The 69,920-nt window shown below is 43.5% G+C and overlaps 2 protein-coding genes across 2 annotated transcripts; one reads left to right on the forward strand and one right to left on the reverse strand.

Annotated features, from left to right (window-relative positions):
• The first annotated feature begins 18,626 nt into the window (after positions 1–18,626).
• LOC308254432 (C-C motif chemokine 15-like) lies at positions 18,627–22,877 on the forward strand. Its single transcript, XM_080680532.1, has 4 exons — positions 18,627–19,140; positions 20,702–20,749; positions 21,438–21,549; positions 21,951–22,877. The coding sequence occupies exons 1-4, from the start codon at positions 19,044–19,046 to the stop codon at positions 22,069–22,071; spliced, it is 378 nt and encodes a 125-aa protein (XP_080536658.1). The 5' UTR covers positions 18,627–19,043; the 3' UTR covers positions 22,072–22,877.
• Positions 22,878–30,175: 7,298 nt separating this feature from the next.
• On the reverse strand, positions 30,176–60,693 carry LOC308254431 (leucine-rich repeat-containing protein 37B-like). Its single transcript, XM_080680531.1, has 15 exons — positions 59,586–60,693; positions 55,876–55,947; positions 52,633–52,704; positions 49,515–49,586; positions 48,359–48,439; positions 47,078–47,149; positions 46,406–46,480; positions 40,573–40,688; positions 38,666–38,797; positions 38,282–38,409; positions 37,451–37,549; positions 31,955–31,992; positions 30,601–30,655; positions 30,413–30,519; positions 30,176–30,298 (listed from the first exon to the last, which is right to left on the reverse strand). Exons 1-15 carry the CDS (start codon positions 59,876–59,878, stop codon positions 30,214–30,216), a joined length of 1,497 nt encoding a protein of 498 aa, XP_080536657.1. The 5' UTR covers positions 59,879–60,693; the 3' UTR covers positions 30,176–30,213.
• Between the last annotated feature and the right edge of the window lie 9,227 nt (positions 60,694–69,920).

The following is a 69,920-nucleotide window of genomic DNA, read 5'->3' on the forward strand; positions in this document are numbered from 1 at the left end:
CTGGACTCACAGCTGGCAAGTGCAGCGCCGGTGGTGGGAGCCTCTCCCGCCTCTGTGGCAGTGCTAATGAGCAGCAAGCCGAGCACTAAGGAACAGCAAGCAGGAGGACAGTAAGGAGTGAGGGGTCCCAGACTGCAACAGAGATGTCTGCTGAGGGGTCCTGGACTGCAAGAGGGTGCAGGCCAGGCTGAGGGACCTCCCCCACACTCAGTGCACAAATTTCATGCACCGGGCCTCTAATAATTTATAATTAACTATTATTACTTAGATTGGTCCATTCAGTTTATTCTAATTTTTCTCTATTATAAATTCAGCTGAGCACAGGCCAGTGTGGCTCAGTCTGCAGAGCATCATCTCATGCACCGAAAGGTCACTGGTTAGATTTCTGGTTAGGGATGCATACACAGAGGCAACCAATCAATGTTTCTCTCTCACTTCAATGTTTCTCTCTCTCTCTCTCTCTCTCTCTCTCTCTCTCTCTCTCCCCTCTCCCTTCCTCTCTCTCTGAAAAATCAATAAAAAGATGTTTTAAATTGAACTGAGATTGAAGGATGGTTAGCCAGGAAAAGAGTGTGGGGATGGATTTACTCAAGCAAAGAACAAGAGGCCTGTGCTTTAAAAATGTATAAAATAGATTCATTGAAATATTCAGTAATAATGATAATAGTACCTAACAAATAGCACTTACTATGACCCAGAGGTGCTCTAATTCTTTTATAGATGCTAATGTATTTAATCTTACTAGAATTATCCTGTCACACATAAGGAAACTGCAGCACACACAGGTAAATAACCCACAGAAGAACACACAGCTAATACATCATCAACATGGAAATGAGACCAAAGAGGTCTGGCTCCAGGGTGTAAATAAATCAGAAAAGGGAAATGTGCTTATTTTAAATTTACGTTAAAAACTTAACAACCAAAGTTTTATAATTATTATGTAAATTGTTTTTCAGTTTTACATTTACACTGCCCTGTGATTTACAAGAAGAGGAAATTGTGCCTTGCCAAGTTGACACCTCATTCATAAAAAGCAGAAGAGAGACCTGTACTTTTAAGGAATTACATGGCATTCAGAGGGCTGAGTCTTGGTTTCCACGAAGTTTGAAGGTAGTAAGGGATGTGGCCAAATAGGGAGGCAGAAATCAGATCACAGAAGAGAAGCTTCCATTTCATGCTGGAAACAATGATGCGTATTTGAAGGATTTTCAACAGAAAGAGACAAGAGACTGATTTGCACTTTAGCAAAATCACTTTGGATGCTGTCTGATGATGGAACAGATTTGAGAGAGGCAAACGGGAAGAAAATCCAGTTGATAGGACACTCTTACAGCTGTCATGGAGAGAAATGATGGGGGCCTGACATATGACTGGCAGTGAGAATGGTGAAAAGCAGATATACTTAATTTCTAAATGCAATCAAGTCAGTGATTGAATACAGTAGTCACCCTATCTGTGAGAGATACGTTCCAAGACCCCCAGTGGATGCCTAAAACCTATAGTACTGAGCACTATATATACTATGTTCTTTCCTATACCACATGCACACCTTTTCACTTAAAGGAAGCACTTGACAGCTTCTCTTTGGCATATTCCAATCGCCAATGTCACCACTCTTGCACTTTGGAGCCATCCATGAAGTAAAATAAGTGTTACTTGAATACAAGCTCTGTGATCCCAACAGTCAATCTGATAACTGAGATGGCTACTAAGTGACTAACTGGCAGGTTTACATTTTGCATGTCTTTGGGTACACTGGGCCAAGACATGATTCAGGACAGTGTGCAATTTGAAACTCATAAATTGTTTACATCTGAATTTTCCATTTAATATTTTGGACCACAATTGACCAAGGCTAACTGAAACCAAGGAAAGTGAAACCACAAATAAAGGGGGGACTACTGTAGATGAAGGAGGTGAAGTGGAGGGATGAGTCAAGAGTGACTCCCAGGTTACTGGCTTGGAAGCTCGGTAGGACGGAATGCCTTTTGGTGAGTGGGGAATACAGAAGGAGCACAGGGACAGGGGGAAGGATCTAATCCAATGCTCACCTGTATGCTTTGATCTACTGTACACACAAAGAGGAGCATGACAAGAACTCCAGATAGAAAAACAGAGAGAAGGAGCTGCATGGAGGATGCTAGAAAGGGGTTCCCAGGACATTATTTCTACCTGCTTGAAAGGTGGAGCCAAGCCTGCTGCAACCTGACTCTGAGCCACACCTGAAAAAAGGAGGATGAGGCTGGACCATACGGGGGAAGTGTTATCCATGAACCATCCATGGAGCCTCTTCTCTTGAAGGGAGAGAGCTGAGATTGACACCTGGGGAAATGAAACTACAGAAACAGAAATGAAACCAACCCAGCAGGGCCAGAGCTTGGGAAGCAATGAGGAGGGAACAGAGCAGGACTAGGCAATGATGTTACAGAACATGAATTGTTCAGCTGGAGTTCCCTGTACTCATGGCTGGGGCACTCTGCTGGACTGATGTGGAGCCTCAAAGAGGCTGGAATGAGTCAGAAAGCTAGGGCACAAATCAAGTCCCTCCATGCTGAGGATCCACCGTGTTGACTGCTGGCTACTTTCTGCCACCACTGCCTAAGAGACCTTGGGTCATCCCCAAAGATGAAGACCTTGACTCATGGCCTTCCTGATCTTTTTATTCCTGTTAGTATTTCAACTCCATAGCGGGACTTGGGCATAACACATACTATTAGTCAAATCAGTGATTCATTCATTCATTCACCAAATATTTATTAAGTTCCATTATGTATCAGGTGTGGTTACCGTTGGAGAAACATCCTATCTAATAAAGAGAGAATATGCTAATTAACCATCACTCTGTCACAAAGATGGCTGCACCCACAGCTGAGGCCAAGTTCCCATAAGGAGCCTTAACAAGCAATCAGCAGGGACCTGAGGCTACACCCTCCCCCGCCCCCGTGGGGCTTGACAGGGGACCTCAGGCCACGCCCCCCACCCAGCGGGGCTTGACGGGGGACCTCAAGATGCACTTCCCGTCCTGGTGCTAGGCTAGGGGATCTCAGGCTGCTCTCCCGGCCCCAGCGCCAGGCCGGGGGACCTCAGGCCATGCCCCCCACCAGGTGGGGCTTGACAGGGGACTTCAGGCCACGTCCCCCACCCCGGCACCAGGCTGGGGGACCTCAGGCCGCACCCCCGCCCCAGCACCGAGCCAGGGGACCTGAGGCTGCACCCCCCTGCCTGGCAGGGCTTGACAGGGGACCTCAAGGTGCACCCCCAGTGCTGGGTCGGGAGAACTCAGGCCACGCTCCCGGCCCAGGGGGGACCTGAGGCTGCACCCACCTGCCGATGGGGCTTGACAGGGGACCTGAGGCTGTTCCCCGCTCCTGCTGCCAGGCCAGGGGACCTGAGGCTGTGCACCCCCCACCTGGCGGGGCTTGACAGGGGACCTCAGGCCATGCCCCCTACCCAGCGGGGCTTGACAGGGGATCTCAGGCCATGTCCCCCACCTGGCGGGGCTTGATGGGGGAACCTCAAGGCACACACCCCCACCCCAGTCTGGGCTGGGGGACCTCAGGCCACGACCCCCATCCTGGTGCCGGGCCAGGGGACCTGAGGCTACGTTCCCTGCCTGGCAGGGCTTGACAAGGGTGGGACTAGCCAGGTCTGGATCTATCCCAATGAGGGAGGGGCAGCTGGGTCTGGGTCTCACGTGATTTTGAGGCACACGTGGGTGGGCGGGGACTTGACTCTAGGTCCCGTGGTGTGCCCCAGACTCTGACAGGAGGAAGGTTTTCATATACATTTTACTAATTTTCTTTCATCTCTGACACTTCTATTATAGAGGAAAGGCAAATAGCAATATTAAATTATTTCTTCTAATTAATCCCCTTTTAATGTGCACGAATTTCATGCACCGGGCCACTAGTTGGTAAATAATGCACTCAGTGAAATATAAAAATGACCAATTCTATCTGTATGATCCTAGGCACATAAATTTCACCTGGGAACATCAATTTACCACCTAGGAAATGTCTAAGATGCTTTACAACCATTTCAAGTATCCTAAGGCTCCCTCACATTATTCCTTCAACAAAATAATGCAGAATAAGCACATACTTTGTATATAAGTATGTTATTTTCCAATTCAAGTAAAAACACATAAGACAAAGGGCTATTTCCTGGATTTAGGATTGATATGGGAAATCTTACGTATATAATTACTAATATAGAATTTTATCTTCAATAAATCACCTTTATTAAAAGAACAAAAGTATAAGAAATAGAGACTATGTCAGAAAATTCATCACGTTATTATCATCATGTGTGAGGATTTGGTTAAAATCCACAAAGACATGGTATGAATTTGGTTTAAAGTCAACAGGACATGGTCTAAATTTTTAAAAGAGAAAATGGCATAAATAACATATATAACTCAATGTGGTAAGTGCTGTAATCATGGAGATAGGTAATAAGGTCCATTATCAGAAAGTGGTTGATTCTGCAGTTTCCATTTTCTTCTTCCTGCCCTGCCCAACTCATAAAAGCCAGCTCTCAGAAATTTCATCATGAGTATGAAGGGAGTTCCCAGAAGAAGTAAGTGAGGGAATGTAATTAAGGGTATCAATTGAGGACTAGTGCTGGGGCTGACCAGCAGACCCTGAGCGACGTATGAATAATTATTCTGACACACAATTGCTGTGAAAGAGAGGGCTATGGGACTGCCTGGCTATAGGAACAAGACAGTCCTGTTCACCTGTCTCCTTAGGCTTTTATTGTAACAACAGCTTGAACTAAAATAACTATTAGATACTTTCAGCAGGGTAAACATCCTTGAAAAGACACATGTGTTTGCAGTGTCCTTTAAGCAAGGACATCTGAATACTAAGCATAAAGATTCCAGTAAATACCCAGGTGCTTGCAAGTACACAGAATTGCTTCCCCACAAGGATATACCAGGCCCAGATCCTAAACCCTGCTGAAGGAAAAGACCTTCCCACCACCCGCACCGGTCCCTCCCAGAATATTTAAAACCAGTGCAAACTGAATCAAACTAAAGCTTCAGCAAAGCCCAGATCCAGCTCAAATACAAATCAAATTGAATCAGCCTTATACATTAGCAGCCTGAAAGAAGAAGCATGCCTTATTCTGGGTGTATTATTTGCTTCAGCCTCCATTGTTCTTCTATACAAAATGCCCAATTCACAATTTAAAAATTGATACCCAGGAAACTCTCAAATATTTGAAACATATGAAGCAAGAAAATGTGACCTGGGTTTAAGAAAAGAAATATTCAGTAGAAGCAGAACTAGACATGGCCCCGATGTTGTAATGATCAAATGGGGACTTTTAAAAAACTGTGATAAGCCCAGCCAGTGTGACTCAGTGACTGAGCATCAACCTAAGAACCAAGAGGTCCCCAGTTCAATTCCCGGTAAGGGCACATGCCCGGGTTGCAGGCTCGATCCCCAGGGCAGGGCATGCAGGAGGCAGCCAATCAATGTGTCTCTCTCTCATCAATGTTTCTATCTCTCTTTTCCTCTCCCTTTCTCTCTAAAATCAAATTTTATTAAATACTAAATTTGAGAAGTGTTAATATTAGAGAGGGTGTGGAACAATTAATACATATACTCTGCTGCTGGGAATGTGAATTAGTCCTATCGCTCTGGAAAAGACTGTTGTCATCTGTAGAGTAAAGATAAGCATAGCCAACCTTCTCCTACATACATCCTGCAGATACCATTGTAAATGTACGCCAGTAATCATTCACAGGAATGCTCATAGCAGCCCTGCTGGCATTAGCAAGCATAAAAGGGGGCAAATGAAAAATAAATTGTGTGATAGTCATACACTGAAATATTAGCAGGAGTAAAAGCGAACATACTGCAGCTACACACAGTAACATGGGTGAATCTCAGAAGCATAATCAAGAGTGCAGTGTAAACAATATTAGGGAGAGAGATGGCTCAGAGGAAGAAGGAAAAGGGGAAAGAATTATAGAGGGGTATATGGGTGGAGAGCGCAGGGATGCCTGTCGTATTGTTAGCCTTTATTCTCAATCCACATTTTATGTCTACTCAATATTAAATAAAAATAATTATAAAACTATAAAAATCAAGTTATAGAAAAGAACATTTTAAATTGTATATGTATATAATACCTATAATGATTACTAGTATATAGAAAAAACTGCTCAGAAAATTGTGCACCAAAATAGTAATAGTGGTAAAAGTGAGCTTTTTCCTCTTCTTTGTTTTTCTTCAAAATTCTAGAAATAGCATGCACTATCTTGTTTTAAAAAATATTTTAAATTACACATAAAAATTTATAATGAAATAAAATTGTTCATAGTATATCAAAGCATGGGCTATAAAATTGTTTTTTGTTTTTTTTTTAAAATTTGGAGAGATGTTGGTATGATCTCATCTAGGGATAAAAAACACAAACATAAATATAAAACTATTGAAAACCAAGATGGCGGCATAAGGTATACACCTGTATGTGCTGCCTCTTATAACCACACCAAAACTACAACTAAAAGACAAAATGTCTATCACCCAGAACCTGGGAAAGCTGGCTGAGTAGAAGTTCTGCAACTAGAAGGAAAGAGAAAAGAGCATTGAGACGTGCACAAGTGCGGAAAAGCTGAGGTATGCAGGTGTGAACTGGGCTGGCAGCTGGCGACTGGGTGTGCTGTTTTTTTCAACCCGAAGGGAGACACAAGCTCCCGATTACTCTGAACTCCAGTTTCCGGAGAGACTCTGGGGACCCAGACTCCTACAGGGAGAAGCTGGACTGTCTGCCATCGGGTCGGAAAGTGAGGATGGCTTTCTTGCAGAGGTGCATGCAGGAATCATTGTTTACTGCACTGGGGCGCAGGATGCGGGGGCTTGGAAACTTGGAGACACAGAGACGGCTGACTGGCAGCCATCGCTGTTTGCCACACCCTGCCCAACTTACAAACCCACCCAAGCTCTGTGCAGTGGATTATGCATATAAATGGCCTGCCCTATCACAGCTGAACATAACAAACTGCAGCTCTGGTCAGACAGTTCCAAAACCTCCAAACCCCAAGCAAAGAGGAGAAACCTGCAGATCTCGCTGTAGCTCCTGCTGGGTGGCCTCAGACAGTAGTTGACCTGTACCCCATTGGAGATCCAGAAGCCAGAGTACCTAGTGGTCAGTGTGAGATGACACCAGACATCAACTCCTCACATCCATAAGTGACACATTCAAGAGGCAGACTCAGTGAGCACCAAAGCCCCACTGAAACAAGTCCTGCCCCATAAGGGTGTCTCCTGCACAGCAGTTCTTCCATTATAGACACAGCGGGTCCTCACAGCCAATTGGCCTGGAGATCAATTCCTCCCAGTGTACCAACAGTAATCAAGGCTTAACTACAACAAGACTTTGCACTCAGCCCACAAAGGGGTGCACCAAGAGTGTTCACCTCAGGTGATAGGGGAGGCTGAACCACTGGGCCCTATAAGTCACCTACCACAGAAAACCACCCGATCAACACAGGGAAGAAGCCAAAATGCAGAGACAAAGAAACATGTCACGAATGAAAGAAATGGAGGAAAGCAAACCACTGGACATAGAGTTCAAAACCACATTTATAAGGTTACTCAAGAATCTTCTAAAAACCTCTGAGGAACTTAGTGAGACCTTTAAAGATCTTAATGAGAATGCCAAAAAAATGGAAAAAGACCAGTCAGAAATTAAGCATACACTGTCCGAAATAAAGAATATACAGTAATTCAACAGTAGACCAAAGGACCCCAAGAATCAAACCAAGATTTGAAATATGAGGAAACAAAAAACACCCAACCAGAAAAACAAAAAGAAAAAAAGAATCCAAAAATATGAAGATAGTGTACGGAGCCTCTGGGACAACTTCAAGCGTACCAACATCCAAATTATTGGGGTGCCAGAAGAGAGAGAGCAAAATATTGAAAACCTATTAGAAGAAATAATGACAGAAAACTTTTCCTACCTGGTGAAAGAAATAGACTTACAAGTCCAGGAAGTGCAGAGAACCCCACACAAGAGGAATCCAAAGAGGTCCACACCAAGACACATCATAATTAAAATGCCAAGGGCAAAAGACAGAGAGAATCTTGAAAGCAGCAAGAGAAAAACAGTTAGTTACCTACAAGGGAGTACCCATATGACTGTCAGCTGATTTCTCAACAGAAACTATGCAGGCCAGACGGGAGTGGCAAGAAATATTCAAAGTGATGAACAGCAAGGACCTACAACCAAGATTACTCTACCCAGCAAAGCTATCATTCAGAATTGAAGGTCAGATAAAGAGCTTCACAGACGAGAAAAAGCTAAAGGAGTTCATCACCACCAAACCAGGATTATGTGAAATGCTGAAGGGTATTCTTTAAGAAGAGGAAGAAGAAGAAAAGATAAAGATAAAAATTATGAACAACAAAATAACAACAAATGCATGCCTATCAACAAGTGAATCTAAAAATCAAGTGAATAAAAAATCTGATGAACAGAATAAACTGATGAGTATAATAGAATCAGGGGCATAGAAAGGGAGTGGACTGACAATTCTCGGGGGGAATGGGGTGTGAGAGGTGCGGGAAGATACTGGACAAAAATCTTACACCTATGGATGAAGACAGTGGCGGGGGGTAAGGGCATGGGGTGGGGTGAGGAATCAGGTGGAGGGGAGCTATGGGGGGAAAAAAGAGGAACATCTGTAATAATCTGAACAATAAAGATTTTTAAAAAATATATATAAAACTATTACTGTGGATAAAAGGGGATTTCTGTTTACTTCTTTTTGCTTAAGTATTCCTGAACTTATCCACGTTGCTTTTTAATATATATATATATCTGTATTGATTTCAGATTGGAAGGGGGAAAGAGAAAGAGATAGGAACATCAATGATGAAAGAATCATTGATTGGCTGCCTTCTACACACTCCCCACTGGGGATCGAGCCCACAACCCTGGCATGTGCCCTGACCAGGAATTGAACTGTGACCTCTTGGTTCACAAATTGACACTCAACCACTGAGACACACTGGCCAGGCTCCACAATGTTGCTTTTAAAATAATGAATCATAATGAAAGCTTTTGCTTTGTCTTGTTTTGTTTTAAGAAGGAAGTGCCAAAAGCTCAATACTTGCTTAAATTCATAGAAGACCCAATGCATCTTGTTCATGGCTAAATCTCTTATACATGGACAGTCCTCAGCTCATAGTATGCATTCAATAATTATTTATAGAATAAACGAATGAGTAAATGAGTGAGTTAATGAATGAACATAGTGTTAACTGAAGAGGTGAAAGAACACTTGGTCTCCAGTTTATAATTGTACCTTCTCCATCCATTACAGTCTAGATAGGGCATAATTCCCATAATTAAGAAAATGAAGCCTAACATGGGAAGGAAGATTGTATGGCATCTCATTCCTTGCTTGAATGAAGTCCTTTCTAGCAGCTGAGATAACATACAGTTAAGGACTAATAATCCTGAATTATTGGAAAGCAGAGAAGTTATAGAATATTGAAGACAAGCACAACGCAACCAGCTTTCCAAAAAAGGAGGGTGAAAGAAGATGGATTCCATAAACTTAAGAGTGGTCAGATTCTCTACCTATGCAATTCTTGTAAGAAACCCTTTGTTGGCACTTTAAAAAGGAAGTATTCATGCAAGTCAGCATGGGTGCAGCTAGGGTGAGTCAGGCTGGATGGACTCCCTTCCCTCTCTGGCAGCGCAAACATCTAGGAAGGGTGGGGTGGAAAGAGCTATAGACAAAATATCTGATCTTCAGCACTACACAAAAGTACCCTGGGAGCCCTAGCTGGTTTGGCTCAGTGGATAGAGCATCAGCCTGCGAACTGAAAGGTCCCGGGTTCGATTCCGGTCAAGGGCATGTACCTTGGTTGTGGGCACATCCCCAGTAGGAGGTGTGCAGGAGGCAGCTAATTGATGTTTCTCTCTCATCAATGTTTCTAACTCTCTATCCCTCTCCCTTCCTCTCTGTAAAAAATCAATAAAAATATATTTAAAAAAAAAAAAAAAGTACCCTGGGATCAAACAGGAAAGAGTAAAATTCAGGAAAGTGATGTACAATCTATTGTGAATCAGCATCATTGTTGTATGGGCCAGTATGCAAAAACAAAAACAAACTTTGAGCCTTAATCTTCCCCAAGTTCCCCTCCCCGACTCCAGTCCTCCTTCTTTGAATTGGGAAAGTAGAGTCAGTCAAGCAAGACTGAAGCTCCAGAAGGAGGATAGATGTTGCCTACCAAAAACCAAAGCTTGAAAGACAGATGACTCAGTGTTCTCAGTAACTCTGAAAGACCCAAGCAATGGTACAAGTCAGCTTCTTCCATCCTCTTGCCCATGTGTGTCTCCTGCATCCTCACATCCAATGTTCTGTTAGCCAAGGAGACAAAGGCCACTGACTGCCACTCTCCCCCTCCTGTACACACACAATAGCCCACAGCCTGTAGAGAGGAGAAAGACAGTCACCAGAGACATCCATCTAAGTGTCAATTTCTCTCCCTAAGTATGCTCTCAATTTGTTGAGAGAAAGAAGGCAGTTCAGGCCCTCTCCTAGGGGAGGGACAGTGAAGTCTAAGGGGGAAGGAATCCATGGTCTTTTCTTGCCTGTTTTTCCTTAAACCAACTGATAAGTGTTCTTATTAAATCCACCCACCTACTCTCAAGGATATAGCTACCCAGGTCCACTGGAATATGAGCCATATTGGCTTGCTTTTTCACTTCCTGCAGTACCCATGTGAATGAGATGGCTGTGAAATGCGATGCAAAGTGTTAAGTCACCAGAACCGAAGGACCTGGACAACGGACCTCCTCTCTATCACTCTCACCCTCACTTCTTTCTCTCTAGGAGCCCACTCTTCTGTCTGTTCCTTAAATATACCAAGCCCATTCCCACCTCCAGATCTTTGCCCTTGCTGTTTCCTCTATCCAGATACACTTCCCCTTAATCTGTGTGAGTCTGGCTCCTTCTCAACAAGCAGGTTCTAGATGAAATAATTCCCCCTCCCAATGGGCTCCCCTCTCCAGCTTATTATGCAACTTCCACCCAACCTTCAGGCATTCTCTATCATATTATACTAGAGGCCTGTTGCATGAAGATTCGTGCAATAGGCCTTCCTTCCCCTGGCTGCTGGCACCAGTTTTCCTCCAGCACCCAGGACCCAGGCCTTTGCTCTGGCCCCCGCCTTCCATCTTCACTCCAGCTGGAGCACTGCTCCTGTAGCTCCCTCTGCCCCCCACCCTCCCCCTCATAGCAGGAGTCCCACCCCACCCTGGCTGCTCTGCACCTGCATGCGTGCTGCCCAGAGGCCCAGAGCTGCTGGGGGGCAGGGCCGCCACCATCTTTGTTGGGTTAATTTGCATACTTACTCCTGATTGGCTGGTGGGCATCACGAAGTGGCAGTCAATTTGCATGTTTCTCTTTTATTAGTGTATATATGGTTTATTTTCTTCCTAGCTTTTAACTCCATCTTCTACTACCTTGTTTGTCTGTCTGCCCCACTATATTTTCAGCATCTGAAGAGCAGGGATCTTGCCTTTCTTGTCTGTCTCTGTATCCCCAGGGCCCAGAAAGTGCCTGTCATAGAGTATAAGCTCAATAAACATCCACTGAATATGGGCACAAGGAAGATTTCACTCACTTAGATCATTTACATTACATATTCCTTTCAGTAATCAGGTATAACTTTAAAAGCTTAATTATATTATTCAAAAGTTCCCATAGTATCATAAGTGGTGGATTTCAGGACTAAAAACAATCTATGCTAGCTCAAAAGTTCCTGCTCTTTGGGGTTTAAATTTTTCTTTTTAATAAAAGCACATTTTCTTTGCAAACAAACTTACTTGAAACCCCACAATATAAAACTAAAAAAAACACAGGTGCTTAAACCCAAACCACAATGAAATACCACCTCATGCCCATTACTGTAGCTACTACCAAAAAAACAAAAACAGAAAATAGAAAGTGTTGGCAAGGATGTGGAGAAATTGGAACTCTTGTGCACTGTTCATGGAAATATAAAATGGTATACAGCTGCTGCGTAAAGCAGTATGAAAATTAAAAATAGATTTACCATATGATCCAGCAATCCCACTTTTGAAAACAGGATCTCAAAGAAATATTTGTACATTCCTGTTCAGAGCAGCCTTACTGACAATAGCTAAAATGTAGACGCAACTGAAGTGTCCATCAACAGATGAATGGATAAGCAAAATAGACATATACATACAATGAAATATGATTCAGTCTTAAAAAGTAAAGGAATTATGACATATGCTACAAAATGGATAACCTTGAGGACATTATGCTAAGTGAAATACGTCAGTCACCAAAAGATAAATACTGTATGATTCCACTTATATATGAGGTACCTAGAATAGTCAATTTCATGGAGACAGAAAGTAAAATGGTGATTTCTAATGGCTGGGAGGAGTGGGGAATGGGGAGTTATGTTTAATGGGTACAGAGTTTTAGTTTGCAAGATGAAAAAAGTTCTGTGATGGATGAAGGTGATGATTATACAATATATGAATGTACTTAATATCAATGAACTGTACACTTAAAAAATAATTACAATGGTTGCCTGGCCAGTGTGGCTCAGTGGTTGAATGTTGACTCATGAACCAGGAGGTCACCAGGTCGATTTCCATTCACAGCACATGCCCAGGCTGCGGGCTCAATCCCCAGTATGGGGTGTACAGGAGGCAGCTGATCAATGATTCTTTCTCATCATTGATGTTTCTATCTCTCTCTCCCTCTCCCTTCCTCTCTGATATCAATAAAAAAAATTTTTTAATAAAAACACTGATAAATGAGGTAACAAATTTAAAAGTGAAATGAATACTTAATATTGCATAACCAGAGGGCAGGAGAGGTAGAGAAGCATTTTCCCTTGAGGCATGAACTGTGTTTGTCACAAGGGTGGATGTTTAGAGTTACAGGTCATATGGGCCAGCCCTGAGTACCACATCCCAAGAGACATAGGTGCTTTCGTGTTCCCTGATAAATTAGTTTTGTATGTGTTTGTGATATGAAGAGTCCTCCAGAGCATGAGGTCTAGGTCAGAGTCCCTTCCTGCCTGGGTCTCAAAGTAGTAGCAATCCCGGTGCTTTGAAAGTTGGGATGTGTTAAGCAAATGATACCTCTTGTCTATCACCAGGAGCAGCAGTCCCAGAATGTCAACCTTATGCATGGTTTGTAGGTGTCAAGAGTTGCCATGAAAGACTCACTTATAGACCCTGGCCAGTGAGGCTCAGTTGGTGGGTGCTGTCCCATGCACCGAAAAGTAACTGGTTCCAGCCCCAAAGCCACTCTTATGTGACCGGGAAAGTGTGGAAAGATTGCATGCACCAGATAGCCCTTTGCAACAGGTCGTGCAGCTAGTTTAAGAGAGAACCAAAACATTACTTCTACTTTGTTGAGGACAACAAACAGAGCTCAAAGGACTTTCTTTAGTCACCATGCATCTCTCAGATGAAGTCAGGCACCTGAGATGGTTTCACTTGGAAACTCAAGGAAATTTGCAGGGAAGAGTCACAATGTCAGGGCTCTTTCCTCAGAAGGGACCTGTAAATGGAACAGCTATTCTAAGATTTAATAACCTGCCCGGGATACAGACACATGACAAATGGACTGATAAGAAAGGAGGGAGAGGGAAGGTTGAAGTAACAGCAGAAAATTTCCATATAGACTAATTGCAGGACTGAGAAAGAAGGGGGATGACCCCAATGAAGGAATATTTTAGTTCAGATATACTGACCCTTGCCCTCCTCTTCCCCTGAAATAGATGAGTAGCTCAGGTTATACTAGACAAAAATGTTATGCAAGCACACACCACAGGGTGTGGTAAGAGCAGCATTTACAGACAGAGATGACAGGATATTTGGTATTTCTGTAAGGGAAGAAACTATGGGATGTTCTAAGCACTATTATGAAATAATTATAGTCAGCACCTCATACAGTAAACTCTTCACCTGAGAGATGATGCCCACAGGGCCCCAAGTGTAGTCCTGAAGAATAGTGAGTGCTCACTAAGCATTGGCTGCTGTTGTTATTGGGCTGGAAGACCTCTGAGGCTTGAGTAGCACATGTGGAGTATCACCGCCTGGTCTCTTGTTTATGCCAAGCTAAGTAACAAATAAAGCTGATCTGTTCTTAAATGTCACCAATGAGGGTGGGGGGAGGGGGAGGTGTAAGACTCAGGAAGTACACAAAAAACTCTTACAAAATGTTTTCTACATTGGGGAAGTTGATAAATGGCAGTAAGTATATTGTGAAATCAGACATTTGTTCCTTCATTTTTTCTTTCACTGAACAAGCAAGTATTCAGTGCTGTGTCAGACACCTCTGTATACCACTTCTATTCTATCAGCCCCATCTCTTACTCTGGCCATCACCTCAGCAAGTTCTGCACAGACTTTGTCCAGCTCCATGTAGATATCATCTGATGGCACTTTACTTTGGCCATCATGCATACCCCTCTTTTCCTGTATCAGAGATTCTCTGATGCTGAGATATTGAATGCCTACAGGAATCGCTCGATACTCGGGCATGTGCAACCTGGAAGTACTGAATAAGCACTCATGACTAAAGTGGAGGGCATTACAGCAAAGGAGAAAAATCTGTGACTTTTCTCCTTTGCTGACATCCATCCTGTGGATGTCAGCCAGCCTCGCCCCTCAGCCACAACAGTGCTAAATGCAATGAGCTTGTGCACAGAGACACTTTGGTGACAAGGATGGAGGCTACACATGGTTCCAACAGCATGAGATTTCGCTCATCAAGGCCAACTTAACTATTGCCATTACTGAATGTCTAACCTTCCAACATCAGAGATGTCAAGTCTCAATATGGCACCTACCATCAGGGAGAGACATGTTGAGTAACTTGGACCCCTGCAAGAGAGAACAATTCAACCTCAGTGCCTTTGCCAGCTAGTAAGACTTACAGATAGTATGGTGTTTGCACAACACTGCCTCAGGCAAAATGTTCCATTTCATAGCAAATGATATGAGTCAGTGGGCATATGGGATCCACTGGTATTACTGTACTTAATCACCCAGAAGCAGCCAGACCAAGAAAATGATGTGGTATTAATAATTTAGCTAAGAGGACAACAAACTTCAGGATTGAGACTCTCCACAATGCAGTATATGCACTAAACTAAAAGCCGATAGATGATGCCATGTCCCCAGTAACTAGGACATATAGGAACCAAGGAATTAATGTAGGATTGGCCCCTCTCTCCATGATTCCCCTTGATCTATTTGTGGTTCCCATCCCTGCAACACTAGGCTTTGCTGGATTAAGTTGGATTAGACTCTGCTAGGTTCCTGGGAAGGATGGGGACAATGATGATGCACTAGTATAGGGTTCCACTTAACCTGAAAGAACTAATAAAACCCTCTGAAGGAGGCTTTCTAATGGATTTGACAAAACAAAGCACAAACATATTGGAGGGGAAGCAAGGGATGGACTGTATCATTCATATCTTTTGACCCCACCCCTTACCTCAGCCACATGCTTAGTCATCACTTTTTTAGATTTTCATAAGCTTCATGCAGGTGTCTTGCTTCAGCCTGTACTTCATAACTCTAACATCCTGCCTGGGGCTTCTATGATCCTGTGATGTGGAACACCTGCAAGAACACAACACTCATGCATGAGCAAAGCAGAAGTGTGAGGAAATTATACCTGTGATCCACCACTGGCCAATGAAGGGTTGTTCCCATCATTTATTGCTGTGTAACCAACCACCCAAAAGTTAATGGTATAAAATAACAACTATTTTATTCTACTCACAAATTCTATGAGTCAGAAATCCATACAGGGCACAGTAGGGATGGCTTGTCTCTGCTCCATGATGTCTGGGGTCTCACCTGGGAAAACACAGGTGGCAAGGAGTGACTCCAAATGGATGGGGAATCACCTAGAACAGTGCTGTCCAATATAAATATAATGCAGTCATATATGTAATTTTGAATTTCCTCATAGCCACATTAAAAAAATAAAAAGAAACAGATAAAATTAATTTTAATAATATGTTTTCTCTAACACAATATATCCAAAATATTATCATTTCTGCATGTATTCAATATAAAAAAAGAGACATGTTAACAATTTTTGGGGGGGTGGGGGCAGTACTAAATCTTTGAAACCCCGGATGTAGTTTGTGCTTTCAGAACATCTTCATTTAGATTAGCCCCATTTATTTTTTTTCTATTTTAAGTACACTTTTTATTTTGAATTAATTGTAGATCCACATTCAGTTGTAAGAAATAAAAATAGACATGACACCAAGAGCACAGACAACTGAAGCAAAAATAAACACATGAGACTACATCAAACTTAAAACTTTTGTACATCAAAGGGCACAGTCAACAGAGTGACAAGGCAACCAGTGGAATGGGGAAAATTTACAAATCATATATCTGGTCTTTTTTTTGGGGGGGTGTCTATTTTCTGTTATTCATATTGGGTGATTTCTATTGTTCTGTTTCTATTTTCTCTGTCCCCACCCATTGAGATTTTTATTTTGGTTATTGTATTTTCCAGTTCTATGATTTCCATTTAGTTCTTCTTTATATCTTCTACTTCTCACTTTTTATTTCTTTAATGAGGCTTTCTATTTTTTCATTTGTCTCAAGTGTTAGACTAGCCCCATTTAAAGTGCTCATTAACCACATGTGGCCAATATTTGTTATATCAAGCAGTACTACAGTTCTAGAGGCTTCCTCACTCCTCTGCCTGGAACCTAGGCTGGGATGACCTAAAGGCTATGCTCATGTGGGACTGTCTATCAGAATACCTGCATGTAGTTTGGGCTTCCTCACAGCATGGCAGTCTCAAGCTAGTCAGTCTTCTGACATGGTAGCTCAGAGTCCCAAGAGTGAGTGAGTATTCCAGTGATGAAGGTTGAAGCTCCATGGCTTTTCCCAACCTAGCCTCAGCTGTCACATGACTGAACAATAGTCACTAGCCCTCTCTGTTTCAAAAGAAGAGAATATAGACCCCACTGCTTGATGAGAAGGGAGAAGGTCAAAGTGGCCACATTTTCTAAATGCCACAGAGATGAAAACCAAGAGATAAATGCTTCCCCTTTCTTTCCCCAGGCAAAATATTCTGAGATGCATTCATAAGGCTCTTCAAAAATCTCAATAGAATCAAGCACTAATCTCCACAACTGGTTGAATCCTTCACTCCTGCTCCTAGGAATACTTCCCAATTTATCTAGTGCTCATGCTCTTCTTTCAGGGGAACCTAGACTAACACCCTACCATATGCTAGTCACCAGGGAAATCACAGTAAACAAAGATGCAAAAATCCCTGCTCTCATGGAGTTTATGTTCTGGAAGATACAAATATTAAAAGATTTAGAAGTAAAATGTGTAGTATGTTAAGTGTTAAGTACACAGGAAAAAAATAAAGAAATTTGGGCAGGGGGAGATTATGATTTTAGAGGTCCCAGAAAGACTTACTGAAAAGATAACGTTAGAGGAGGTTAGGGGTAAAGTAATACAGATATTTGAGGGAAGAGTGGTCCAAGCAGAGGGAACAGAAATCTGGGTCAGCCTGCATAACTGAAGCAGAGTGAGTGAGGGGGAGTAGTAGGACATGAAAACAGAGAGCCAACAGGGGCCAGATCACATAGGAGCTTATAATAGGGAGCAAATAGGGATCAGATCACACAGGGGCTTGTAATTTAGTATAAGAATCGGGCTTTACACTAAGTGGAATTAAAAAGCCATTGGAGATCCAGCCATCATGGCTCAGTGGCTGAGTGTTGACCTATGAACCAGGAAGTCATGGTTCGATTCCCCGTCAGGGCACAGGCCTGGGTTTCAGGCTCAATCCCGGGGAGTGGCGTGGGGTGGGGACGGGGGGCCATGCAGGAGGCAGCCAATCAATTATTCTCTTTCATCATTGATGTTTCTATCTCTCTCTCCCTTTCCTCTCCTCTCTGAAATCAATAAAATATATATATATATATATATATATATATATATATATATATATATATATTTTTTTTTTTTTTTTAAAAGCCATTGGAGGGTTTCAAACAGGATTGAATTGATCTAACTTCTTTTTTAACAAACTCACTATGGTTGCAATGTGCAGAATGAACTAAAGAGGGGCAAGGACAAAATCTCAATGAGAGACAATGATGGCTTGGACCAGGTGGAGAGAGTGGAGATGGTAAGGAATAATAAGATGCTGGACATATTTTCAAAGAAAAGCCAACATATTTGTTAATGGATTGGATGTGGGACATGAAACAAAGAGAGGAGTCCAGGGTAAAGATTCTATGTGAGGAGTCACACAACCAGGTTTACACATTAGAGCATTCCTTTTAGGATCACCCCTGATAATAGGCTCTTTGTGCTCTTGAAAGTAGTTAATTCCTGAGGGAAAAACTCTGATTTAGAAGAATAATTAAATCTCCTAAGGAAAGATCTTTAATAAAATACGGTCACTCTTGTTGACTGTAAAGAAAAAGTCAACTAGGTATTCTTTCTGCAAAAAAGAGTTGAGAAAAAGTAAAGATTGCACTCTAGTATATACATACATGACCTTTACAAAGAGAAAGTAAGAAGAAAGTAGTTCCTTTACAGAGAGGAAGGGGAAGTTAGGGGAGAAGCTGTTTTAACCATAGAGCTCAGTAAATTGTTAACATTCTTCCTATAGGATTTTCATAATCCACATAGGATGTGAGAGCTCTTCCCACACAGTCTCGATTCCTATCTTGGCTAAGGTCCTGGTCACCAATTTTGACACTCTTGCCTATATCCATTGGGCAGTTGGGAAAGCCGCAAATCATTGTTCCCTCAACTTCCTATTGCATTCCCAGGCTTGTTCCCTTTTTTAGAAATATCATGCTGCTGATTGTATAGCCAAAGAATAGCATTCTTCTGCCCTGTGACTTCCTGATCCTCCTCTTATAAATACAAGGGCAGAGCTGGGTCCACGGAATCAGGGAGCAAAGAGCCCAGGATCCTCAGGCTAGCGCTGTCTGCACACTGGGGAGATGAAGGTCTCTGCAGCTGCTCTCTCCGTCCTCATCCTTGCTGCTACCCTTGGATCCCCTGCCCATGGATCCCTGGCCCAGGAACCCTGGGATGCTGGTGAGTTCAATGAGCCTCATCACTGGGAACAATTGAACGGTAACTTGCAGTTAGGGAGGAAACACAGAGGGACACTCTCCTGCAACATAGAGGTGAATTTGGCACTTGTTTAAAAGCAGTAGCAGTAGGTATGGGCCTTTTTCTGCAGCTTTTGGTCCATGGGAAAAACCATATACAGAAGACTTGTCCCACTTGGGGAAACAATTCTCTCCCGTTTCATGGCCAGAATTATTTGATACTTTCTCTTAGCTGATATAGGACTATATGTACAAGATCAAAAGAACTGTACTAAAATTATAAATCTGGAGAAAGAAGCATAGAACCCTACATTAGAACTATTATATACCATGTACTGTGAAACTATCATTTTGAAGAAGACATGGGACAAGCTGGACAAGTGGCTCACCTAAGTCCACCTAATCATTCTATTTATTTTAAGAAAACAAATATCTAGCACTGTCTATGTACAAGCAGGCACTGCTCGAATTGTCTTATAGATATTAATACATTGAATCATCCTAACAACCATGTGGAATAAACTATATAGTTTTGCATATTGAATAGTTATTATTCTCATTTTATAAATGAGAAAACTAAGGCACAGAAGCCTTTGATAACTTGCTCAAGATCACACAGACAATAAGTAGTGATGTTAGGATATGAGCTAGTTAGGAAGTTGTTACAGAAAAACAAGGCCACTTAAGACTTTATTTTCAAGCCCCGCACACATCATATCAAGCAACATATCATATGCCTCATTAAGTATAATTCATAGGTAACTATAGAAGAAATGAGCTAAAAGTTTAGTTGTGTTTACCTAATTAGCATAATGCAGGTCTACAATCCTTTACCCAAAACATTGGGTCTAGATCAGTGGTTCCCAGTGTGGGACACACCCCCCACAGGGGGACAATTTGATTTTTAAGGGGGACAATTTGAGAATGAGTTATTAACAGTGAATATTTTGCATTTCTTATGGTCTAGAGACCTCATATACAGTATATAAATATATATTGTGACATATTTATGCATTTCAGTACTCTATTATGTTTTGAAACTTAATTTGCTATTTTTTCATATCACTTCATATTATTTTTTTTAAACAATTTTTTAGTGATTTCTTCCTCAGTACTTCAACTGTCCTTTCATTCTTTTATTTTTTTCTTTCATGGATGCCATGTTCCTTGGAAGCTTGTTTAGACCAAGTTAATGGCCTTTTAGGCTTCCTCCATGTGAATGGGGTTCGCTTTTTGAATGATAAGAATTATATGACCCAGGGGGTCGTCAGGGTTTTAGAGATGCTTAGGTATGGCATGGCCAACAAAAGGTTGAGAACCACTGGTCTAGATGGAATGCAGAATCTTTCAGGTTTTACAAAGGTAATGTAGCCCTGGCTAGTTTTCTCACTGGTTAGAGCATGCACCCTCACACAGAAGGGTCACGTGTTCGATTTCCACTCTGGGACAGGGAGTTAGGCTGAGAAATGGGATAGTTTGAGATACTGAGACACTGCTGCCTCTCACTGATTTCTCTTTCCTTCTTGTCTGTTTCTCCCAAATAGAACCGAGAATGGTGATGGATCAGATGAAACCCATAATACTCTCTGAAGGTAAATGAGCCTGGCCAGTGTAACTCAGCAGTTGAGTGTTGACCCAGGAAATAATAGGTCACTGGTTCAATTCTGGGTCCGGGCACATGCACAGGTTGCAGACTCAATCCCCAGTAGGGGCTGTGCAGCCTCTCTCTCATCGATGTTGCTATCTCTCTATCCCTCTGCCTTCCTCCCCTTCTAAAAATCAATGAAAACGTGTTTTTTTAACGAAGGTAAATGTTTAGTTGTGGTATATATTTAAAAGCAGCTGGAGGGTACAGATCTGCTCAGTGGCTTCATTCACCTTGTTTAGGACATGGGGAAAGAGAAAGGGTGCTGAAGATGGTGAACACCTACAGGGAAGATCAGATTGGGCCATGGGTCCCCCCTCCATAGATGACCTCTCTTCCTCCTGCCTGTCCTGGAGAAGGCTCACCTAAAGGAGAGGGTGCTCTCTGATGCCCCCTGAAAACATCAAACCCTTCCACTTCTGGGAGAAATGGTCCTGGCCCTTTTGTGTCCTTGGCCTAGGTGCCCTCAGGCACAACTCAACCTGGGGAAGTGTGAAGCAAGCAAGGACATGCCAGCAAATGCTGTAGAGGAGGAAAACAAGCCCTTTGAGCTCTGTGCCTTCTCATCCTCCCCAGTACTTTGGAGGGAAGGAGGAAAGGGAATAGTCCTTAAACTGCCTTTTCTCTTACTACAGGCTTTCAGCGTCCTTCTGACTGCTGCACGTCCTATACCTTACGAAAAATCCGATGCGTATTCATGGAAAGTCACTATAAAACGACCAGCGGGTGCTCCCAGCCTGCTGTCATGTAAGTGCCAAGCATACCAGCCATATCTTGGGAGGAGGGCCCTGATGATGGATGGATGCCCATAAAAGTCACATCCTCTGGGTCCTTTAAGGTCAAGGGAGGCTTGTGTCCTCATTTTTATCCTGCAGAGCATCAGATATGAGACGTTCCCATTGAATATGGAAGCTAGGAAAGGAAGGAGAGAGCAGGAGCAAGTCTGCACCAGGAAACTCCCATGAGTCACTAAGGAAATCTCACAGGCTGAGGGAGCGTCTCCGAGAAGAGACACCCTGAGTTCCTGCAGCAGAGAAAGAAACAAGCTGGGCTGAATGGAGAATTTGAAGGGCCAGGAGGATGGGGCTCCCCATCTTTATTTGCAGAACCCTCCTCAATGTGTAATCTTTCTCCCCTTTATTCCTCAGCTTCACCACCAAAAGGGGGCAGCGTGTCTGTGCCAACCCCAATAATGCGGAAGTTCAGCATTGTGTAATGAACCTGAAGCAGGACTCTGGAGAACTTGGGCTGGGGTCATTAATATACTGAGCAAATTGTTGAGTGATAAGAAGGAATACTAGGTCCCAGCCACCCATCTCTAGTCTCTCTTACCTCACCTCCTGGGAGCTTCTTGGCCTGAATTATTTTTTCAAAAGCAACCATTACTGCTCTGTTCTGATTATAAAAGCTGTGCATTAATTAAACATATCCAATTTAACTTCACTTGAACTTTGAGAGGAAAACGCAATGCAAGAATTGCTGAGCTTTGGATTTGTGTGTTGTTGTTTTTTCAAAATGAGACATCAGAGTATCATTTTTAAGAAGCTAAAAACGTGACTCATTCAGCCCTGGCCAGCATGGCTCAATGGTTAGAATGTAGGCCCTCACACTGAAGGGTCTTAGTTTTAACTTCCAGTCAAGAGCAGGTACCTGGGTTGCAGGTTTGATCCCAGCCCTCATTGGACACATATGGGAGGCAATGAGTCCATGGGTCTCTCTCACACTGACGTTTCTCTCTCTCTCTCTCTCTCTCTCTCTCTCTCTCTCTCTCTCTCTCTCTCTCTCTTCTCTCTCTCTCTCTCTCATCTCTCTTCCCTCCCCACCTCCTTTCTACTGTCAATGTGAAAAAATAGCGAGTAAGAATTTTAAAAATAAATAAAAATTTAAAAAACATGACTCATTCAAATTTGACAGATTGCATATATGTCAAAGATGTACTTAACCTATTAATGAGCGAATGATAAAACTGATTCTATTATCATATGAGGAACAGAGATTTATACAGTTAGTTTGGGTGGCATTCTGAAATTTGGTTAACTTAGAGAAAAATAAAGTAATATTCAATATTGCAATATAACTGTAACTTTTGCAATTATATTTTCTACCGAAACACACACACACACACACACACATTTGCATCTGTGCTGAACAAAAATTTACAAGTTAACATGTAAGTGCACAAAGTTTGCGGCCCGATCAATAGTAAATAGAGCATCAATCAAAAGTTCATCCCCCCCCCCGCCCCCCAGATGAAAGGAGTCCTGGGGTGGGCCTTTTAGACAATTTCCCAATGTAATTGAAAGGCATGCAGCCATCCTGTTGCCTTATTTCCATTTGGAATGTTTTTTCTTAATAGATGTACTTCCTAAAAGATGTCTTCTTTAAAGTTAAAGGGCATTAAGGAAAACATTTCCAGTTGAAGTTAATGTCAATTTTACATCCATACCTTTAAGGCCGATACATTTATATTTATAATTAGTAAATCTTGGTCAACAGTCTCATAAAACTCAGGAGAAAGCACTGAATTCTAAACAACAACAAAGCTCTTCTATGCATTTATCAGAAAGGCTGCATAGATTAATGGTTTGAAGTAAATAGATTTTGCTTGAGCTTCCTGTTTTATAGGTATTCATCTCGAAAGGCTTGAAAAACCAAGAGGATATGAGGGTCAGTCTCTAGAAAAACAAAAATTACACAGCTAGGGGTACAAAGAGGAGAGTGTATGTGTGTGTGTGTGTGTGTGTGTGTGTGTGTGTGTGAGAGAGAGAGAGAGAGAGAGAGAGAGAGAGAGAGGCAGGCAGGGAGGGAGACAACCTGTCTAAATCCTCAAGTCCCTTTTAAAGAACAGATACATAATAAAAATCTAAAAGAAACCACGTTAGAAATACAGAGAGGTCTGCAAAACAAGAGGCTTCTTTCATTCCAAAAAAAGAAAAACAACCCAACACAAGGGGAGAAAAAGTGAATGCAATGGATCCATGTGCCAACGTTTTGATCCTGCCTCGTGGAGACACTGCACGGGGGCAAATTTTGAAGAGGAAAATGGGAGGGTTGGGGGCAGAGAAAGAGCGAGCCAGTATGTGGCCTGCAAACTGCAACAAAGCAATCTCCATTAAGCATGCGCCTCTTTCCGCTGGTGAATCTAGGTGTGCTGTTTTGTTTTGTGTGTGTGTGTGTGTGTGTGTGTGTGTGTGACTTGATGTGCCCTGGCATTTGCCCTCTGTTGGGGGGAAGTGGAGGTTAGGGTTAGGGTTAGGGAGACCGCGGGGCGAGGGCAGAGGAGGTGAGGAGGGAGCCCGCGGCCAGGGGCTGGGTGGGTACCTGGAGAGCTGCTGTAGGTGCTGTGCCTCCGGAAGCTGCTTTCCCTGCAGTCACTGGCCGCGTCGTCCTCTTCCATCTCCTCCGGATAATGGGAGTCGTCCTCGACCTCTCCCCCTCCTCTTCCTCAGCGTCCTCAGAATCCAGGGTCTCCTCTGCGTCGCCGTCCTCCTCCTCCTCCTCCTCCTCCACTTCTCCTTCAGGGTCAACATACACCACACACCACGTGGGTCTCACCTATGTTCCCCTTATGGCCCCAGGCGCTCGGGGTCAGGTCGGGGTGAGGGTGGGAAGGAGCTGGCGGCTGCCACCTCGGGTTATTGCTGCCCCCTCCGCCGCTGCTGCCCCATCTAGGTCTCTGCCTCTGCCTCATCGCGGTGCCCAGGTGCCCAGAGGTCAGGAGCAGAGCCCCGGATGGATCCGCACGTGGGCGTGGGCGGGGCCAGGGCTGCTTGGACGGCCAGCCCCCCCCCACACCCCACCCTCCCTACACCCCCGTTTTCCAGGGGCCCTTCAAGTTGAAGCTCTGGGGACTGGGCAGGAGGGGCCGGCCAGTGCGGGGAGGAATAAGGCCCATCCGAATTGCTGGGGCCGCACTCTGGACCTCCTGGAAGCCCAACTCCTTTCCTCCCTGTTGCTAGGTGACTGCTGGAACCATTGGTTGCCAAGCCACAGGTAGCACAGGCCCGGAGCAGCCAGCATGGTCACGTGAGCTGCACCTCTGAGGAGCCTGGAACTGAATGAGCCTCAGAGATGCACTAGCGGGAAATGTGCATGCTGACTGATGCCTCCCCATTGCTGTTATGGGTATTTACCTTTGATTAATTTGTAAACACACTTTTTATTGTTTTATACTAGAGGCTCAGTACTCGAAATTAGTGCATGGGTAGGGTCCCTAGCAGCTACCACGGGGGCCTCCCTTCCCTGGCTGCAGGCCAGGCCTTCCTTTGTTCCATCTTGCCCCTTGGTGGTCTAAGCACATTATAGTGAGCCACTGAACTCCCAGTCTCTTGGTCGAACTCCTGAGGATACACTTTGCATATTAGCCTTTTATATATAGATAGATAGACTAGAGGCCTAGTACACTAATTCATGTGTGGGTGGGGTCCCTTGGTTTCGTGTGGGAGGATTGGGCCAAAACGGGCAGTCCAATGCCTCCTGCCTCTCCTGTCTGCCGCTCCTGCTCTCCCAACCCCACTGCATGACACAGGCTGGTGCCCAGTCAGTCCTGATCGGGAGAGGCTCCTGTCACTGCAGTGGTGCTCACCAGCCATGAGCTCTGTGTCTGGCGCCCATCCCGAGGAGGGTGGGGTGGGGCGGGACTCAACTGGCCCTTCGGGCAGGTGATGGGATGACCTTGCTGCCCTGGGATCCAGATCCATCCCGCTGATGTTTGCACTGGTTGTTGGGAGCCACCTGAGGCTGCGTTTATATACTTTCTTCCTTGCAGAGCCTCTCGGGAGGGGAAGCAGCCGCAGTGCCCAAGGCCGACTTCCAGGAGGCCAGCGGCACTGTTGATATCATGCCTGTGGTGCAGGTCCATTGATGCCTGGCCCGTTCTCTGGAGATAGGACCTGCAGGACTACTGAGGGAGTAAGTGGTTGCTGCCAGGCTGCTGGGCCACCAGGATGAGATGGTCAGCTGAGAGGCCCTCCTGCTGTGGGAGTGCACTGACCACCAGAGGGCAGCTCCTGCATTGAGCATCTGCCCCCTGGTGGTCAGTGCATGTCATACCAACCGGTGGACCCGTCATTCAGTGGTTCAGTCATTTGATTGCTTAGGCTTTTATATACAGAGATAGATATTTTTACTGATTTCAGAGAGGAAGGGAGAGGGAGAGAGAGATTAAAACATCAATGATGACAGAATCATTGGTCAGCTGCCTCTACTGGGGATCGAGCCTGCAACCCAGGCATGTGCCCTTGACCGGAAATGAATCCGGGACCCTTCAGTCCACAGGCCAACGAGCTAACCAGTGAACAATACTGGCTAGGGCATACTTTTTATTGTATGGGTGATTTTTTTCTTCCAGGTATAAAACAAATATTTTCTTCTGGTCTAGAAAGTTTCTTTTCATTTTATTTATGGTGCTTTTACTTAATTGAGCCATCAGGCTCATATATTACTTGAGTGATAATAAAATGAATGCTAGAAAACACCTTGAACCCCTATTCAGTTTTATATGTTTACATTTCTTTTTTTTTTTATTGATTTCAGAGAGGAAGGGAGAGGGAGAGATAGAAACATCAATGATGAGAGAGAATCATTGATAAGCTGCCTCCTGCACACCTCCTACAGGGGATCAAGCCCGCAACCCAGGCATATGCCCTTGACCGGAATCAAATCCGTGACCCTTCAGTCTGAAGGCCAACAGTCTATCCACCGAGCCAAGCCGGCTAGGGCTATTTACATTTCATACTCTGCTAAAATTTGCAGAAATTAAAGATTTTGCAACATAGCAACACAAGCAACTAAAGAATCTGTGTCAGATACTTTTGTTTCTGAAGTCTCTTGGCCATTTTCCCAGAATGTGCTCCAGCTTTGTAGGAAATACCTTTTGTTACAGTCAGGGCACATGCCCAGGTTGCAGGCTCAATCCCCCCGTAGGAGGTGTGCAGGAGGCAGCCGATCAGTGATTTTTTTCTCATCATTGATTTTTTTCTCTCATCATTGATGTTTCCTCTCTTTCCCTCTCCATTCTTCTCTGAAATCAATAAAAATATATTTTTAAAAGGTTAAGATGATAAGTTTTATGATATGTGACTTTCACTACAATTAAAAAGGCATCAATAATAATAAAAGCATAATGTGCTAATTAGATCGGGCAGCTGAACCACCGCCCCTGGCACAAATTTTGTTCATTGGGCTTCTAGTAAAAACATACAAAGTACACAAATCACTCTTCCACTTCTGTCTTAACAGCCATCCAATTTCTTCACCCAAAATACCCAACATCACCAGTCTTGTGTATCTTTCCAGAATCTATGAATATATAAGCAAATCCATGCATACATGTAGACAGGTTCATATGGGGAGGAACTGAGGCCTAATACACTGTGATACAGGGGTTCAGTGAGACAGACTTCAGACCTTGTGAACTCATATATAAACGAATGATGCCCTTGAAATGGTTGTGGACTTGACTCCAGGCTCCAAGTCTTCCTCTGTATAATATTAGCCACACTAATTACCTATAGATTTTTGTGGGCACAAAATTCCTTCAACCCAGCATGTAAAGAGGACGACTAATGTGTCAATATAGTGTTTTGTTGTTTTTTTTGTGGAGGTGTGGGGGGATTCCAATCAGAATAACAACAGAGCCCTGTGTGGTGTAGCTCTGTGAGTTGTGTATCTTCCCATGAACCAAAAGGTTGTTGGTTTGATTCCTGGTCAGGGCATATGCCTGGGTTGCAGGCTTGATCCCCGGTAGGGGGCATGCAATCCATGTTTTGCTCTCATATCTATGTTTCTCTCTCTCCCTCGCCTTGCCCCTCTCTCAAATTTAAAAAAATGTAAAAGAACAAAAACAGAGTTTACTCAATCCCCACATTTCCATAGAAGGGGATTAGGCAAGACTTAGGTGGACCATGGGTCCCATGGCGAGAGCTCCTGTAGAGAGGGAGCCTGCATGGAAGCATCACACTTATAGGGATGGTGAGGCAGGGATCATCTATACCACCAGCATGGAAGCTGCTTGCTGAAAGAAATGATCTCATCAGAAAAGGGGACTCTATTTTTCCATTACTCGCTGGTACCTGCTGAGCTAGCTATCTGCTGTGCTACTGAAAGGGGACAGGAAATGAGTCTCCAGGACTAGCCCATTTGTTTCTCCTCACCTCCTGGATTCCCCTCACCTCACTGATCCCCATTCCCAGGCTGTGCCTTAAACACACTATATATTTGCTGGCTCACTGGTCAACACAGAGAAAAACACTTGTTTTCATTCTCAGTAAGGAACTTTGAGTGGTAACGTGGGCAGGCATGGAGAGAACTGCATCAGCAAACTAATTAACCACAAGGGAACTGCAGGCCCTTCCACTCTGCCTAGAACCCTACCTAACCATTTTAGATAAGCATTCCAAATTGTCCCCATTGACCCTTCATTCGTATTGAAAATCTCATCCTCATCAGACAATCCTTGTCATGTAGCTTCTGTGCCATGTTATGCTTGTATGTGGCATTGAGAGGTCTAAACGTATCTCTTAGCCAAAGGCTGCTTTCTCTACCAAAAGCCCTCCTAGAAAACAGATATGAATTCTATATTTCCCTTGCTTCCTCCTGCCACAAAACGTGCTGGGCTCTTTCCCCATCCCACTGCTCCACTGGGGGACGCTGTGCTATTGTCCTGTGTGTGGTTGGCTCCATTCTGCATCTCAGATTTCTAAGCCACCAGTAATGATCGGTGGTCATTTAGGTCAATTATTAAATCCTGTTCACTCAGAATTTCGTTTACTCACTCAGGCATTTTCTAATAAGTCTCACTGACTTAATGTGATTTAGTAATGAGTCTCCTCTCTTTGCTGGAGTGGAGGAATTATTATCACTTGGCATCATGCAGCCAAGGATCTGATCTGTGTTGGACACAGAAGGAAGTAGGTAAGTTTGGTGGTGGGCTGAGCTGGAGGGAGCCGAGGGGTACACACATGACCCTCAGTGGGTTCCACAGAGCCTGAGGCAGGACAAGTGAATGGAGAAGTGGCCCCAACAATATGTTTCCTGAAATAAAGTCCTGAGGAGGAAAGCCTTGGGCAGTTACTGCTCACACATTTGTCTTTACCCTATATCTCCAGCAACTCCCTGGTAGCTATCCAAAGTTTAGAGGGGGTTCTGTTGTTGCTTTTAAAAAGACTAGATTATAATTTTTCTTGATTTCAGAGAGAGGAAGGAAAAGAGAGAGAAACACTGTTCAGATGCTCCTCTACTACCCTGACATGTGCCCTGACCTGTAAATCCAACCATGGACCTCCTGGTACATGAGACGAGGTCTAACCATCTGAGTCACACTGGCCATGCTTAGAGGTTTTTTTTAATTATAAAAAGAAAAACAAAACAAAACAAAAAAAAAAAAAACACACCACAAAACCTGTGAATTTTACACTAGCTTTTAAGGGTGAAGAACCTGCTACACCAGGACAGGGCACACATTTGTGTATGATCTTAAAAGCTTGGGAGCGCTATCAGGCTCAGGGAGCCAAATATTCTGACAACCCCAAGACCTGTTGAGAGGGGTGAAAGTGAATGATCCTCTATGGATAGGAGGTCAAATATGTTATAAATAACTGGTGATCCAGGGGGACAGAGCACCAGAATAACCTATAGCCCTGGGAGAGGGGGTGTCCTCCAGTTCTCAGGGACTGAGTGTATTGGGGAAACAAGGGAGAGAAGACCTCTTCACCCTGGTTGGACCACACTGCTGCTTGAGGAAGTATTGGCTTCCCCAGGGGTTCCAGCTTCAGCCCTGCTTTTCTTGCCAAGGCCCTTGTTATTTGCATATAAATACTTGACTATTTACCCTTGAATTCCTTACCTCATGGCTATACTAATAAAATCCTAGGTGGTCCTCCTGCCCTTGAGCATGACATTGCCACAAGATGGCCACCACAAGATGGCTGCATACACAGTGGAGGCGGGGCCCTGCAGCCGCTCTGTGCAGTGAGGCCTGGGGGTCCTGCAGCTCTGCAAGGCATGGAGGAGGCTGGTCCCAGTGTCTCTGCCACCTCACATGCATGAGGTGGGTCCTAGTGGAGGAGGCAGGTCAAGGCAGGGTTGGGCAAGCTGTGGGATTGGCCGGCTGGGGAGGGCAGCTGGGGGGCGTTCGGGCCAGCAGGGGAGGGCAGGTGGGAGTGATGGGGCTGGCAGGGCAGCTTTTAGACATCAATCAGGCCGGCAGGGGAGTGGTTAGGGACAATCAGGCTGGCAGGCAGGCGGGCGGTTAAGAGCCAGTGGTCCCAGATTCTGAGGGGGATGTCCAAGATTCCCTGAGGTGTCCCAGATTGGCGAGAGTGCAGGATGGGCTGAAGGACACCCCTCCCCTCTGCCCCCATGCACAAATTTCGTACGCCAAGCCACTAGTACTTTATTAATAAGGAGATTTCACGATGTACTTTCCCCTCCTGTCTCAGCAGCAGAGTCCGAGGGATCAATCCTCGTTGAGGAAGGGGAGGATTTACTCTGCTCCCTGGGGTAAGAAGAAGAAGAAGAAGGTCAAGGCTTTGAGTCTTGAAAGGAACAATTAAACTATTCATTATTTCCTCATTTTAGATAGGAATTCTAAGTGTTCCCAATCACTTACATTTTTAGGAAAAGTTCCTCCTCGGCAGTAGGCTCCCCCTTCTTGTGTTTCTTGCCACCATACATATCCTTCAGCCAAAGGGGCCGCCTTCTCCAGAAACCACCATCCTAGAAAACAGACGGGGAAATATGAACTCTGCGTTTCCCCTGCTTTTTCCCGCCACAGTGGTTTGTCCTCCTCAAATTTACCTCAATGTCCTGGTCTGATGAAGATTTCTTGTTACGAAATCTTGAGAAAAAGCCACTTGGAGGAAAATACATAACAACAGTTAGTGATTCAAGCCATTCTCCATGTCTGTCACACATATAGTTCTGGCCTTATTCAGACTAATTGGGTACCTGGGTCCATATTCCCGAGCAAAAGCACCACAGACCTGGGACCTTGAAAATGATTCCTTGCAAGCTGGGCTTCCAGTTCTTGGTGACTGTTTAAAATGGCCCTGCCATGTCTCTGGGAGACCTATGTATGTGGCTTGGCTTGGGGTATAGGCAGGATTTTCAGTGTTGCTTACTGCATTTTTAAGCATGTGCAGTGTGGATGAAAGGGGCCACATGCCAACCTGACAAGCTCAGGGCAGGCCTGCATGGCAGTCTTGCAGACTCAGAGACCTAAAGTAACCACAAAATATGCTCTGAAAATTAAATCTTTAACTACGAATAGGTTATAGTAGGTAGTCATGTCCTAGGCTAGTATTTTCCCTGACAAAGATCAACTTAGATCTTTACTGAGCCCATTTGTCTTTTTGCCTCTAAAAAGTCTGGGTAACTTGTAACTTCCACTTTTTGCCCCCCAGACCCCGCAGGGCACAACAAACGGCACCAGAACATTCCCCCATTGTTATGTTATCAAGTTAATCGTCAACTGTTAATTATATTAAAGTATCCTGTATCCATCCAAGTAAAAGAAGCATATGTCCATCATTTCACTTTTTACCCTATCCCAGAAGTTTCCCCCTTGCTTTATCCCACCTCCTTAATCTATAACCAATGGATTTCATTTAATCCACCTACATCCCTTTCCTTTGATTGCATTGTGTAAATACAGATGTAACCTGCCATTCTTTGGAGCATTACATCAATTCGTTGAGGTTCTGCTTCCCAGCATATGTCGACAGTTTGGCTCAAGTAAACTCACAAAATTCTTTACAATGGTTTTTTACGTTAACAGCAGCAAAAATTCAGCACTTTTTTGGGGTCACCAACCTGCACCCAACCCTGCACCCAGCCCCTCCCTTTGGCCTGAGCACACCTACCAACCCCACCATTGTAATGACAGAATGGCACACACGGCTTCTGTCAAGTGTCCTCCTTCAGATGCTTGGTGCTTTTTTGGATATGCGTACCCTTGATGACCTGTGTAGTTTCACAAAGTCCTCAAAGTGAACCCAAAGGTTTAAGTCTCTTGACTTTCATGATTTTGTGGGGTTTTCTGACTCAAGTGAATAATGAACCATTTTCAGGGGTCACCTCTGGCGGCTTACAGGAAGAGGAAGTTCCTCTACTTCTAAAATTCTACTTTAAAAATCACCAGACTCATATTTACCTGGAGCTTCCGCTTTTATGTACCTTCCTCTGACAAATCTATTTTGGAAGAAAACAACATCATGATTATTCATCACAGTGACCACTCTCTCTAAAGCTTTATTCCTTCTCTTTTAAGTGGGATGGTAACTTTTTGAGGACAGAAACTCTGCCTAGTCCTTTGACTCTTCCATATTCCTAACTTAGGACTTTGCATGCAGCTGGCAATGCATTTTATTGGCTGTTTCAGATAACATTCAGCAGATAATTCCCAATAAAAACTCTTAGAGGTAGAAAAGAAAATGAAAGTCTCTACCAGAAACCTAAACAGCAGCTTTGTTTTAGGTCAAGAACAAGAGCAGGTTGCCCTTTATCACTGTTACTATTTATCATTGTCAAGGAGGTCCTAATCAATTCAATAAGAAAAATGAAGTACTGGAAAGAAAGAGACAAAACATATTTGCACATGAGATGATGCACAACCTAAAAAGCCCAAGAGCATAGATTAAAATTTTATTGGCAGTAATATGACAATTCAGTACAATGGCTAAATCAAGACATGTAAATCTCAATAGCTTTCCTACATACCACAAAAAAGTAATTAAAAAATGAAAGAGCCTATTTACAATATCAATAAAATGTATAAAGGAATAAACTTGACAAAAAATGTGTAAGATCCATTAAAAATCTTCTGAAGGACTTTAGAAAGAATACACAAAGTGAGGTACTATGTTCCTAGATTCTAGGACCTAGAAGGTAGTAAAGATGCCAATTCTCCTTAAATTAATCTACAAATGCAATGTAATCCTATTCAAATTCTGAGGTAATTTTTAAACAAAAACTGACCAACTGACATTTGGTAGAGAAAATATGCAATGAAATGTATGAAAAAGATACAAAAGGAGGAGTTTAACTTCCAAAAAGGAGTTTAAAAAGGAACTGGAATTATATAGTGACACTGGCCCTAACCAGTTTGGCTCAGTGGATAGAGTGTTGGCCTGCAGACTGAAGCGTCCTGGGTTCCATTCTAGTCAAGGGCACATACCTGGGTGGCAGGCTCAATCCCTAGTAGGGGGCATACAAGAGGCAGCTGATCAATGATTCCCTCATCACTGATGTTTCTCTTTCTCTCCCACTCCCCTCCTCTCTGAAATAAATTTAAATATATATATTTAACAGGTTCCAGGGATTAGATAAAAAAAGATAACTGGGTCAACAGAATAGAGTCCACACAAAGAGAGGTTTCAGATCAGTGAAGAAAGAATGAGATATTCAATAAAACATTTTAAGACAATTGGATCGTCATATAGGAGAAAAATAGTCAACCACAGGAAAAGCAAATCCATTGATGTTTTTTTAATTTCAAAAAAACAACAAATGTTATAAAAAGGACTAGAAGAAAATATCAGACTACCTTCATACTGTGAGGTGACAAAGGCCTAGCTAACAACATCCACAGCCTATAAGCCATGAGAAGACCAACAGATATCGTGACAGACGATCTACATACATCCTACTCTTCACAGCCCTTGCCCTCTTCCACCCTGGATTGTCTTCTTCCTGTTGATTTATGGAACGCTTTTTATATTAAACTAGAGGCCCGGTGCATGAAATTCGTGCATGGAGATGAGGTGTGCCTCAGCCCAGCCTGCACCCTCTCCAATCTGGGACCCCTTGAGGGATCCCACCGGGCCTAAATGGGCAGTCGGACATCCCTCTCACAATCCAGGAATGCTGGCTCCCAACTGTTCGCCTGCCTGCCTTCCTGATTGCCCCTAACCGCTTCTGCCTGCCAGCCTGATCACCCCCTAACCACTCCCCTGCCAGCCTGATTGATGCCTAACTGCTCCCCTGCCAGCCTGTTTGCCCCTAACTGTCCTCCCCTGAAAGCCTGGTCACCCCTAACTGCCCTCCCCTGCAGGCCTGGTCACCCCTAACTGCCCTCCCCTGTAGGCCTGGTCACCCCTAACTGCTCGCCCCTGCAGGCCTGGGTCCCCCCAAATGCCCTCCCTTTCAGGCCCGGTCACCCCCAACTTCCCTCCTCTGCCGGCCTGGTCCCTCCCAACTGCCCTCCCCTGCTGGCCATGTTGTGGTGGCCATCTTGTGTCCACATGGAGGCAGGATCTTTGACCACATGGGGGCAGCCATCTTGTGTGTTGGAGTGATGGTCAATCTGCATGTTACTCTTTTATTAGACAGGATAGAGGCCTGGTGTATGGGTGGGGGCCAGCTGGTTTGCCCTGAAGGGTGTCCTGGATCAGGGTGGGAGATACCTTGGGGTGTGGGGAGGCCTGGGCAAGGGGCCTGTGGTGGTTTGCAGGCCAGCCACGCCCCCCAGCAACCCAAGTGGAAGCCCTGGGATCTGGGATTTATTTATCTTCTACAATTGAAATTTTGTAGCCTGGAGTGGAGCCAAGCCTCCTGCTTCCTCTGTGGCGGCAGCCATTTCTGTTGGGATTTATGTATCTTCTATAATTGAAACTTTGTAGCCTTAAGCGGAGGCCAAAGCAGGCCAGGCCTGCAGAAGCTTGGCTTCCTCCATCGCCGGGGGCAATGCCAGCGTCCTGCTCTTTCCAGCTCCGTGGCTGCCACCATTTCTGTTGGGCTTTATTTATCTTCTATCATTGAAACTTTGTAGTCTTGAGTGGAGGCTTAGGCCGGCAAGGGCAGGCGGAAAGCGTCCCTCCTCCTCTCTGTGGCCGCAGCCATCTTGGTTGGGTTTATTTGCATATTTGCTCCTGATTGGCTGGTGGGCGTGGCTTGTGGGTGTAGCAGAGTAGTATTTGCATACTACTCTTTTATTAATAGGACTAGAGAACCGGTGCACAAAATTTGTTCATGGGGGAGGGGTTCCCTCAACCCAGCCTGCACCCTCTCCAATCCAGGACCCTTAGGGGGATGTCTGACTGCCGATTTAGGCCCAGGCAGACATCCCTCTCATAATCCGGGACCACTGGCTCATAACTGCTCAGATGCCTGCCTGCCTGATCGCACCTAACTGCCCACCATGCTGGCCTGGTCACCCCCAACTGCCCTCCCTGCAGGCATAGTTGCCCCCAACTGCCTCCCATCTGCCAGCCTGGTCACCCCCAATTGCCCCCCTCTGCTGGCCTGGTTGCCCCCAACTGTCCCCCCTGTGGGCCTGGTAGATGAACACAGCCTGCTATTTGGTCATTTGGTCACCCCTCACTAACCCCCCTGCTGGCCTGTTCACCTCACGCTCCCTGCTGCTGGGTCGTTTGGTGGCCCCTCACTAACCCCCCTGCCGGCCTGGTTGCCCTACACAGCCTGTTAGGTCGTCCGTTCGGTTGTTTCAGATGGAATGGTTGCTTAGCCTTTTATATATGTAGATAACTTAATCCTTGGCTTTCATTGAATTTCAATATTTCAAATATTCCCCAGTGTTCTATTTTGTTGTTGTTAATCCTCACCTAAGCATATTTTTTCCATTTTTTTCAGAGAGAGTGGAAGGGAGGGAGCAGGAGGGAAGAGAGAGAGAGAGAAATAGGAATGGGAGAGAGACACATCAACTGGTTGCCTCCTGCACGGCAGCCGCCCTGCAACCCAGGTATGTGCCCTTGACCTGGAATCAAACCTGTTACCTTTTGGTGCTCAGACTGATGCTCTAACTACTGAGCAACAGCAGCCATGGCCCAAGTGATTTTGTCTTTAAGGAGATATAATAGTGGAGTAAGAAGCACAGACTTCGCAGTCAGGCAAAACAGGGTCCTGCCTTTGACTTTGCCACTGGGAACTTAAGTCGATCTCCTTCATCTATGGAAGAAGGTAGTACTATCTTCCTCACAGGATTGTGGGGATTGAATCACTCAATATGTATATGGAAAATTCTTCATCCTGTGCTTGGCATCAACCAGTGCTAAGTTTGCTAATGGTGTTACAGACAAGGTGGTCAAATCTATCAAAGATTCTGCCTGTGGTATCAGGCTCAAAAAGCTATTTCCCACCACCAGATTATAAATATATTGCTTCTATTTTCTTCCAGAACTTATACAGGTTCTATATTTTTTACATTTACGTAAATATGTTTGCTTAAGATGAGAAGTATAGATCTGCTATTATTTCCTCCCTCAAATAGGTAGCTGTTCTATTCCCATTTTTTCATTTTCTTCCACAGATTAGAATATTAAAATGTGACATTTCAAAAGACTTAGGAACACATAGATCTGAAGTCACTTGGTCTTTACACATCTCTGCTCTGCTCCATAATGTGTTCACCTAGGTATTTATCTCTTGGGGACGCACATTTTAAAAAATTGTTTACCATATTTTTAAGTTCTCAGGGGAGGAGAATGCCTTTCTATTGCCTCAGAAAAAAAAAATGGTGACATAGTTCACAAAAAGACTAGGAACAGCATGGCTAGAAGACTCCGGGAAAGCTTCATGAAGAAAGATGAACTTGAGCTGGCTTTTGAGATATTCACAGGACTTCCCCAGGGAGAGCAAAATAAGGGAATTTTAGATGGGCAAAGGCATAAAAAAAAAGTGGGAATGGGCCTGGTGGGGCTAGGTTATGGTGAGGGGTGGCTTTGGCTGGAATGGAGGGCTGCCATGACTGTTGAAACGGTAAATAAAATATATTAGGTTGGATTACTGGGGTAGAGTCAAGATCGTCAGCTTATTAAATCACTCTTTTAATGTCAGTAACCTGCCTGTAGGGAAAGTACACCATTATGTAATTGAACAAAAGGGACACAGACAAGCTCTAGGAACAGGTGACTCTAACATGAGATGCTTTAGAGAAGCCTGATGCAGGATTTAGGCTGCAGTGTTTTAACTGAACCTCCTTACACCATGCCTTACACACTGGACAAGAAAGCTGCTAAGTAAACCTTATGAATTGACAAGATCACACTTTTATCGTCCTTGCCATGTCCTGTCTGCTAGGGTGACATAGCTCCATGAGGGTGGAGATTCTATATCTCTCCTCATTTTAGCCAACAAAGAAAGAAATCAGGAAGAGAGTAACTGGCGAGTACATCAACTCTACATTGTTCATTTTGAGTTGAAGAAATTTTGCTATCATGTCAATTCTGGTCTATCAAACGTAAGTTTCAAAAGAGTCTAGTGGCTTGCCCTAGCTGGGTTTGCTCAGTGGATAGAGCATCGGCCTGTGGACTGAAGAGTCTCAGGTTCGATTCCAGTCAAGAGCACATGCCTGGGTTAGGAGCCTGCTCCCCAGAAGGGGCAAACATTGATGTTTCTCTCTCCCTCTCCCTTCCTCTCTGAAATCAATAAAAAAAAATATTTTAAAAAATGTCTAGTGGCTTGTTATCTTGATTTCATTTCCACAGAGATTTCCGGGAGTGGGCTTCCTTTAAACATCTCTGGAATATAATTTGTAATAAAAAAAGAATAAAGCATATCTCAGTGCTCATGACTAAAGAAGAATATCAGGTAGGAGTAGGTGGGACAGTGGCTTTGATTTTCAGGTTGTGGGTTCTGAACCTTCTCTAAAGACAGAATATATAATGGAAATCTGAATTAACTGTTGTCTTACCGCAATGAGGCAGAAAACTACAATAAAAAATGTTGTTACTGCAATCACAGGTGCTGCCATGATGACTTTGTTCTTATATCCTGGCACTTCTTTTCTGAGCTAGAAGAAGAAGGAGGAGGAGGAGGAAGGCGGGGGTCAGGGGGAGGAAGAGAAGGAGAAGAAGAAGAAGATTTAAAAAAACCCCACATAGATATGGAAAGCATAAAAACTAACTAGTCTCTAGCCCAGGGGTCCTCAAACTTTTTAAACAGGGGGCCAGTTCACTGTCCCTCAGACCGTTGGAGGCCGGATTATAGTACAAAAAAAAAAAAACTATGAACAAATTCCTATGCGCACTGCGGGCCCGGGACGAGTCGGCTGCTAAGCAGGACAGGCAGCGGCACCCGGCGGGCCAGATAAATGTCCTCGGTGGGCCGCATGTGGCCCGCGGGCCGTAGTTTGAGGACCCCTGCTCTAGCCTATTCTAATGAATTGCTAAATATTCTTAACTAGTACTCTAAAACCCCATTCTTTCACGTGGTGCTTAAGGAACATACCAAATCTTATAGGCTGTTAAAGAACACACCAAGTCTAATGTGTTATGTAATCTGAACATTAACATTTTCTTGTACAATTTGTTCATCTTGGAAGTTAGATCCTCTTCTCATCTGTCCTAGGAACAGTGGCACAAATCTCTAAATGAGCAAAGTGGAAGATCACTGTCTAAGCCAAAGTCACATGATCAAGATATGATTCAGACGAGGTGCCCCTGGTCTTCCTACCTGTGTACTTTCATGGCATGTCCTAAACTGACTAAAAGCCCAGGTCCAGTGTTTCAGGACCTGTCCTCACCTCACTTGACTCCTTCTTTGCCTGCTCCCCAGGGGCTTGCATCCTCTCATTTTTCCATTGGTCCACATCCCACTCTGCGTTGGACATCTTTACTTCCTGCTGCTCAGTGAGCAGTCTCATCAGAAGGCCTATTCCAGAAAACAGAGTTTCCTTGGTTAATTTTTGAAACTTGAATGGTTAAGTTCAGGTTCAGAGAAGGATTCCCTCTGTTGTTTTTCAAATGATTCAGGGGCATATCTGCATCATGTACATTTGAAAGAGGGAGTTTAATGAATGGTAATAAAGTTGATTCTATATCTTCTAGATTTCCCTCCAAGAAATAAGGCAATAGGTAATTTAGTGCACTAATAACATCACTTTTCTCATTAAAGTCTAGCTGCTCACTCATAAGGGATGAGGAAGTGTCGCTATTTTTGTTTGAGAATGCCCTCTCTGGCTCAATTGTCAGCTCAGTGCTGGTGTTCTGCCGGCCTTGTAATACTTTCATGAGCGGTCCTTCTATTAAAAGTTCTTCATCTGTCAAAAAAGAAGAAATCACATTTGATATTGAAAGACTCACAGGACAGCTATTTGTCAGTCCATAGCCTTACATCCCAGTCAAATACATAGGGAATCAGCAAATATTTGAGTGCCATTTAGAGAGGAGAAAAATAAACCCCAACTTAAATCTATGATTTTCGACACAACAAAAGGAGAAAATGTATCATTTTTAAAAGTGTTTTTTTTTTACTGAGAACATTCCATAGCATGACATATGGTGACTATATTTAGGATTTTTCCATTGGTCCCCAAGGCCAATTGCCTGTTACTGGAGAAAAGCCAAGGCTCAAAGACCCGCTCAGTTAGACTCTCTGCAGATCTACTGTGACTCCTCACATTCACGCACCCCATCCTGTCCTGCCTCAGATGCAGAGGGAGCCTGAGGCTTCCTCTCTCCACTCTTCAGGGTGCTTGTGTTCTTGCTACCATCACAGATGACCATGATTAACACCCACTGCCAACAGGTCCTCATCTGGACACACCCTTCTCCACGACACCACTGGTTCCTTACTTGGGCCCTGCTTCCACATATGCCAGCCCCGCAACGGAAGGCTCTATACAGAAAAAAACAACATGTCTACCCTCGCTCTGTGCTTAAGATGTAGGCAGGCATCTGGGATGTACGTTAAGAGACTTGCCAGGTTGTGGAATGTTCAGTAAACTATGGAATAATACTTGGGGTCTAAAACACAGAAGGGAAAAAATAACTTTTGTCAGATGCCTACTTTGCTACCATTTCATTCATTTCTTATATTTTCAGCTTTACTTGGGGAACCATCCAAAGCTTCTGATTGCATGACAATGGTCAAGTGTACCATTGTCAGCTGGTACACAAGAATTTTCAGAAGAATTAAAAGTATTGCTGGTGGTGATAAGGGTCAGAGAAGGAGGGAACGTCCTGGGAAAGAGCATGGGCTTGTGGAGAGCCCAAAACTGGGAGCTGGAGACCTGGGCACTAGGTGACAGCTCTTAGCCCTTCCTGATCTTGTTTTTACTCACCTGTAAAAGGAGATTAAAATGCCTGTTCTGCCCACTGTTGGGCAGAAGGGAGTAATATAATTGGCCAAAACATTGTTTTGAAATATAAGCAACACTGACTTTATATAAGTAGCACAGATCACTGATGGAAATCCCTATTTAAGCTATCTGGGCATGAGAGCACATTTTGGAAGTTATCAAGTAGCTGCCAATAAAAGCACACGAGTGTTCGGAGGATAAAAAACCTTGTGCTTCAGAGCAAGTTCAGAGTTAGACAGACTAAGAATAAAAAGAGCCCTCCCATTCCTTAGAAGGGTTGGGTAGCAGCTTCTGGTGATGGATCCAAAAACTCCCAGGTTCCAAATAAAACTTACATAAAACAGCATCACTTGTACCCTTTTCATAAACTTGCAAAGACAAACAAAATAAAAATGTATCTACATGTGGCTACACTGCAAAGGGCAATGAAACCTAATGCATACAAAACAGTTTACCAACTGTGACACACTAATGAACAAGTTCTCATTTGGAAGTAAAGCACCCAGCAGAGAGCACAGCACACACTATGTGGCCATTAATGTTAATACCCTTGCCCTTCATCTGACTTTTAGCAAGGAGTAGTGCTTAAAATTTTAGAGTTGAACTCCTAGTAAATGAATAAAAATAATACAGTTGCTTTATTTGCTTAAAAATGTACCATCATTGATTTCAAATAAAAAATGAAAACATAAAATAAAAATTAAAAAGTTTATCATTGGGCAATTCAGACTCACCACAAGGTGTGTTGGCCAGACATTCCGTATCACAATGCAGTTTGACTGTCTTGGTGACAGCCTCAATATTACTTTTAAATTGGCAGAGGCAGCAGGCCAAATGGTTAGGTAAGATACTATAAATGGAAACATACAGAATTATATTAGTCATAAAGGAGTTACTTGTGAAGCACAGTAACCTCCATCTTTTATTAAAAAAACAAAAAAAACAACAACTGCTGTTTGAATTCTCTGCTATTGTTAGATAGTCCCTAGTCCTGTAAACTCTGTCATTATAAACTTTGTCACTTTAAGATGGTCTGTTATTCTGTAAAATGACTTTGTTTTTAGTTCAAATAATAGAAAAAGGTAAACTTAACAGTCTGACCTTGCAAGCTAGCCATCCAATGTAATAGACTAATACTGATAATAATTATGCCAAGTACAAACTCATGTATTCAAGGTTACAACTGTCGGTAACAATAACTCTCACAGAGCCCTTTGTAATATCTGCAAACAAAGAGGCTCCAAGAGTATAAATACGGGAAAACTTCCTATATTAGTTGCTCAGAAATTTGGATAAAGATACCTCGCTCTGGGCCGTGCGCAATAAATGACTACTAATTAATTGGCTCATTAAGGCGTCTTGTATCTCATTCGATGATTTATGATACAACACTTGGAAATAGTTTTTTAAAAACTTAAACATAGATCTACTGTATGACACAGCCATTCCACCTTTAGGTATTTATCAAGAGAAATAGAAGTATATTTCCATAAACAGACTTGTACATAAATATTCATAGTAGCTTTATTTGTAATAGTAAAAAATTAGAACAACTCTGCAGAGAGGAGAAACCAAGATGGCGGCATAGGTAAACACCTAAACTGCTGCCTCGCACAACAATTTCAAAACTACAACTAAAAGACAGAACGGACACCATCCAGAACCACAGGAAAGCTGGCTGAGTGAAAATTCTACAACTAGAAGGAAAGAGAAAAGCTCACAGAGAATTGGAGGTACGGCAAAGGGTCTTGGTGCGCGCAGAGAGGAAGGGCGGCTGAGAGCCTGGCTGACTTTCTTTGGCGGAAGGGGGAAGGAAGCCCCCAACCGCACTGAACCCCAGTTCTGACTGCACTGAACCCCAGTTCCGGGCGAGCCCCTGGGGACCCACGCTCTTGTGGGGGGAGTCTGGACTCTCGGGCGGAGACTCGGGAGCCGGGGAAGGCGGAAGACTGAAAGTGCATGCGCGCCAGTGCGCACAAAGGCTGCGGAGGTTGCCACAGGCTTTCTCTAGTGGAAGGGAGTCAGAGGCTCCTAAATGCACTGAGCCCCAGTTCTGACTGCAGTGAACCCCAGTTCCAGGCGAGCCCCTGGGGACCCACGCTCTTGTGGGGGGAGTCTGGACTCTCGGGCGGAGACTCGGGAGCCGGGGAAGGTGGAGGACTGAAAGTGCACGCGCGCCAGTGCGCACAAACGTTGCGGAGGTTGCCACAGGCTTTCCCTAGTGGAAGGGAGTCAGAGGCTCCTGACGGCACTGAGCCCCAGTTCTGACTGCAGTGAACCCCAGATCCAGGCGAGCCCCTGGGGACCCACGCTCTTGTGGGGGGAGTCTGGACTCTCGGGCGGAGACTCGGGAGCCGGGGAAGGTGGAGGACTGAAGGCACGCAAGGGCAAGGCTGACGGGAAGCCAAGACTGAGACTCTACCCCATCCAAGCTGAGCACAGAGGCTATTGCAATTTGGCAAGTCTAATCCTATAAGGCTGTCTCCAGCACCGAACTTCTCCCAGCATAGACACAGCTGATCCTTACAGCCAACTGGCCCGGAGGTCAATTCTTCCCAGTGATACCAACAACAATAAAGACTTAATTACAACAAGGCTGTACACACAGTCCACAAAGGGGTGCACCAAGAGTGTCCACCTCAGGTTAACTGGGGAGGCAGACCCACTGGGCCATATTGGAAACCTAGCACACAAATCTACCTTACCAACTCAGGGAAGCAGTGAAAATGCGGCGTCAAAGAATCAGATCACAAACGAAAGAAATGGAGGAAAACAAACGACTGGATATAGAATTCAAAACCACGGTTATAAGGCTTTTTAAGAATATCCTAGAAAAGGCCGATAAATATAACGAGACCCTCGAAGATATGAAAAAGGACCAACTAGAAATTAAACATACACTGACTGAAATAAAAAATATTATACAGAGACCCAAAAACAGACAAGAGGAACACAAAAATCAAGTCAAAGAATTGAATTACAAAGAAGCAAAAAACACTCAACCGAAAAAGCAAAAAGCAAAAAAAAAAAATCCAAAAAGTTGAAGATAATGTAAGAAGACTCTGGGACAACTTCAAGCGTACCAACATCAGAATTATGGGGGTGCCAGAAGAAGAGAGAGAGCAAGATACTGAAAACCTATTTGAAGAAATAATGACCGAAAACTTCCCCCACCTGGTGAAAGAAATAGACTTACAAGTCCAGGAAGCCCACAGAACCCCAAACAAAAGGAATCCAAAGAGGACCACACCAAGACACATCATAATTAAAATGCCAAGAGCAAAAGACAAAGAAAGAATATTAAAAGCAGCAAGAGAAAAACAGTTAGTTACCTACAAGGGAGCACCCATACGACTGTCAGCTGACTTTTCAACAGAAACTATGCAGGCCAGACGGGAGTGGCAAGAAATTTTCAATGTGATGAATAGCAAGAACCTACAACCAAGATTACTCTACCCAGCAAAGCTATCATTTAGAATTGAAGGGCAGATAAAGAGTTTCACAGACAAGAAAAAGCTAAAGGAGTTCATCACCACCAAACCAGTATTATATGAAATGCTGAAAGGTATTCTTAAAGAAGAGAAAGAAAAAAAAAGTAAAGATAAAAATTATGAACAACAAATACATATCTATCAACAAGTGAACCTAAAAATCAAGTGAATTAAAAACCTGAGGGACAGAATAATCTGGTGAATATAATAGAATCAGGGGCATAGAAAGGGAGTGGACTGATAATTCTCAGGGGGAAAGGGGTATGGGGGGTTCATGAAGAGACTGGACAAAAATCATACACCTATGGATGAGGACAGTCGGGGGGAGGTAAGGGCAGAAGGTGGGGTGGGAAATGGGTGGAGGGGAGATATGGGGGGAAAAAGGAGAAATAATTGTAATAATCTGAATAAAGATTTATTTAAAAAAAAATTAGAACAACTCAAATAGCCATCAATGTTGAAAAACACTAATATATCTATATATATTGGAATACTATTCAGCAATAAAAAGAAATGAATTATTGATATGCAAAACAACATGTACTAATCCTATATAATAAATAGGTAATATACAAATTGACCATCACTCCAACACACAAGATGGCTGCCCCCATGTGGTCAAAGATGGCCGCCCCCATGTGGACACAAGATGGCCACTACAAGAGGGCCAGCAGGGGAGGGAAGTTGTGGGTGACCAGGCCAGCAGGGGAGGGCATTTAGCGGCAACCAGGCTGGCAAGGGAGGGCAATTAGGGGAGACCGGGCCAGCCGGGGAGGGCAGTTGGGGGCGACCAGGACTGCAGTGGAGGACAGTTAGGGGTGACTAGGCTGGCAGAGGAAGGCTGTTAGTGGTGACCAGGCTGGCAATGGAGGGAAGTTAGGGGCAACCAAGCTGGCAAGAGAGGGCAGTTAAGGGTAACCAGGCCAGCAGGGGAGGGAAGTTGGGGGCAACCAGGCCAGCAGGGGAGAACAGTTAGGGGCAACCAGGCTGGCAGGGGAGGGCAGTTGGGGTGACCAGGCCTGCAGGGGAAGGCAGTTAGTGGCAATCAGGCCGGCAGGGGAGCAGTTAGGCATCAATCAGGCTGATAGGGGAGTGGTTAGGGGGTGATCAGGCTGGCAGGCAGAAGCTGTTAGGGGCAATCAGGCAGGCAGGCAGGTGAGCGGTTGGGAGTCAGCAGTCCTGGATTGTAAGAGGGATGTCAGACTGCCTGTTTAGGCCCGATCCCAGTGGGTCGGGCCTAAACGGGCAGTCTGACATCCCTCAAGGGGTCCCAGATTGGAGAGGGTGCAGGCTGGGCTGAAGGACACACCCCTCACCCCTGTGCACAAATTTTGTGCACCGGACCTCTAGTTTTATAAAATAAAAGGCTAATATGCAAATCGACAAAACAGCGGAACAATCGGTCGCTATGATGCATACTGACCACCAAGGGGTAGACACTCAACACAGGAGCTGTACCCTGGTGGTCAGTGTGCTCCCACAGGGAGAGAGCCTCTCAGCCAGAAGCTGGGCTCACAACTGGCGAGTGCAGCAGTGGTGGTGGCAGCCTCTCCTGCCTCCACAGCTGTGCCAAGGATGTCCGATTGCCGGCTTAGCTTGCACCCTACAGGGAGCGGGCCTAAGCTGTCAGTTGGGCATCCCCCGAGAGCTGGACTAAGAGACTCCCCCTCCAGTGCACGTATTTCATGCACTAGGCCTCTAGTCTTAAAATAATCATCTGAGTAAAGGAAGGCAGTTATAAAAGAGTAGATAGTATATAATTCCATTTATATAAAATTCTAGAAAATGCAAACTAACCAATAGCAACACAAAGCAGATCAATGGTTGCACAGAAATTGGGGAGGGCAAGGAGGAGTGGGAAGGAAGAATTATAAAAGGGACATGATGAAGCTTTGATGTGTGTCTCTCACACTGATGTTTCTCTCTCTCTCTCTCTCTCTCTCTCTCTCTCTCTCTCTCTCTATTTCTTCTCTCTTCCCTTCACCCCACTCTCTTCCTCCCTTCCACCCACACTAAAAAAGGGAAATATATCTCCTGGTGAGTATTAAAAACAAATAAACACACACACTCTGAAAACTTAATAATAAGATAAATATCCAATTAAAATGTATTTGAACAGACATTCCATTGAAAAATATATTTTCACACAGACATTCCACACCATCAGCTATTAGAGAAATGCAAGTTAAAACCACACTGCAATACAAATACATTCCTACTAGAAAGGTTACTTTTAAAAAACAGAAATGTAAAGATTAGGGGAAAATGTGGAGCAATTGCAACTCTCATCTACCGCTGGTGGGAAGGCAAGATGGTACAACCACTTTAGAACACAGTTTATCAGTTTCTTTACTAGTTAGATATGCACTCTGCATATGATGCACCAACCCCACCCTTAGGTATTTTACCCCAAAGCAATGAAAACGTATGTTCACACATAGATCTGCATGTGAGTATTTTTAGATGTTTATTCATAATAGCCAAAAAACTAGAAACAACTCAAATATCCATTACCTGATTACTGCATAAACAAACTGGCATATACACACAATGGGAAAACTATGCAGCAATAAAAAAGAAATGTACTACTGACAAATGCCACAACATAGATGGATCTCAGAAGGATTATGCTACATGAAAGAAGCCAAACACAGAAAGCTACACCCTACATCAAGCATGTCAAACTCGCGGCCCACGGCCACATGCCTCATTTATTTGCCCATGTTAGCCTTTGAGTTTGACATACTTGCTCTACATGATTTCATTTATAAGACACTGTAAAAGGCAGGACTCTAACAACAAAAATCAGACTTGTGCTTGTCGGGCTGGAGGTGGGAGGAGGAACTGACTGCAAAGAAACAGGAGGGGCCTTTTGGGGTGAAAAAAGTGTTCTGGATCTCTTATGTGATGGAGGTACATTTATAAAACCACACATTTATCAAAACTCACTAACTGTACACTTTAAAAGATTGACTTACATAAATAAAAATTATACCTCAATAAACCTGACTTGAGAAAATAAGAAAGCAAACCTAAAAGAACTAAGTGAAAATAAATATAAGAAAAATCAACTTACAGTTTTTCTAATTCAGGAGTCGTCATGAGAATGTTATCAAGTGTTGTAAATGTCACTTGTGTTGTTCCCATGTCTCTGAAGGAGAAAGACCAAACATGCATGATATGGACCCAAAGACAAAAATTCTATTCCTAAAAAGACACTTAACAACATCTGTTTACTTAAATTCTGGCTTCTCTGTCAATCCAGCTCCATAATTCAAGGTGCTTTAAGTTCCATAGATAATCATTTTAGAGAGCTCTTCTTGAAGAAATTTAAATTTATTTACATCATCACATTAATCTGGTGAACAGTACAATCTGTTATTTTGTTTTTGTGTTACTATCATCCTACTTCTCATTCTCTGTTGCAGCCACTATTTGATCACTCTTTAAAAAATAACATAATGTACAACTTAGTCCTTTTTTCCTTCTGAGACCCATGGTATTTCTACATGCATCCACATGTTTCATGTCTGAGTGTGTTCTTCAACACTGCTCCCTTCCTCTGCTGGCTGCCTTGCCCTTGTACAGTCTTTCTTTATCACTTTTCTGTGCCAATAAATCATTTTCAATAACCCAGTTAAAAGGTAAATTATGAGTTTTTTGTAAAAATGCAAAATAGTTCATCTTTGACAAAAGTAAGAAAGAACAGAAATCATCTCATGAGCCATGAAATTGTTGCAATACTTACAAATATTTCAACGCTGGCAAATTAAAAAGATATGGATCTTGAACAGTCATCAGGGGATTATGGTGGAGAATTCTGAAAAATGCAATAGAATTAAAATTGTCTGCATTTTTAATAACTGCTATCAAAGTTTATATTCTTTTGGTTGGTTCAAAACATGAAGGTTGAAAAAAATCATTTTCTATCTATTCCCAGAGATCACCCTTAGAACTGTAAAGCATTCTCTTTTGTTCTTAATCTCACCTGAGGATATTTTTTTCCACTGCTTTTTTAAAGAGAGTGAGAGAGAGAGAGAAAAAGAACATCAATGTGAGAGAGACACATCCATTGGTTGCCTCCACCACATGACCCAACCAGGGCCAGGGATAGAACCTTGACCAGGTATCGAACCCGCAACCCCTTGTTGTATTTGCCAGTGCTCCAACACTGTATAACACGGGCCAGGGCTATAAAGGATTCTTTTTTGGGGAACTACCCAAGTCTCTAAATGATAAAGTGGAGAAGAGAAAGTAAAAAAAAGAAGTGGATAGCAAAGAAAAATATACTGAAGAACTTTTCAGATTGAAAACCCTATTAGTGACTATGCTGATAGGAAGCTACTGCTCTATAGGCAGTGCCATTTCTAAAGTCCTCATAATTCAAGGTGCTTTCCTTTCGTCTCCAGAAATTTTTAAAAATCCAGTTTAAACCACCCAGTTAAAGAGAAAAATAGAACTAATTCCTTGGTTTTGGAGCCACAAAATGGGATAGATCTAAGAGGAAGTGGTGAAAGCCATGCCATGCTCCTATCACATACACCCATGTGTATTCTTGCATCACAGGCTTTGTTATAATGTATGTAATCACCTATTTACTTGTCAATTTCTTGGACTGTTAGTGCCTGACATTTCCTAGGTATTTAATAGATGGTTGTTTAACAAATAAATAACATTTTGATTACAGATCAATAAAATAAATAAATTTGTTAATTGACACAAATTTTTATTCCCAATGCTGAAATAAATTGTCCTCTTAAGTCTCCCCCCCCCAACACACCCCTCAATTCTTTAAAACAAACAAGCCCATGCCAAAGGTTCTGGGAAAGCAGAGCAGGGCATATATCAGTTAGACAAGTCTCTTGGACTCTTTGTACCTTAGATTCCTCATTTTAAAAAGAAAAAAAAAAGAATGGCTCTTAAGCCATCCTTTTCTGAGTTCAAACTGAGCTTATACCCAGCCAACCAACCACTGTATGATGTTTTTACACATAGCTTTTTACATGTGTTCATCTTCTATTTCACTTACAATTTGTGTAATAGCTGCATTCCATGCCAGGTCTGAAATGTCCCAAAGTTCACTTTCGTGATTAAATTACAACCAAGATTTCTATAAAAAAAAGATACAAGCAAATGAAGAGGGAAAAAATCCTTTCAGATCACTTATCCTTTAGCAGAGATTCTAATTTATATATGATAAAACAACCTCAATACTCCCTCTATACACTAAAAATGCTTACTGTGGGAGATATTTGCTTATGGTTTATGCCTTCATGTTTATACATGTGGTGCATTAGATACAAAAAATGCTTGTATTCACTGATCTATATTTCTCTGAAATGAGGTTACACTACCTCAACACTATTGTCATTTTGGGCTAGAAAATTCTTTATTCTGGGGAACTTTCCTTTGTCTTCAACAATAATTCTGGCCTCTGCCACTAGATGCCAGTAGCAAATCTACAGTTCTGACAACTAAAACTCTCTGCATATTGCCAAGTGTCACCTGGGGCAAAATCACCCTAGTTGAGAACCACTGCTATAGAATGGTCCATTCTGTTTTTAACTTTTTGAGGAAACTCCATACTGTCTTCCACAGTGGCTGCACCAGTCTGCATTCCCACCAGCAGTGCAGGAGGGTTCCTTTTTCTTTACATCCTCGCCAGCACTTGTCGTTTGTTGATTTGATGATAGCCATTCTGACAGGTGTGAGATGGTATCTCATTATTGTTTTGATTTGCATCTCTCAGATGATTAGTGACGTTGAGCATGTTTTCATATGTCTCTGGACCTTCTGTATGTCCTCTTTTGAAAAGTGTCTATTTAGACTCTTTGCCCATTTTTGATTGAATCTTTTATCTTCCTTTTGTTAAAGTGTATGAGTTCTCCGTAAACTTTGGAGATTAAACCCTTATCAGAAATATCATTGGCAAATATGTTCTCCCATGCAGTGGGCTTTCTTGTTGTTTTGTTGATGGTTTCCTTTGCTGTGCAGATAGAATGGTTCATTCTGAATGTGAGAGAATTCTCACACTAATCTATGCTAGAGACAAATAGGATTTGCTACATAATTTTAGTAGTTTTTTACTAATAAAATTTTAATCTATTTCAAAATAAATAACAAAAAGGTTTACAATTATGTTTTATAAAATTTCTAAATACAATAAAGTTATATTTATAACTTACATATATTGCAAAAGAGGTAATGATTCAAATGCATTCCTTTCAATAAATTCTATTTTATTGCAGGACAAGTCCCTAGAAAAAGTAAAAGAAAAATAGTGCCTCAATTACTTACTAGGTATCTAATTAGTAGGAATAACTGGTAAGAGGTTAGAATAATATTGAATACACAGTTTTAGTCTAAACTCTAAACCTTAAGAATTGTAATTTGAACCATCCAGAGCCCTTACGCTGCCCTCACCTCTCTTAAGACTCTCACCTTCAGGATCTTCATAAATACAACATACAACTATAGATCTTGATAGATTTTGAAGGTAATTATTCCTGAGAGCAGAAGAATTTATTAGAAGACCCTTTGTGGTCTCATCAAATTTAGATTATGACCTCAAATTTATATCTTCATGTATATTTATAAATTTCTAACATTAAAAGAAATAGTCTCACATCTACACACCTTCCTGGATAACTTCTGTTTTTCTAGGCAAATTCAATACCAGAAGAAATAAAAGATACCTTTTCACATAACTTAAAAGGAAGTGACTGTTCTAAATAATACAGAACTTTGAACTAACGATACTTTCTATTATACTAATAGAAATTCATTTCTTATTTTACATTGCTTTAATACCCATCATCTAATTGCTTCAGTTGTACAGTGGTAGGACAACAGAAAACAACATGGTGCTGGATTTTTATTTGAAAACACCATCTCTCGTCTATAATTGACTGTCTTATTTCCATTGATTCCACTTGAGTCCCTCACTTTTCTCCTGGATGGGTATACCTGTCTTCTGGCTGGTGTTTCCATCTATAATCTCCCCCTTGCTAAACCATCCTGACACACAGTCACCAGATTAACACTCCAGAAGTGGTTCTCAAATACCAGCCAGCATCACTTGGGAACTTATTGAAGATGCAAATTCTCAGTCCGACTCTGGATCGACTGAATTAGTAACTGGGGGTGCAGCTTGAGTTTTTCAAGCCCCACAAGTGACTCTGTTGTAGGCTAAAGTTTCCCCTCGAGCACTGCTGTGATAACGTGGTTCTTGGCATTCAAAGCACTAGAAGATCCGGCTCTAATCTCCTACTCCCCCTAAGTGAACTCTACAGCTACTCAAGGTATTTTTTCCCAGGCTCCTTTTGCAAACTTGTTCTACTCAAGATGTCTGTCCCTTGATCCCCAAGAGCCCTTCAAGGTCCTGTTCAAACAGCATTGATCTACTGACATCTTTGCTGATCCAACGTAAAGTCTTTTTTCCCTCTGCTGCGACCAAAGCCAATTTATATACCCATTTCTTACAAAATTTTAATAGAGTTATTTTTGCATCCTATTTCCTCTGAGTATAACTTCTTAAAGTATGGACTGGGTCTTGCTCATCAGCATTGTCTACTGACATGCGAACAGGTGCAAACTGAAATATTTATAAAATAAACAAACAGCTGGTAAGTAGAGAGAGAAAAATGACTTTTAAAACAAATGTAGTTTTATTATTTCATGGCTCCCACCTGTGTGCCACTGCAGCACACTGTCTTCCACTTAGTACTTGTGCTCTATGGTTTGAGTTTATATGTCTATTTTCCCTATGAGATCATGAATTACCAGAAGGATAGGAACCCTGACGTACCTATCTTTGTGCCTTAGTTCTGGGTACAGTGCTTGGCATGTTCTTTTTTAGCTTGCTTACTGATTGGCATTTTTTAGTGGATGGGAATACTTACGCTGGCATGAAATAGTTAGCTTACAAAGTATTTCACAGTAGAAGTAATGAATGACCTAACCTATTGAGCAGTTATTTACTTCATTTTATTTCCTCCGAACTGTATGTAAGGTTTGGAAGTGAGATGCAAGACCAATACAAAAGTGGATGTCCCTCTGAAGCTTGAAAGGTTTATTTTATAATCCAAACGACTATTTTTAGTGTCAGGTGAGGCTCTTTGTACCTACTTCCCTTAAGCTTTCCATATTTGCAGAAAGAACCCATTTGCTAACTAGCATCATTAATTAGCTTAATAAGGATTAATGACATGCACAGCTCTGGGTGCCATGGACAAAGAATCATAATTGAGTTTTTATAGTAAAGAACATCTCCCTATTTCTAAGTAAACAGAATTACTGGGCAAGTATTTCTTCCTTGACAAGGAGGCTGAAGAGATTTTTATTTTGTAATTAGTGGATTTAGGGGCATTGCTGATATACTTTCTTAGTATAGACATTTCTAACAATACAACTTAACCATCATTTTAAGCATTTACTTTTAGTATTGGTATAACAATTCCTGCATTGAAATCCTCAACACCAGTCTGCTCTCTTCATAATTTAATATGTTCGTAATAATATCATTTACATGATTCATCTGCTTAAACATTTAATGTGCAAATGTTAATCTAATTTAGATTTAATTATAACAAAATTATGGGTTAATGGCATTCAAATTAATATAAATGTTTTATATTTTCTTGTCCTATAGGAGACAATTTGAGGTTAAGCTAAATCCCTCTCATTTTACTAAATCAATATTTTAAAACCTTTTATGTTAAGGCCAGACAGTGAATATTTTAGGCTTTGCAGGCCACAAATAGTCTGTCTTGCATATTCTTGTTTCTTTTCTTTCAAAGCACTTTAAAAGTGTAAAAATCATTCTTAACTTATGTGCTGTAAGAAACAAACAACCTGGGGGTTTGGGGGTGGCCGCGGAGAGATCAATGGGGGAAAAAGGAGACTTATGTAATACTTTAAAAAATAAAGAATTTAAGTTTAAAAAAAAAGAAACAAACAATCATAGACCCAATTTGATCCATGGTCCCTAAACTAAATATAAATATAAGCAGATGGTATATGAACACTTACATAACAAGGCTCATATGGGTGTGTATCATTACTCAGACCTCATCACCACTTTTACTCCATAACTGAAGAGATTTTCCTATCTATATTTTGTCTAGAGGACCGTGAAACTGAAAATGCATAGGAGATATTAAATTCTTGAAAGGAGCTACACAGACTTAAGGAATTGTAGAATTTTACTGCTGGGAGAAATTGTAGAGATTATTTCATTTGAACCCCTTATTTATTTTATTGATAATATAACTAAAAACTCATAAGTAAATACAGTTAACTTACAAATACTGGAGGGAAAGCAGGCCTTCAAATGAATCTTTATGTAATGATTTTAAATGATTTCCACTGAGATTTCTGAAAAATGAAAAGGTCATTTCTGGATCAAAATGCAAAATAACTACAACTATTTACTGCACAGAAATATATATGGGGAAACCTGGGTAATGGTGCCACCCTAATTTTTATTTAACTGAAGGAAGATAATTTTTTTTTTTATTCAAACCTTTCTTCTCAGGTACTCTTTGTGCAAACAATGGACCATTCTAGAATTGATAAACTTTCCTTCCACATCTTTTTCTCCAAAGAACTTAACCAATACTTGAAATTACATCAATCTAGTTTATATATATATATATATATATATATATATATATATATATATATTCATTGTCATATTATATACTTGTAAACCCATTGAGAACTGGTGTAATTTGTCTGTTTTATTCTTGGGCCTATAATCCTGGCACATAAAACAGTTCCTGACATGTAGCAGATGTTCCATAAAAACTTTTTCCATGATTTCAGAAAATGACAGACATCATTTTCAGTATACTATTTTTATTTAAAGCAAATCATCCATTTACCATGACTCATGAAGGTAAGGACAGCTTTATAGGCAAGGAAATGTCTTTCTTCTCCCCTACATTTGTGACTCTTAATCTTTAGAGACAAGATTCCCTAGAAAACTGCACTATCTTGAATAAATGCAAAAGTGTGCATGTAATTTCCAGTTGTTGATTATCCCTTTAGGGCAGAGGTCTGTGAATAGGATTGAATGGGTTGAATTCAGGGGGCAAAACCTGAATGGGAAATAAAATTACATCTCTATTTTCACAAGCCTCTACCTAAAATTAGCATTGCCTTGCATTGTGAATGTAGCCACAAATCATAGTAGATTAGCAGCAGAGTAGTTCATTGGGTCTCCAATAAAATCACAGATATTTTCATATAACGTATTTGTTGCACGTAACTCAAAATATCATTTATTAATTCTCATCACTACCTTGAAGTTATAATAGTTATTAGACCAAGTACTATAGCTTGTGTTATTTAATATAAGAGAAGCAGATCTGCCATGGCTGGTTTTGCTTAGCGGTTAGAGTGTTGGCCAATGGACCAAAAGGTCATGGGTTCGATTTCCCGTCAAGGGCACATAACATGGTGGCAGATTCAATCCCTGGCCCCAAACCAGCAGGAGGCAGTCAATCGATATATCTTTCTCATGTCTTTCTTTCTTTCTTTCTCTCTCTTTCCCTCTTTCCACTCTCTCTAAAAAATATTAATAAAAAAATATCTTCAGGCGAGGATTAAATAAAAGCATAAAAAAGAGAAGTAGTATCAATAATATTGCTTTCATTTAAAAAATATTTTTATTGATTTTACAGAGAAAGTCAGAGGTAGAGAGAGAGAGAGAGAGAAACATCAATGATAAGAGAGAATCATTGATTGGCTGCCTCCTGCACAGCCCACACTGGGAATTGAGCCCGCAACCGGGCATGTGTCCTCAACGGGAATCCCACCGTGACCTCCTGGTTCATAGGTTGACAATCAACCACTGAGCCACGCTGGCTGGCCTATCAGTAATCTTTTTTAAAAAATATTTTGGCACTAGCTAGTTTGGCACAGTGGATAGAGCGTCCACCTGTGGACCAGAGGGTCCCGGGTTCAATTCCAGACAAGGGCATGTACCTTGGTGGCAGGCTCTTCCCCAGCCCAAGCCCTGGTTGGGGCTCATGCAGGAAGCAACCAATCGATGTGATGTGTCTCTCTCACATGGTTATTTCTCTCTGTCTTTACCTCTCTCTCACACTCTCTCTAAAAATCAATGGGAAAATATCCTCAGGTGAGGATTAAAAAAAGAATAATCATAGAAAAATAAAAAAATTTTGAAATCTACATTTTAATAATAGATTCCCTTTATTTTCACATATATTTTAACTTATAAATCATTTAAAAACATAGTCCTCAAGAAAATAAGCTTCTGCAGATCACGTGGGAGGAAAAATGGTTAAGAAATGGTGCACTGGGGGGTCCATTGACTCTAAGTAAGAAACCTCTCCCTTACAAGGTATAAATCTCAAGCTAACTTAGAAATCTTCAAACCTGCCCGGCTAGCATGGCTCAGTGGTTGAGTGTCAACCTATGAACCAGGAAGTCACGGTCTGATTCCCAGTATAGTACATGCCCAGATTGCGGGCTCAATCCCCAGTGTAGGGTGTGTAGGAGGCAGCCGATTAATGGATTCTCTCTCATCATGGATGTTTCTGTCTCTCCCTCCCTCTACCTTTCTGAAATCAATAAAAAAATATCTGAAAGAAACAAATGTTCAATAAATATATGAAGGTATCTGAATTCACAAGTAATCAGAAAAATTCAAACTTAGGTGGGACCGCCTTTATTCACCCATTAGATCAGCCAAAAAAATGAAGACTATCTAGTGGTGGAAGGATAGAGGAAACAAATACTGCAGTTGCCCACTGATTGGAGTGTAAGTTGGCATAATTTCTTTGAGGGCAATTAAAATGTTGTATCAATATACTTTCATCCCAACAATTCCATTTCTAAATATCTATTCTACATAAATACCTGCCCATGATCCCAAAGATGCATGTACAAGAATGTGTGTTGCATCAAATACATATAACAAGAAAACTGGACATAATCTAAATATCCATCAATAGGGGGATTATTAAACTATGGAATATTGTGGAATAGTTTAAATGAATTGGGTAACCCTCTCTGTATCAAGAAGGAAACACGTGTAAGATATATTATAAGGTGAAAGAATCAAGTGGTAGGATGTTACCACTTATGTAAAAAAAAAAAAAGATATGAAAATCACATAACATACCTATTTAGCTATCTGTAAATATGTATATAGGTAAATGCGTGGGAAAAGGTCTGTAAGGATATACTGGTATAGTAAACATAGGGTAGCAGTTATGTTAGGGTGGGGATGAGGGCACAGGCAAGGTTTTCATTATACCTGCTATTTTATTTTTATATATTAAAAAAATAATCATGTATTACTTCTTATAATGGAAAATAAGTTTAAATTGACTCTGATTTTAAAGAGGGCCTACCAAATTTAATTTTTAAAATAAACAAACTGCAATCAATAGACATTGATTTGGGATACAGCGGGGGTAATACCTTTTTTCAGAGCTATTGACCTCAATTCTGGACCAAGAAGAATCTTAAATACAGTTAGTTTTTTAAATTCGTTTCTGGAGAGAATATACTCACAGTTTCTCAACCAAATGGTATGACTTCCAAGTATCTTTACCGATGTAAGAAATAGCATTTCCCTGCAAGTTTCTGTGAAGAAACACAGTTAATATCATTGAGTAGATAAGAAACGAATGAACAGAATAAGTAAAACAATCATAGCAACCTTGATATTCAAATGCAGAAAACACAAGCTTTCTAATTTCTACAACTATCAGCTTCCCAGTTTGCACAATTAATAAAGACATAATGTGAGCTCTAGTTGGTCTGGCTCAGTAGACAGAGCATCAGCCTGTGGACTGAAGGGTCCCAGGTTCAATTCCAGTTAAAGGCATATGCCTGGGTTGCAGCTCAATCCCCAGTAGGGGGTGTGCAGTAAGCAGCCAATCAATGACTCTCTCTCATCATTGATGTTTCCATCTCTCTATCCCTCTCCCTTCCACTCTGAAATCAATAAAAATATATTTATAAAGGCATAATGTGGTGCCCCTGGCACAAACAATGAGGCATCTCCTCAGAACCTGAACTTCTTCTCTTGGATAGGTAATGCCAGTTAATTACTTTGAATGCATTTTTTCCAAAATCACTTGTTTCTAAAATAATTTCTTCTACAAATCAATGAGAAAAGCATAATAAAAAAGAAAAATGGCAAAAAATGTATTGTTTCAAGAAAATAAATGTTAAAGAAACCTTATGCCAGGCCACACTGACTCTTTGGCTCAGTGCCCTCTGTGGAAATCTCTCCAGGTGTTAGAAGGATAAGGGCAGTTAGAAATGAGGGGACTTATATGGAAGGCTCTTATAGACATATTTGACAGGGAAAAGCACAAATCACTGAGCAAGGAGTAAAGAATTAGCTCTTTGGGGGAAAAATGCAAAAAGAAAAGAGAAAGAATGAGATTAGAAGGATGGACACACACCAAAATGATAACAGGAGTGGTAGAAAGGGTTGGGTGGGATTTTCACATTAGTTTTATACTGTATATAAAAGCCAAGCGACCTGAGGACTGGCTGGTAGCTTTGACAGGCACTGACCACCAGGGGGTAGACGCTCAACACAGAAGCTGCCCCCTGGTGGTCAGTGCACTCCCACAGCGGAAGTGCCGCTCAGCTGACAGACGGGTGCCAGACACCTGGCTCACAGCTGGCAAGCTCAGCTGCAGCAGCGCGAACCTCTCCCACGGACACTCCCCCTGCGAGCCAGAGCAGTGGCACAGGGGAGGTGGAGACAGGCACAGTGGGACCCGGGTGAGCGGGAGCAGCATGGTGCCCAGCCCGGGCTCCAGCTCCTCCCTGGCTGCCTGCCTCTTCGTGCACTATTTCCTGCTGCGTGGGATCAATGCTGACAGAGGGCTGGAGCCCTAGGAGCTGGCAGTGCGCGGAGGTCCACTGATCCCAGCAGGCCAGGCCAAGGGTCCGTGCACTGGGCCTCTAGTATCCTATATAATTCTGTGACACTAAAAAAAAGCAAACCACAGCCCTGGGCTGGTTTGGCTCAGTGGAGAGAGCGTTGGCTTGCGGACTGTAAGGTCCCTGGTTCCATTCCAGTCAAGGGCATAAACTCGGGTTGCGGGCTCGGTCCCCAGTAGGGGGTGTGCAGGGGGCAGCCGATCTGATCAGTGATACTCTCTCATCATTGACGTTTCTCTCTCTCTCTCCCTCTCCCTTCCTCTCTGAAATTAATAAAAATGTGTTAAAAAAAGAAAAACCGCAAATAGTAAGAATGTGTCCATGAATTACAAGTGTTTAAAAGAAGCTGTTAAATTCCTGAGGTTCAGTTTCAAACACTAACTCTGTGGATGACTTTGAATCTTTAGCTTTGTCCTATTCCCTCAGCAATAACTTACCTATTCAGTTTACATATTTTTCAGGAAGGTCAGAAAAAGTCAGATAGCTGTCTGCCCCTCTGCCCAGTGGACATTTCCACTCAAGCAGAAGCCTTCTTGTTGCTTTATGCTCACCAATGAAAGATGCCCAAACTGAGCTCACCTCCTCATACTGGCTCTCTTTCCCAACTGCTGTATGTCCACCTGTCATACCACCGTCATTCTCCTCATCATCCAGGACAGAAATTTTCCAGGGTCATATTTGATCTTTCTCTTTCCTGTACGTCCCATCCCTCACTCCAGTCAGTTACCAAACCTTGTCAGGTCTTCCTTTATAGCGTTCCCTGGATTTTCTTTCTACTCCTGTTACAACCACTCTGATTCAGCGCCTTCTCACTTGACTCCTAGAGTATTCTATTTGGTCTCCCCGAGTTAAGACTTCCTCTCTGGATTGCTCTACCTATGGAATCTAAAATAATCCTCTTATTTTACTCATCTGTCTCTCTCACTTGAAAACTTTCAGTGGGTCTCCTTATCTCAGTTTAACTTCCAAACCCCTAGATCCGATAGTCAAGGTTTTTCATAATCATATTTTTCACTGCTTCCTAAACCAATTCTTTATAACCAGACTGGTCTATTAAGTCCTGATCATTCCTGTAGCCATGCCTTTGCCCTCACTTTTTTACCAAACCATAGCCACCCTTTAAGTGCCAGCTAAAGTTCTGGCTTATCCATGCAGCTTTTCCTGACTTCCATACCCCAATAACTACACATTCTGCTGAATTAGAGCACCTCTGGCCTGTATCTCTTTTACTACTTAATTATATATCACCTCCTTTTTTTAATGCATATTCCCTTTCTTCCCACCTACCATTGTCATGTTCCATAGACAATGTCATACTTCTGTGCCTCCCACAGTACTTAGACCTGGTTGGGCACAAAATGGGTGATTTATATAGAAAGCCAGGGGGCAAAGATAAGTTCTAGATATGAATGAGGGGTCAAATAATAGCCAACACAGACATATGTTAAGAACTCATATATGTACTATCCTATATAATAAAAGCATAACATGCAAATTGACCGAACAGTGGAACAACAGGTTGCTATGACGCGCACTGACCACCAGAGGCAGACGCTCAATGCAGAAGCTGCCCCTGGTGGTCAGTGCGCTCCCACAGGGTGAGCACTGCTCAGCCAGAAGACAGGCTCACAGCTGGCGAGTGCAGCAGCGGTGGCGGGAGCCTCTCCAACCTCTGCTGCAGGAAGGTGGTAAGGAGCAAGGGATCCTGGACTGCGAGAGCTCCAGACTGCAAGAGGAATGTCCCCCGAGGGGTCTTGACTGTGAGAAGGCGCAGGTTGGGCTGAGGGGACCCCCGCCCCTCCGTGCACGGATCTTGGGCACCGGGCCTCTAGTATATACAGTATATAGTACTTCTAAAACTCACTACAATCCTATGTAATGGTAACTATGTAATGTTCATTTTACACATGAGGAAATTGAGTCTCAACACTAATAAATGGGATACTAGGTTCAAACCCAGTCACTCTGGCTGTAGAATCTCTACTCTTAACCACTTTGTTGCACCACAACCAATGAGTCTGGGAGAGGGTCATGCTGCTGTAAAGAAAATGGAGCAAAAGTGGGAGGACAGTAGAGGTTAAGGAATGAAATGCTAGGGCTAAAAATATGGAAAAATAATATGGGCAATTATAAGCAAAAGACTGGTTAAGGAGGAGCAATAGTATTAAGGAGAATGACGATAAGGAATAGTTGTCAAAGATAAAAACAAAGTCATTCAACGTGGTTAGGGGGAGATGAGGAAGGCCCAGGAAGACCTCAAGGAAAAGGCTGCCATGTCAGCCAAGATGCAGAGAACAAATGAGAAAGGCAATGCTTACAAGACGGTGAAGGTGCCATTGTAGGTGCTGGGCTCTGGTACTGGCACTCTGTGGAGCCTCTGGTTTGAGCCAAAACCAATACACGACAGTGTCCCATTATTGCAGGAACAGAGCTCACATATGTTCATGGTGGCATTCTGTTCAGTCACTGGAGGAACTGTCTCTGATGACTCTGGTTGCTGAGTTATTGTAACTTCCAGGTCAAACGATAGAACTGTGGCTGTGACTTCAGAAAAAGTTGGCTGCTGAACCTGAACAAGTTCTGGATGTTGAAGTGTCACCTCAGGGTGCATTGGAGGAGCAATAGTCTGTTGCAGGGATGCAGCATCAGCCTCCAAAGTCGGTTCTGGAGTGATGGTGAGCTCCAGGTCCAAAGGTGGAAAGGTTGGTTGCTGAGCCTGCACAGTCTCTGGTGGTGGAAGTGTCACCTCAGGGTGCTTTGGAGGAGCTGTAGTCTGCTGCAGGGATGCATGTGCCTCCAAAGTCGGTTCTGGAGTGATGGTGAGCTCCAGGTCAAATGGTGTGAAGGTTGGCTGATGAGCCTGAACAGTCTCCGGTGGTGGAAGCGTCACCTCAGGGTGCTTTGCAGGAGATGCATTTGGCTGCAGGGCTGTAGCACCAGCCTCCAAAGTAGGTTCTGGAATGATGGGAAGTTCCAGTTCCAACGGTGGAAAGGTTGGCTGCTGAGCCAGAAGGGGCTCTGGAAGTGGAAATGTCACCCCAGGGTTTAGAGGAGGAGCTGCAGTCTGCTGCAGGGCTGTAGTTACAGCCCCCAAAGTATGTTCGGGAGTGATGGTGAGTCCCAGGTCCACAGGTGGAAAGGTGGGCCACTGAGCCTGAACAGGCTCTTGAAGTGGAAATGCCACCGCAGGGTGCTTTGGAGGAGCTGCAGTCTGCTTCAGGGCTGTAGTACCAGCCTCCGAAGTAGATTCTGGAGTGATGGTGAGTCCCAGGTCCACAGGTGGAAAGGTTGGCTGATGAGCCTGAACAGTCTCTGGACGTGGAAGTGTTACCAGAGGGTGCTTTGGAGGAGCTGCATTTGGCTGCAGGCCTGTAGCACCAGCCTCCAAAGTAGGTTCTGGAATGATGGGGAGTTCCAGTTCCAATGGTGGAAAGGTTGGCTCCTGAGCCTGAACGGGCTCTGGAAGTGGAAATGTCACCCCAGGGTTTAGTGGAGGAGCTGCAGTCTGCTGCAGGGCTGTAGCAGCAGCCCCCAAAGTATGTTCAGGAGTGATGGTGAGTCCCAGGTCCACAGGTGGAAAGGTGGGCCACTGAGCCTGAACAGTCTCTTGAAGTGGAAATGCCACCGCAGGGTGCTTTGGAGGAGCTGCAGTCTCCTTCAGGGCTGTAGCAGCAGCCCCCAAAGTATGTTCAGGAGTGATGGTGAGTCCCAGGTCCACAGGTGGAAAGGTGGGCCACTGAGCCTGAACAGGCTCTTGAAGTGGAAATGCCACCGCAGGGTGCTTTGGAGGAGCTGCAGTCTGCTTCAGGGCTGTAGCACCAGTCTCCAAAGTAGGTTCTGGAGTGATGGTGAGTCCCAGGTCCACAGGTGGAAAGGTTGGCTGATGAGCCTGAACAGTCTCTGGACGTGGAAGTGTCACCATAGGGTGCTTTGCAGGAGCTGCATTTGGCTGCAGGCCTGTAGCACCAGCCTCCAAAGTATGTTCTCGATTGATGGGGAGTTCTAGTTCCAACGGTGGAACAGCTGACGCATCATGGTTCAGTGAAGACACTTCAATATTTGGATTTTGCTGATCCCAAGACCAGGGCTTGGAGGGCCCCAGGGGGATGGAGGTCAGCAGGATAGAGTCCACGGCCAACTCCGGAATCGGAGCTGCCTGGACCTGCAGCCACAACAGCTGCCACAGGAAAAGAAACCGTGGGGCCCACATGTGCAGCCCGGACATGACAGGCAGAGGTCCGGGGCACAGTGAGCCACCAAGGCGAATGGGGGAAGGGGAGTGACCCAGGATACTGGGGCACAATAAGCAATCCAAAAGAATGGATACAAACGAGCGATCCAGCACACTGGAGCACAACGAGCAATCCAAAATACTGGGGCACATACAAGTAACCCAGACAAGTGGGATGCAAGTACCATGCGCTGAGCATGAGCCCAACAATTGGCAGCCATGTCACAATTGGCAGCCCTGTCATGCATGTGCCCCTTAGCAACCAAGCACCCCTCCCCCACCTCAGGTTCTAACCTTTATTATTCTTGGGCTGAAGTGACTATAGAAGAGTGAGCCTTTTCCCCAGAATCACCAGGGATCACGTGGTTCCTTTCACCTGCACAAAAGATAACTATCTCCCTCTGGGTCTCCCCTCACCACTCAGAGAGGCCTGATTTGGCCTGCACACTTGGGTGGCCCCAGAGCCCAGGCATGGTGGGATGTGTAGACAGGGTGTAAAAGAAGGTGGGGAGTTGGGGGGTATCGAAGAGCTTTCCAAGAAAGCCACAGGGCCTGGCATCTCAGGAAATTCAGAAGAGCTAGTCCAGTCTGGCAATCTGAGCTCCTCTTCAAAGCTGAAATCTGAGAGAGTCTTCCTCCCAAGGCCTTACTGCTTCCAGGAAGGGTGGCTGACCTACAAAATACACCAGTTAGAGTGGTGTGGAATGGGACACACTTTACAGTTCAAAAATGTTGCCATTTCCTTGAAATTCTCAATATCCATGTTGGATTTATTTTTTAAATTCTCACCCAAAGGTACGTTTATTGATTTTAAAGAGAGACAAGAGGGTAGGGAGCGGGGGAGAAAGAGAGAAACATCAATATGAGACATATATAGGTTGCCTACAGTACACTGCTGATATCACATGGCATCCTCACATGGAGAGTAGACAGAGAGGAAGCAAGCTCTTCATTTTCCTTACAAGGGCAGTATTCCCATTCCCGAGGGCTTCCTCCTCATGGAAGTAACCCTAATTACTTGCCAAATGAATCAATACTATTGCATTGGTGGTTGGGTATCAAGATATGAATTTGGGTGGGGGGACATAAATATTGGACCGTAACATTTCAGTTTTGGACTTCTATACACCCAAACTGTAAGAGAATAAATTTATGCTGTTTAATCTAAGTTTGTGATACTTTGTTACAGTAGACCTATGAAACTAATACAGACTCCAACTACCCTTCAGGAATGGCTTTGAACTTCAGTGATTAGTGGGTTGAGAAATCTTCTCAGGTCTCTTGATTAATATAAAGCTAACTGAAAATGGCATATACATATATAACTTTCCTTAATCTCTAGAGAATGAAAGGATTATTACCTTTTTTAAAGTATAGTTTTATTGGTTTCAGAGAGGAGGCAAGAGGGAGAGAGAGAAACATCAATGATGAGTGAGAATCATCGATTGACTGCCTCTTGCACGCAACCAACTGGGGATCGAGCCCACAACCTGGGCATGTGCCCTTGACCGGAATCGAACCTGGGACCCTTCACTCCTCAGGCCATCGCTCTATCCACTGAGCCAAACCACTTAGGGCTAACTTGTTTATTGATTGGCATTTTTTAATAAATGGGAATACTTATGCTAGCATGAAATAATGGGCTTACAGTATATTTCACAGTAGAAGTAATGAATGACCTAATCTATTGAGCAGTTATCTCATTTGTCTTCCTCCAAACTGTTTGTAAGGCTTAGAACGCAGATGGCAAAGGTACCCAAGAAGATCAATACAAAAGTGGTTGTCCCTTGAAAGGTTCAGTAATTCCAAGGGCTATTTTTAGTGTCATGTGAGGCTCGTTATAATCACTTGCTTTGAGCCAAAAAGAATCCATTTGCTAAAGAGCACCATTAATTAGCTTAATAAGGATTAATGACATACAAGGCTCTAGGTGCCATGGACAAAGGATCATAATTGAGTTGTTATAGAAATGAACATCTCCTTATATCTCAATAAACAGAATTATTAGGCAAGCATTTCATCTTTGACAAGGAGGAGGATGAAGAGATTTTTATTTTGTAACTAGTGCACAAAATTCGTGCACAGAGGGGGGGTTCCCTCTGCCCAGCCTGCAGCATTTCTAATGAGGGACCCCTTGGGGGATTTCTGACTGTCGATTTAGGCCCAATCCCTGTGGAATCAGGCCTAAACCGGCAGTCGGACATCCGTCTTGCAATCTGGGACTGCTGGCTCCTAACGGCTCACATGCCTGCCTGCCTGATTGCCCCTAACTGATTATGCCTGCTTGCCTAATCACCCCTAACTGGCCTCCCCTGCCCACCTGATGTCACCCCCAACTGCCCTCCCCTGCCAGCCTGGTTGCCCTCAACTGCCCTCCCTGGCCGGCCTGATCTCACCTCCAACTACCCTCCCCTGTAGCCTGGTTGCCCCCAACTATCCTCTCCTGGTGGCCTGATCTCGCCCCCAACTGCCCTCCCCTGCTGGCCTGGTTGCCCCAAACTGCCCTCCCCTGCCAGCCTGATCTCGTCCCCAATGGCCCTCCCCTGCCCACCTGATCTCGCCCCCAATTGCCCTCCCCTGTAGGCCTGGTTGCCCCCAACTATCCTCTCCTGCTGGCCTGATCTTGCACCCAACTGCCCTCCCCTGCTGGCCTGATCTTGCCCCCAACTTCAGTCTCCTGCAGGCCTGATCTCACCCCCAACTGCCCTCTTCTGCCAGCCAATTTGGTTCTGATTGGTAAGTTTCTATGCCAGTCAGCATCAAAAGCTCTGCCTCCTAGGCAGCTATTGGTTCCTCACACTTCACCCAGATTTGGTTCTCATTGGTCAGTTTCTATGGCAGTCAGCGTCTCTGGGCCTGATCAGAATGGTGGAGCTGATCAGCTGCCCCAGTGGAGTCCTGGAGAGAAATGGAGGCGCAGCTGCTGGCCAGACTGGGAAAGAGAGAGGCAAGTGCTGGTCAAAAGCTGCCACAGAGGCAACGTCCCTGCTTCTTTCTTCAGGCCTCTCCTCTCTCTGGCCCTGATTCACAACCCCCTCAGCAATTAGTGCTGGGGCACCATGCTTGCAGCCAAAGCAGTCAGCACTGGGTTGCCATGGCAATCCAGCACTGACTTCCTGTCTGGTCGAGCTTCGAGCTTTGGTGGTAATGGTCATTACACCCTGCCCCTTTATTATAGAGATTAGTAAAGTTAGGGGCATTTTTGATATATTTACTTATGTAGACATTTCTAACTATACCACTTAGCCATCATTTTTTCATTGCTTTTAGTGATTTCAGAGAGAAAAAGTGAGAGGGAGAGGGAGATAGAAACATAATGAGAGAGAATGGCCCCCAGGATTGAGCCTGAAACCCAGACAAGTGCCCTGACCAGGAAGCAAATCATGACCCTCTGGTTCATGGGTCGATGCTCAACCATTAAGCCATATTGACTGGGCTTAACCATCATTGTATTTTTTTAACTATTTTTTTTATTGATTTCAGAGAGGAAGGGAGAGAGAGAAATAGACACATCAATGATGAGAGAGAATCATTGATTGGCTGACTCCTGCATGGCCCCTACTGGGGATCAAACCTATAACCTGGGCATGTGCCCTTGACCAAAATCAAAACTTGGACCCTTCAATCCACAGACCAATTATCTATCCACTGAATCTAACCGGCTAGGGCTTAACCATTTTAAACATTTATTATTAATATTGGTATAACAATTCCTACATTGAAATCCTTAACACAAGTCTGTTCTCTTGGAAACTTAATATGTTCTTAATAATACTGTTTATATAACTCATCTGGTTAAACATTTAATTTATAAATATTCACCTAATTTAGATTACTGGTATATTATAAAAAAATTCTGAGATAATGGCATTTAAATTAATGCAAGTGTTCTATATTTACTGTCATATAGAAGACAATATGAGGTTAAGCTGAATTCCTCTCTTCTTTCACAGCCCTTCAAAAGTGTAAAAATCATTATGGGTTGTAAAAACACACACCATAGGCCCAAGTTGATCCACGGGCCCTAAATATAAATATAAGCAGATGGTATATGAACACTTATAACACCAGGCTCATATGGATGTGTATAATAATTCAGACCTCATTACCACTTTTCCTCTATAACTAAAAAGTTTTTCCTACCTATATCTTGTCTATCCTATGTAATAAAGAGGTAATATGCAAATAGACCATCATGCCCTCACACAAGATGACCGCCCCATGTGGTCACAAATGGCTGCCCCCATGTTGTCACAAGATGGCCCCTGCATGTCTTCACAGGATGGCTGCCCCCATATCGTCACAAGCTGTCCACCACAAGATGGCTGGCAGGGCAGGGTAGTTGTGGGAGACCGGGCAGCAGGGGAGGGCAGTTGCGGGCAACCAGGTCCAAAGGGCAGGGCAGTTAGGGGCGACCGGGTCAGCAGGGGAGGGCATTTGGGGGCAATCAGGCTGGCAGGGGAGCAGTTAGGTGTCAATCAGGCTGGCCGTGGAGTGGTTAGGGGGTGATCAGGCTGGCAGGCAGAAACAGTTAAGGACAATCAGGCAGTCAGGGGAGCAGTTGGGAATCAGCAGTCCCGATTGTGATATGCATGTCCGACTGATTGGGCCTAAATCGGCAGTGGGACATCCCCCGAGTGGTCCCAGATTGGAAAGGGTGTAGGCTGGGCTGAGGGACACCCCCAACCCCCAGTGCACCGATTTTTGTGCACTGGGCCTCGAGTATGATTATAAAATTAAAAATGCATCGCAGATATTAAATGCTAGAGATGGGCTGGAGATCTACGTAACTTACAGAATTGTACAATTTTATTGCTGGGAGAAATTGTAGAGATTATTTGACTTGAAACCCTTCTTTATTTTATATATAATTATAAACTCATAAATAAATATAATTTATAATTAACTTACAAATACTTGAGGAATAGCAGGCCTTCAAATAAATCCCTCTGTAATTCTTTCAAATGTTTTTCACTGAGAATTCTGAAAAATATATGTTATTTCTTTCTGTTTTTAAATATGTTTGTATTGATCTCAGGGAGGACAGGAGAAAGAGAGAGAGATAGAAACATCAATGACGAGAGAGAATCTGATCAGCTACCTCCTGCATGCCCCACACTGGGGATCTAGCCCACAACCCGAGCATGTGCTCTGACCAGGAATCGAACTGGTGATCTCCTGGTTCACAGGTCAGCGCTCCACCACTGAGCCACGGTGGCAGGGTTGTAAAGGTTTTTTCTGAATCAAAATCCGAAATAACTACAACGATTTACTGCACAGAAACATATATATGGGAAACCTGGGTAAAGGTGCCATGAAAATACCCTAATTTTTATTTAAGGATAGTGATCTCTGCTCTTTTTTCATTCAAACCTTTCTTCTCATGTCCTCCTTTGTATCCATCCGTCTCCAACACTCACACATCAAAACACACGTGCACGTGTGCGCGCACACACACGCACACCTGTCCACTCTTCCCACCAAATCATATATTTAATGTCTACCCTCTAGATCACAAAGTCTATTAGAACCCAACTCTGAGTGGTACAAACATTGGCAATCTGCCATTTCCTCCTCTGCATGCATTTCTCTGATAATACAACTACATGTTTAATATAAAGCAACAATTGTGTGGTTAAAAAACAAAATGCATCTCAGCATCAGGCTAGATAAGCTTCCAGATGAGAAAACTGGAGAGGAGTCACCACGTATAAATTCATTACAGATTCAGGAAAAACTTTTATGCTTTGAAATGAGATAAAAAGAAAAAGTCATTTTCTACTCAATCCCCCTATACTTTTGCTGTGTGACTTAGAACTTGGTCCACAAGTTCATCTTCAGTAATGACATCTGTATGATCAATTGTACATCTCCTGCAACAGGTGACATGAAACTGTTTCTCAGGCAAAGCAAAGGGATCAAATTAGCAAGACACTTATACCTGTGATTTCTTACTTCAGTTCTGGATTTTACCAAAATGACTGAACGGATGAATTATCACATTTGTTTTTGCTTGGATTTCTGCTTCACTTTTTTTTTCTGCTTTGCTTTTTAATCAGCCATTCACCAGCAACTGTAACAGGAGCTCACTAGCACTTAAGAATGAAAACACAACCAAATAAGGCCCCTAATAACTGTGGGCAAAAAGGGGCCACCTGCTAAACCTGACAAGTTCAGGGGAGACCTGTCTGACAGCCTTACAATCTCAGAGACTAAAAAACCACGAAGCATGGTCTGAAATTAAAACTTTTTAAAAATATATTTTTATTGATTTCAGAGAGGAAGGGAGAGGGAGAGAGAGATAAAACATCAAGGATGAGAGACAATCATTGATCAGTTGCCCAAACCTGGGCATGTGCCCTGACCAGGAATCACACCCTTCAGTCCACAGGCCGGCCTTCTGGCAAGGGCTGAAATTAAAACTTCTTAACTAAAAGCAGTAGTCATATCCTAGGCTAGAATCTTATCTGACAAAGGTCAATTTTCACCTTAACTAAGCCTGTGTGTTGTCTTTTTGCATCTATCGTAACATTCCTTTGGAATGTCAGAGTAATTTCCTTTTTCTTGACCCCTCAAAACACAGGTACCACATCAGAGGGGAGACCACAAATCCCCTCATTGTTACTGAATTAATAGAGAGAGAGAGTGAGAGTGCCAGGAGGGAGAGAACCTGTATAAATCCTCAAGTCCCTTTTAAAGAACAGATACATAATAAAAATCTAAAAGAAACCACATTAGAAATAGAGAGAGGTCAGCAAAACAAGAGGCTTCATTCAAAAAAAAAAAAAAAAGTAAAGAAAAGAAAAACAATCCAACACAAGGGGAGAAAAAGTGAATGCAATGGATCCATGTGCCAAAGTGTTGATCCTGCCTCGTGGAGACACTGCACGGGGGCAAATTTTGAAGAGGAAAATGGGAGGGTTGGGGGCAGAGAAAGAGCGAGCTGGTATGTGGCCTGCAAACTGCAACAAAGCAATCTCCTTTAAGCATGCGCCTCTTTCCGCTGGTAAATCTAGGTGTGCTGTTTTGTTTTGGGTGTGTGTGTGTGTGTGTGTGACTTGATGTGCCCTGGCATTTGCCCTCTGTTGGGGGGAAGTGGAGGTTAGGGTTAGGGTTAGGGAGACCGCGGGGTGAGGGCAGAGGAGGTGAGGAGGGAGCCCGCAGCCAGGGGCTGGGTGGGTACCTGGAGAGCTGCTGTAGGTGCTGTGCCTCCGGAAGCTGCTTTCCCTGCAGTCACTGGCCGCGTCGTCCTCTTCCATCTCCTCCGGATAATGGGAGTCGTCCTCGACCTCTCCCCCTCCTCTTCCTCAGCGTCCTCAGAATCCAGGGTCTCCTCTGCGTCGCCGTCCTCCTCCCCCTCCCCCTCCACTTCTCCTTCAGGGTCAACATACACCACACACCACGTGGGTCTCACCTATGTTCCCCTTATGGCCCCAGGCGCTCGGGTTCGGGTCGGGGTAAGGGTGGGAAGGAGCTGGTGGCTGCTACCTCGGATTACTACAGGCCCTGCCGCCGCAGCCACCCCATCTAGGTCTCTGCCTCTGCCTCATCGCTGTGCCCAGGTGCAGCGCGGTCTGGAGCCGAGCCCCTGATGGGTCCGCACGGGGGGCGGGGGCGGGGGCGCGGCCAGGGCTGCTTGGATGGCCTGCGCCCCCGCCGCCCCCCCACCCCAGGGGCCCTTCAAGTTGAAGCTCTGGGGACTGGGCCAGAGGGGCGGCCACACTCTGGACAGCCTGGAAGCCTAACTCCTTTCCTCCCTGTTGCTAGGTGACTGCTGGAACCACTGGTTGCCAAGCCACAGGTAGCACAGGCCCGGAGCAGCCAGCATGGTCACGTGAGCTGCACCTCTGAGGAGCCTGGAACTGAATGAGCCTCAGAGATGCACTAGCGGGAAATGTGCAGGAGGACTGATGCCTCCCCATTGCTGTTATGGGTATTTGCCTTTGATTAATTTCTAAACACACTTTTTATTGTTTTATGCTAGAGGCTCAGTACTCGAAATTAGTGCATGGGTAGAGTCCCTAGCAGCTACCACGGGGGCCGCCCTTCCCTGGCTGCAGGCCAGGCCTTCCTTTGTTCCATCTTGACCCTTGGTGGTCTAAGCAAATTATAGTGAGCCACTGAACTCCCGTTCTCTTGGTCGAACTCCTGAGGGGACACTTCGCATATTAGCCTTTTATATATAGATAGATAGACTAGAGGCCTAGTACACTAATTCGTGTATGGGTGGGGTCCCTTGGTTTGGTGTGGGAGGATTGGGCCAAAACGGGCAGTCCAATGCCTCCTGCCTCTCCTGTCTGCCACTCCTGCTCTCTCAGCCCCACTGCACGACACGGGCTGGTGCCCAGTCAGTCCTTATCGGGAGAGGCTCGTGTCACTGCAGTGGTGCTCACCAGCCATGAGCCCTGTGTCTGGCGCCCAT

The sequence above is a fragment of the Plecotus auritus genome (genome assembly GCF_963455305.1).
Source record: "Plecotus auritus genome assembly, chromosome: 7".
NCBI lineage: Eukaryota > Metazoa > Chordata > Mammalia > Chiroptera > Vespertilionidae > Plecotus > Plecotus auritus.

What these genes read in the sequence shown, in the direction of transcription:
- LOC308254432 (XM_080680532.1), top strand. Translation starts at nt 19,044, where the DNA reads ATGAAGGTCTCTGCAGCTGCTCTCTCCGTCCTCATCCTTGCTGCTACC. An exon ending in ACCCATAATACTCTCTGAAG is followed by an intron (nt 20,750 to 21,437) that starts GTAAATGAGCCT and finishes CTCTTACTACAG; the next exon opens with GCTTTCAGCGTCCTTCTGAC. An exon ending in TGCTCCCAGCCTGCTGTCAT is followed by an intron (nt 21,550 to 21,950) that starts GTAAGTGCCAAG and finishes TTTATTCCTCAG; the next exon opens with CTTCACCACCAAAAGGGGGC.
- LOC308254431 (XM_080680531.1), bottom strand. Translation starts at nt 59,878, where the DNA reads ATGCACCCTGAGGTGACACTTCAACATCCAGAACTTGTTCAGGTTCAG. An exon ending in TACCATTTGGTTGAGAAACT is followed by an intron (nt 52,705 to 55,875) that starts GTGAGTATATTC and finishes TTCATTTTTCAG; the next exon opens with AAATCTCAGTGGAAATCATT. An exon ending in ATGCAGCTATTACACAAATT is followed by an intron (nt 47,150 to 48,358) that starts GTAAGTGAAATA and finishes TGCATTTTTCAG; the next exon opens with AATTCTCCACCATAATCCCC.